The sequence below is a fragment of the Schistocerca gregaria genome, chromosome 2 (genome assembly GCF_023897955.1).
Source record: "Schistocerca gregaria isolate iqSchGreg1 chromosome 2, iqSchGreg1.2, whole genome shotgun sequence".
NCBI lineage: Eukaryota > Metazoa > Arthropoda > Insecta > Orthoptera > Acrididae > Schistocerca > Schistocerca gregaria.
This window is the reverse complement of record NC_064921.1, coordinates 225,735,470-225,807,558: the sequence shown is the minus strand read 5'-3', so window position 1 is coordinate 225,807,558 and position 72,089 is coordinate 225,735,470. Positions and strand designations below refer to the sequence as shown.

General features: G+C 38.4%; 1 protein-coding gene across 1 annotated transcript; it reads right to left on the bottom strand.

The window, feature by feature from the left end:
* Nucleotides 1-26,292: 26,292 nt before the first annotated feature.
* LOC126336742 (uncharacterized) lies at nucleotides 26,293-57,366 on the bottom strand. The gene is made up of 2 exons (XM_050000736.1): nucleotides 51,842-57,366; nucleotides 26,293-31,047 (listed from the first exon to the last, which is right to left on the bottom strand). Exon 1 carries the CDS (start codon nucleotides 57,149-57,151, stop codon nucleotides 55,661-55,663), a length of 1,491 nt encoding a protein of 496 aa, XP_049856693.1. The 5' UTR covers nucleotides 57,152-57,366; the 3' UTR covers nucleotides 26,293-31,047; nucleotides 51,842-55,660.
* Between the last annotated feature and the right edge of the window lie 14,723 nt (nucleotides 57,367-72,089).

Below are 72,089 nucleotides of genomic sequence, written 5' to 3'. Positions count from 1 at the left end.
AGCTGTCTAAGAAACCAGGATAACGGCCGCAACAGATCGTCTGCAACAATGAGTACATGACCTTAAATCAAACTAATTCATAGTAATGTTTTATGTGGTGCATGGAGCTGGGATGCAGTGTAATTCTGTAAACCAATATTGTATTTTGTTTGAGTATTTATTTGTTATTGTACTACAAAAATTCCTTTTGCGATGACTGGGCAACAAAGAAAATGAAAAACACTACAAAAAGAACTTAGTAATACTTATGTAAAATGCAGCATTGAAAACCTAACCGTGAATACAAAATTTACTTAATAGTTTTCTTGTGGAAAATTTTGATTGTATCATCAGTACGGAGAACAATATGGAAGTAAATTAAAACTGTGTGCCTTTCACGGGCAAGTGCTCTACCATCTGAGCTAACCAAGCATGACTCTTTCTGGAAACATCCTCCAGGCTGTGGCTAAGCCGTGTCTCCGCAATATCTTTTCTTCCAGAAGTGCTAGTTTTGCAAGGTTCGCAGGAGAGCTTCTGTGAAGTTTGGAAAGTAGGAGACGAGACACTGGCAGGAGAGGGGTGTGAGTCGTGGTTTGGTAGATCAGATGGTAGAGCACCTGCCTCTCGGTCTGGCACACAGTTTTAAGCTGCCAGCAAGTTTCAATCAGTGCACACTCTGCTGCAGAGTGAAAAATCTTATTCCATAGGGAAGTAGATTGATGGAAACATGCAAAATAGCATAGATGTTACTGATAATAATGCATGCATTTGCTTATCAAGACAGGAAGTAAATGACATAGTTAATCAGAACAATGAAATCGGAGATGATAGTAGTGTATGTTCATCCTTTCGTGGATTTGAAGATCAATGGATGAACAGAAAAGATCAATTTATGAACAGAAAACTTTTCGTGATTCAATCAATAAAAAATTAGACAAGCATGGAACCCAAATTCATGAGACAAATGAGAGTTTAGAAAGATTCTGTGAAAAAGTAGACAAGAATACCAAAAATGTGTCGAGTACAGAAGGGGAAGTCATTACCTTAAAACAGGAATACCAAAAATTTGAAGAGAGGTTAGATTCTGTATATATTTTCAAAAAAAATTTGCAACTGCAGAAGTGCAACAATTAAAAAAATTCAGTAAAGAGATCGTTAAGAAATTTGTGGAAACTGTGAATAGTATACAAAATTTCACAAAAATCACAAATGACAATTGTGCAGAATTAAAAGAAGATGTAGGTACTTGTGTAGGCCAAATTTCAAACTTAAAACCAAAATTCCAAGAAATCAAAGATTCCGTTGTTACGAAATTCTTCAGTAATTACAATCCTTTGTGGAACAATGTCAATGTTAAAACATTTTCTAGGGAATGGAATATACATCCAGTTGATTCTATGTGTCAAGTAAAAGATAACTTTGACATTGAAATGTGCGATAATTTGAAAATAAATTTTTTTAAACATTTTTAGATTGGGAGGCTTTGTCATGGGCGAACCAAGCAATCAAACATGAGATATTGTTTAATGAAGCAGAATGTGCTTTAATGAACAAATTTTGGTCAGAGATTAGACAAGCCAGTACTGAATCAGAATTTCTGAATGGCCCAAATTTCAAGCAGGGTAGTGGTTGCATGAAAACCTTTTGTAAACAACAGTTAAGACTTTAGTACATCATGATAAACCACCTGATGAAATGATCAAAATTGATGCAGTGAAATGTAGACTGCCAGGAACGTGGTGTCAAATTCAGAAGGGGAAGGGGTAGAACAAATAGGACATAACCAAATTTTGTATCCAGAACACAACCTAAAGTGAACAGAATTAAGTTTGATAGAATATTTTGGGAAACTTTTTTATCTGAAAACAAAAACGAACAGAAAAGTAGAAGAAAATCTGAATTTAAATTAGAGGAAAACATTTTGACAAATTTCTTTGGCAGTAGTAGTACAGTAGTATCTACTGATAGTGTTGAAAACAGATTTGATGAGTGTGGATTAGTGAAAATGTTGAGTGATTGTGGAATGACTGAAAAAACTGATACTGGTGTTATCTGTTTGGAAGTGAATGATCATGCACTTGGCAATAAAAGTCAGAATGACAGGGTAATTCCAGATGAAATTGCAGTAGATAATAGACAGAAAAATGAGGATGTGGTAGAACAGAATGGTCACACTATTGAGGTTGTTGAAGAAGCGTGTGAAGAGAGAAATGAATTTAGTGGTGAGAATAATATTAACTGTGATGATAATGCTTCTGATTATGATGATGAGGTTGATAATACTATGTTGCTCACAGAATTGGATGAAATGGTGTATACAGAAGTTAAGGTTGATGATTGTGTGCTGAATAATTCTGGAAACTCTGATGTAAGCATGAGTGGTGATTCTGAGACAAGTAGAGAAGTATATGACTGTTCAATTTTGCCAGCAGATGTTTGTGATGTTATGTCTGAATGTAATGACTATAGTAACAGATGTAATCATAGTGGCCAAAAGTTTGAAATCATAAATGAAATTTGTCAAAATGTTCATATAGGAAAGGAAAGTTGCTTTGGAAGTTTGGAACAGGTATGTAAAGGTAATTCAATCCGAGAATGTGTACAAGTGGTGGAGGAAGGGAGTGTGTGTGTTGAGATCATTAACTTGCAGACAGATTTGAGGGAGCTTTGCAAAAACAGTTACCCGTTTAATGAAAGTACCACAAAACCAAATAAACAACCAGAAAATAGTAAACTGTGTTGAAGAATGTATACTCTATGCCACACAGACAAACCCATGCTGTACATCTTATTAAGACAAGTTATGAATATTCTGACCCAGTATTAATCAAAAGAGAAGTGATAAATTGGATAACTTAACACATTTGAAGCTAATACTGTAAAATAATTTTTGTAGTTTATATTCATCTTTCTTTTATGTGTGAATATTTGTATATTTTTATCTATATTTTGTCTATTTGTAGAGTGGGGGTGAAAAGTGCACATTTGAACACCTGTGTATGCTTTTACCTGGTAATAATGGGGGTTGTTTGATATTTATGCAGGACCATTTGAATTTGTTGTATTTGGACTCAGGAATGTTATATAGCTGAAATTATACAGACAACCTTGATCACTCATATAACATCACAAGAATTGTTTTTCCTCAGGAGATTTCAAACTCTTTTTGCAATTAGGGGGTGGTGAACCCAAGGCTCCGAGTAGGTGTGACTCTTTCCTTTTCAAGTCACATCCTCTCTTACTTTTCTGTCCAAACTGACCCCCCTTCCACTATCCATGTCCTCCAATAGTTAGTAATTCAAGGATTATGTTGTTTAAATAAATGCAGGTGGTCGGAAAATATGATAATGTGACATGTGTATGCTTTTGAGGAGAGTTGGTCTGATATTTACTTATGATGTCTGTGCAGTTATAATGAAATTCTATTACTTTACATTTTGGATATGATGCTCTTATTGAGTTTATAATGTTATACTCTCATTGTGCTGATGATTTTGTGAAAAGTTGAGAAAATGTTTAGAGTTGGTGTAAAGTTTACTTCTGATGTTTGTGCCAGTTATAGTGAAATTCTATCACCTTACATCTTGGATGTGATTACCATTAGGTTAGACTGTTTGTAGTCTGCTATGTTGTGATTTAAACATTAAGACTGAATAGATGTGCAATCTTGTCTGGCTATTCATTGGAACTACTGTGTACCTGGGAAAGGAACATTTCTCAGAAAGAAATATATCATGTTTATATTACTGGGGTGGCACCATCTGTGGGGCATGAAGAAAATGAAAATTTCCGTTGGAGATAGTTACTGGAACAGAAGTAGTTCTGATTCCCAGGTTTTCAGAATCACATGTGTTTTCTTTCCATGTTATTTCGACTGCCTTAATGAGCATTATGGTCAACCATTGGTAGTGTTATTTAATAACTCTTTTACCCCTTTCACTACTATAAGATAGGGATGATGTTTGCTGCATATCTGGTATCTGTACACGGGGTGGTCCATTGATCATGACCGGACCAAATACCTCATGAAATAAGCATCAAACGAAAAAACTACAAAGAACGAAACTTGTCTAGTTTGTAGGGGTAAACCAGATGACGCTATGGTTGGCCCACTAGTTGGTGCTGCCATAGGTTAAATGGATATCAACTGCATTTTTTAAAATAGGAACCCCCACTTTTTATTATATATTCATGTAGTACGTAAAGAAATATGAATGTTTTAGTTGGACCACTTTTTTTGCTTTGTGATAGATGGTACTGTAATAGTAAAAAACATATGCCTCACAATTTTATATGAACAGTTGGTAACTAGTAGGTTTTTTAAATTAAAATAAAGACCGCAGGAACATTTGAATGTTTTATTTTGGTTGTTCGAATGTGATACATGTACCTTTGTGAACTTATCATTTCTGAGAACGCATGCTGTTACAGTGTGATTACCTGTAAATACAACATTAATGCGATAAATGCTCAAATTCATGTCCCTCAACCTCAATGCATTTGGCAATACATGTAACGACATTCCTCTCACCAGCGAGTAGTTCACCTTCCCTAATGTTCGTACATGCATTGACAATGTGCTGATGCATGTTGTCAGGCATTGTCGGTGGATCACAACATCAAGTATCCTTCAAATTTTCCCGCAGAAAGAAATCTGGGGACGTCAGATCCGGTGAACATGCGGCCATAGTATGGTGCTTCGATGAGCGATCCACCTGTCATGAAACATGCTATTCAATACTGCTTCAACCACATGCGAGCTATGTGCCAGACATCCATCATGTTGAACACATATCGCCATTATGTCATGCAGTGAAACATCTTGTAGTAACATCGGTAGAACATTACATAGGAAATCAGCATACACTGCACCATTTAGATTGCCATCAATAAAATGGGGGCCGATTATTCTTCCTCCCATAATGCTGCACCATACATTAATCCGCCAAGGTCCCTGATGTTCCACTGGTCACAGCCATCGTGGATTTTCCATTGCCCAATAGTACATATTATGCTGGTTTACGTTACCGCTGTTGGTGAATGACTCTTCGTCGCTAAATAGAACGCGTGCAAAAAATCTGTCATCGTCCTGTAATTTCTCTTGTGCCCAGTGGCAGAACTGTATGCGACGTTCATAGTCATCACCATGCAATTCCTGGTGCATAGAAATATGGTACGGGTGCAGTCGATGTTGATGTAGCATTCTTCCTCCCATAATGCTGCACCATACATTAATCCGCCAAGGTCCCTGATGTTCCACTGGTCACAGCCATCGTGGATTTTCCATTGCCCAATAGTACATATTATGCTGGTTTACGTTACCGCTGTTGGTGAATGACTCTTCGTCGCTAAATAGAACGCGTGCAAAAAATCTGTCATCGTCCTGTAATTTCTCTTGTGCCCAGTGGCAGAACTGTATGCGACGTTCATAGTCATCACCATGCAATTCCTGGTGCATAGAAATATGGTACGGGTGCAGTCGATGTTGATGTAGCATTCTCAACACCAATGTTTTTGAGATTCCCGATCCTCATGCAATTTGTCTGCTACTGATGTGCGGATTAGCCATGACAGCAGCTAAAACACCTACTTGGGTATCATCAGTTGTTGCAGGTCATGGCTGATGTTTCACATGTGGCTCAACACTTCTTGTTTCCTTAAATAACGTAACTATCTGGCGAATGGTCCGGACACTTGGATGATGTCATCCAGAATACCGAGCAGTATACATAGCACATTCCAGTTGGGCATTTTGATCACAATAACCATACATCAATATGATATCTACCTTTTCCACAATTGGTAAATGGTCCATTTTAACATGGGTAATGTATCATGAAGCAAATACTGTCTGCAATGGTGGAGTGTTACGTGACACCATGTACTTATATGTTTGTAACTATTACGGCATCATCTTTCACAAAGGGAAAAAACTGGTCCAACTTAAACATTCATATTTCTTTACATGCTACATGAATATGTAATAAAAATGGCGGTTCCTATTTTTAAAAATGCAGATGATGTCCATTTGACCTATTGCAGCGCCATCTAGTGGGCCAACCATAGCGCCATCTGGTTTCCTCCTTCAAAGTAGACAAGTTTCATTCTTCATAGTTTTTTATTTGATGCCTTTTTCATGAGCTATTTGGCCCGGTCACTATCAATGGACCACCCTGTATATCATGTTATGTACCTGGATTAGATATAAGGTGTTCTTTATCAAAATGTCTGCTCAACGTTTGAATTGAAAAAATTTGTAATAGTAAAGAAGATAGATTAGGTGCTGTCTAATGTTTTGTATGTTACAACAAGCCAATACTTTTCACTAATGTGGTATACTTAATGAAAACCAGTGCAATTTTATGCTATTATATTATCTGTATTCTGATGGTCATAAACAATTACTATGGTAAAATAATATTTCAAAGATTAGGTATATGTCTGAAGCCCATGAGGATTTGTATCCACAGTGAAGCTGTTGTCCATACAGACATCTACTTTCAATTGGAGTCTAGATGATTCATTATGCCTTACGTGATAAGGAAAAGTTTAAATCGTACCTTTGGAGTGGCTGAATTAAAATTTTTTTTGTCCTAACGTTTGACCCGTTAAAATGTAACCTGCGATACTTCACCCGTTACCTTAACCTATGTTGGAATTTGCCTTTATCTGTGCCCAGTTTTATTTACAGTCTGATCTGATGTTGCTACATCATGTCTAATGTGGTGCCGACCAATGAGAAATCTGTCAGTTGGTTGTTGAGCAGAATATATTCTGGAAGTACACAATTGGTACTTAATTTACCAATGTAAATCTGATTCTACGGTGGCATGTGGCCATGGTGGCTCTCAGTATCTACAAGAAGATGCTGAAAAATTTTAAACTATAAGGACAAGGTGCTTTTGACAGTTATTGAGGGCATATCCCTCTATCTGTCCTTGTGGTTTCCTGACCTGGAATGTTCATGTCAGTTTAGTTGCTCTAAAGTCTGAGTTTGACTTGTAAAGCAATAAGGATGTTTGGTCCTACAAGTGGTGTGGTCATTATGTCTAGGTGCATTTCAGGAGTTGAAAACTGACATAACTTTTCCATGAAAATAGGTATCTGAAATGCTAATAATTACTGTTTCTTGTAAATTGCTAGACAACTACTTTTACATGATAAGATTCACACTGTAATCATCTGTTTAACCTGGTCTATCTAGATGTAATACAAAGCTATACTGTTACATGTAATATAATTCTTTATAATCAGCCATTGTCAATGTATTCTCAAACTTAAGAGTATTTTATTCATATGCACTGCTGCTCGAAATATCTTATACCTCCGCTTTTGTTGTTGTTGTTGTTGTGGTCTTCAGCTCCGAGACTGGTTTGATGTAGCTCTCCATGCTACTCTACCCTGTGCAAGCTTCTTCATCTCCCAGTACGTACTGCAACCTACACCCTTCTGAATCTGCTTAGTGTATTCATCTCTTGGTCTTCCTCTATGATTTTTACCCTCCACACTGCCCTCCAATACTAAATTGGTGATCCCTTGATTCCTCAGAACATGTCCTACCAACTGATCCCTTCTTCTAGTCAAGTTGCACCACAACCTCCTCTTCTCCGCAATTCTATTCAATACCTCCTCATTAGTTATGTGATCTACCCATCTAATCTTCAGCATTCTTCTGTAGCACCACATTTCAAAAGCTTCTATTCTCTTCTTGTCCAAATTATTTATTGTCCATGATTCACTTCCATACATGGCTACACTCCATACAAATACTTTCAGAAATGACTTCCTGACACTTAAATCTATACTTGATGTTAACAAATTTCTCTTCTTCAGAAATGCTTTCCTTGCCATTGCCAGTCTACATTTTATATCCTCTCTACTTCGACCATCATCAGTCATTTTGCTCCCCAAATAGTAAACTCCTTTACTACTTTAAGTGTCTCATTTCGTAATCTAATTCCCTCAGCACCATGTGACTACATTCCATTATCCTTGTTTTGGTTTAGTTGATATTCATCTTATATCTTTCTTTCAAGACGCTGTCCATTACATTCAGCTGCTCTTCCTGGTCCTTTGCTTTCTCTGGCAGAATTACAATGTCATCAGTGAACCTCAAAGTTTTTATTTCTTGTCCATGGATTTTAATTCCTATTCTGAATTTTTCTTTTGTTTTCTTTACTGCTTACTCAATATACAGATCCCTCGACTCTTATAACTTCCATCTGGTTTCTGTACAAATTGTAAATAGCCTATTGCTCCCTGTATTTTACCCCTGCACCTTCAGAATTTGAAAGAGAGAATTCCAGTCAACATTGTCAAGAGCTTTCTCTAAGTCTATAAATGCTAGAAACACAGGTTTGCCTTTCCTTAATCTACTTTCTAAGATAAGTCGTAGGGTCAGAATTGCCTCACATGTTCCTACATTTCTACGGAATCCGAACTGATCTTTTCCAAGGTTGGCTTCTACCAGTTTTTCCATTCATCTGTAAAGAATTTGCGTTAGTATTTTGCAGCTGTGACATATTAAACTGTTAGTTTGGTAATTTTCACATCTGACAACACCTGCTTTCTTTGGGATTGGAATTATTATATTCTTCTTGAAGTCTGAGGGTATTTCACCTATCTCATATGTCTTGCTCTCAGATGGTAGAGTTTTGTCAGGGCTGGCTCTCCCATGGCTATCAGTAGTTCTAATAAAATGTTGTCTACTCCTGGGGCCTTGTTTTCACTCAGGTCTTTCAGTGCTCTGTCAAACTCTTCGTGCAGTATCATATCTCCCATTTCATCTTCATCTACATCCTCTTCCATTTCCATAATATTGCCCTCAAGTACATCGCCCTTGTATAGACCCTCTATATACTCCTTCCACCTTTCTGCTTTCCCTTCTTTGCTTAGGACTGGGTTTCCTTCTGAGCTATTGATATTCACGCAAGTGGTTCTCTTTTCTCCAAAGGTCTCTCTAATTTTCCTGTAGGCAGTATCTATCTAACCCCTAGTGAGGTAAGTCTCTACATCCTTACATTTGTCCTCTGCTTAACACAATGATATACTGTCAAGTGCAACATGGTTCTCAATAACCACTCATTATCAATGCTGTTTTCCCTTCAAACGAAAATATACTACTTTCATAAGATCTACAACTTATGGGCACAAAGTTAGAACTATCGATGTATTAACATATATTACACCATGATATAATGTCATATGCAACCTAATCCTCTGTAATCGCTCCTTGTCAAGATAATCTCAAACTTACTTCTGTTTGTTTATATGATCTGGCATTTGAAATAATGTTGTTACATGCACTGCATGAAATACTCCTTGGAATTTCATATGTATTGTCAGTTGAGAAGAGAACATATATGATGTATGGATGAGAATCCAGAAAATTAAATTTTATATCTCAGACCTGCCTCCTGCTTAATTTTGAAAATGTGACATGATTTTTTTTTTTCATTTTCACACTTGACTTTATTTGTTTAGCAAATATACTGCTGCATGAGAAAGTACCTCTCGTAATGTGAGCATTATAACACTTGGATGATCCGCTCAGAGGCATCTCACTTTGTTTATTTATTGACATGGGATATGCAGTAATTCAGTATGATATTTGTGTACTTTATTTCTATATTTTCATGTTTATGTACAAATTATGTTTGAGCTTCAATAGACATCAGAGGAACACAGTAACTCTGTACCTTGGTTTAGATTTTCTATGTTTATGTATTAGTTATGTCAGGTTTCTATATTATCATGTTTATGTCATTAATCAAACCCAGATATTAGGGGGACTGCTTGTAAGTCAGATGGTTGTATCTTACATTTGTTACTTGAATTAACCAACACAGTGTTAAATATGTCAATTACTCTGTCTTGCAGAATGATAATTGTTTACCCTTCGTCGATCAGCCAAGTGGGACTGTTGGAGTTAATTTTTGGGGACTGGTAAGGTGAAGCTGTGGCTAGTCCATTCTGTAAGGAATGTCGAACACTCTTCTCCCTTCTGCACCACAGTGAAGTACTGGAACAGTAGGGGTCCTGGGGAGGGGGTTTCCTGTTTGTGGGGTCTTTCATCTTTTCTTCTTCAACTCCAACACACCGAATCTTCTATTTCATTTCTTACTTCTCATCAGAGTACCAAGCTATCCATCCCTCTGTCCATATGCATATGTCTCTATTGCTGAGACCCTTCTCATTTACCGTGTCAACACTTGTCCTTGTTGACTAAAGCCTATTATGTAGGAGGATCAGGGAATAAAGCTAGTATATATAATCCTCAAACCAACCTACCAATGTATAAAGCCTATTCATATTTTTGTCATGATGTACCAGTCACTTATGATTCATTTATTGTGTATTCACACCAAAGCTGTGAACACTTACCTATGTATAAGGCACAACCACATAATTGTTGTGATGTTTCACTTACTTATAAAACACAACCAATATGATATATTAGTCACTTATTCAAGTCATTGAGTATTGTGACTCAGAGTAATATGTAACCAGACTTTTATGTATGATTCCATAATATGCTCGCACTTACAGTGAAGGGGAAACCAAAAACTGTGTTGCGCATATATTCCTGAAAAAAATACATTAATTAATGTTTGAATGATTATAAAGGTGGGAAGGAGGCGTTGGAAGTGTCTTGACAAATGAAAACTAGTAAGATTGGTCATTGGTCAGACATTTCATTCAACAAAGCAGTCTGTGTACTGCAAACTTCAAGACTCTGTACGAAGCAGTCTGTGTACTGCAAACCTCAAGATTTTCTATAAAGCGGTCTGCGTACTGAAAACTTCAAGATTATCCATAAAGCAGTGTGCGTACTGCAAACGTCAGGACTACCTAAAAAACAGTCAATGTACTGAATTCTGAATCTTTTATGTAAAGTACAGACATTAGTGCATTTACACTTAGGAATTTTGTACTAGTTTTGAGTCTCAAAGTTACATGTTAGCTCATACAGTTAAGAAATAACTTGTTCTTTCCTTGTAATATTGAGTAATAATTTTTGCATAATGCTTCACATTAATTTACATATTTAATCAAATACAGGATTTATCTCATACCATAAGTACAATGCTTGTTCCTCCAATTTACTGTAAAATGTGTACTGTTACGTACATCTGTCAGAAAAGGTTTTGTTCAACTTTTAGTTGCACAAATCCTTTTGCAGGTTATTGAGAAGTAACAATCCATTAAAACTGAAATAAAATAAATTTGTTGAACAATAAACAAGAAATTTCTGACAAAAATACTATAGGGGTGTAGACAAACATGTACTTGTGGAATAGTTACTAATAAGGTAATTAGTATACTGAAATTGTATTGAAGACTGTAGGTCCTGTAATTGGTAGGAATGTTCACTTCAGTATGAATCTTCTGTAATCAATAAAAACATTCAAAGTATTGTTAATATTTCACATTTGAGTATTTTCTCATCTACAAAATATCAAATGGTTAAAGTTAGTTTTATGTATTCATGCTATAAGTGCCAATGCAACTTATGGAATCAGACATTAATATTTACATACCAGTTTTTAATTGTAATTTTATTAAAAATCCTTTATAACAATGCTAATGAATTTTGGGGATTGTTTAGCACATATATATATTAAAAACAAAGATTCCAAGACTTACCAAGCGGGAAAGTGCCGGTAGACAGGCACAATAAATAAAACACACAAACACACACACAGAATTTCACAGTATGTGCGGATGGATGTGTGTGTGTGTGTGTGTGTGTGTGTGTGTGTGTGTGTGTGTGTGTACACCTGTCCCTTTTTCCCCCTAAGGTAAGGCTTTCTGCTCCCAGGATTGGAATGACTTCTTACCCTCTCCCTTAAAACCCACATCCTTTCGTCTTTCCCTCTCCTTCCCTGTTTCCTGAAGAAGCAACCGTTGGTTGCGAAAGCTAGAAATTCCGTGTTGTTTGTTTGTGTGTTTTATTTATTGTGCCTGTCTACCGGCGCTTTCCCGCTTGGTAAGTCTTGGAATCTTTGTTTTTAATATATTTTTCCCATGTGGAAGTTTCTTTCTAATATATATAGGTTTCAGCCATGTTGGCACGGGAGTCATTACTTTGTGAGTTTTTGGACAGAAAGCATGTAGCTTGTTGAGTAAGACTGATTTCATTATTGTAAGTATATTACTTCTTATTTCAGTTTCTTCAAGATGCTTTGATTTACTTTGACATTGTAATAAATTATCTGCTGAAACATTATCCGGGATTAATTATTCATTTAACTTTATAGTTAAATTTTATGGTAGCTGTCTCAGAAACCAGGACTACAGCTGCGACAGATCATCTGCAATGATGAGTACACGACCTTAAATCAAACTAACTCATAGAAATGTTTTAGAGTGCTTATACAAATCTACACAGTAATGGGATACTTAGTAGATCACAGTTCGGATTTCAAAAATGCTGTTCCAGTGAGACAACAATATACAATTTCACTGTCCAAATAATAGAGCCTTTAAATAGTAAAATGTCACCAATAGGAATTTTCTGTGACTTCTCCAAAGCATTAGGTTGTGTGAACCATAACATTATGTTACAGAAATTACAATTTTATGGTATAAATGGAATAGCATATGAGTGGTTAAGTCATACCTACAGAACAGAAAGCAAAACATTTCTTTTTTGTATGGGTCAAGTGATTTAAATAAGTTTGTCACTTCTTCTAACTGGGATGAAATTACATTAGGTGTTCCACAGGGTTCAATCATGGGCCCCTTCTGTTCTTGAAATATGTGAACGTCCTCCCTTCCTATCTGAAACAGGACGCCGAACTGACACTGTTTGCTGATGATTCAAGCCTCATTATTATTCCAGTAAAAGAAACTACAATTGAAAATGAAACAAATAAGATATTTGGAAATGTCATTAATTGGTTTTCTGCAAATGAGCTTACTCTAAAGTTAAAAAAAAAAAAAATCAGAGTACATCCATAGAGATGAGAATCTTAATTGGAAAATTCGTATTTTGGATCTTCTAAAGTGACTAGGTTCAGCAACTTTTGCAATCAGAATAATTGCCAATTTTGAGGATATAGAAATTAGTAAGCTAACATACTTTGCATACTTTCACTCTCTGATGTCATACAGAATAATATTTTGATGTAACTCAACATTTAGACAAAAAGTATTCACTGCTCAAAAGAAAGTGGTTAGAATAATGTGTGGGGTTCATAGTCACACCTCTTGTAGGCATCTTTTAAAAGAGTGGGAATTCTTACAACAACCTCACAGTACATTTACTCACTAATAAAATTTGTTCTCAACAACACGGACCAGTTTTAAAAAAAATAGTGACATTCATGATTATAATATCAGAAAAAAAGGCTTACACTATCCTTTACTTAACCTATATTTGAAACAGAAAGGGGTAAAATATGCTGCTATAAAACTTTCTGATAAATTACCAGATGAAATAAAATGTCTGACAGACAGCAGTAATAGCTTCAAAAATAAACTGAAATCATATCTCCTTGACAACTTCTATACCATAGATGAATTGTTGAATAGGAATAAATAAAACTATGAGTATAGTATAAGCATTTTTTGCCATATAAGGGAATGGGGTAAATAATAGAAATGTTATCCTTAACGCTGTACTATATATATATATATATATATATATATATATATATATATATATATATATATATATATATATATTAGGGAAACAAAGATGATGTGACTTGCCAAACAAAAGTGCTGGCAGGTCGATAGACACACAAACAAACACAAACATACACACAAAATTCAGAACCGGCAGTTGCTTCGTCAGGAAAGAGGGAAGGTGAGGGAAAGATGAAAGTATGTAGGTTTTAAGGGAGAGGGTAAGGAGTCATTCCAATCCCGGGAGCAGAAAGACTTACCTTAGGGGGAAAAAAGGATAGGTATACATTCGCACACACACACATATCCATCCGCACATACACACACACAAGCAGACATTTGTAAAGGCAAAGAGTTTGGGTAGAGATGTCAGTCAAGGTGGAAATACAGAGGCAAAGAATTTGTTGAAAGACAGGTGAGGTATGAGTGGCGGCAACTTGAAATTAGCGGAGGTTGAGGCCTGGCAGATATCGAGAAGAGAGGATGTACTGAAGGGCAAGTTCCCATCTCCGGAGTTCTGACAGATTGGTGTTAGTGGGAAGTATCCAGATAACTCGGACGGTGTAACACTGTGCCAAGATGTGCTGGCCATGCACCAAGGCATGTTTAGCCACAGGGTGATTCTCATTACCAACAAACTCTGACTGCCTCTGTCCATTCATGTGAATGGACAGTTTGTTGCTGGTCATTCCAACATAGAAAGCTTCACAGTGTAGGCAGGTCAGTTGGTTAATCACGTGGGTGCTTTCACACGTGGCTCTGCCTTTGATCGTGTACACCTTCCAGGTTACAGGACTGGAGTAGGTGGTGGTGGGAGAGTGCATGGGACAGGTTTTACACCGGGGGCAGTTACAAGGGTAGGAGCCAGAGGGTTGGGAAGGTGGTTTGGGAATTTCATAGGGATGAACTAAGAGGTTACGAAGGTTAGGTGGACGGCGGAAAGACACATTTGGTGGAGTGGGGAGGATTTGTTTGGTAAGTCGCATCTTTGTTTTTAGATATATTTTTCCCACGTGGAATGCTTATATATATATACTGGCAGGTCGATAGACACACAAACAAACACAAACATACACACAAAATTCAAGCTTTCGCAACCAACGGTTGCTTCTTCAGGAAAGAGGAAAGGAGAGGGAAAGACGAAAGGATGTGGGTTTTAAGGGAGAGGGTAAGGAGTCATTCCAATCCCAGGAGCGGAAAGACTTACCTTAGGGGGGAAAAAGGGCAGGTGTACACTCGCACACACACATATATCCATCCGCATATACACAGACACAAGCAGACATTTGTAAAGGCAAATGTTAGAATAATGTGTGGGGTTCATAGTCACACATCTTGTAGGCATCTTTTTAAAAGAGTGGGAATTCTTACAACAGCCTTACAGTACATTTACTCACTAATAAAATTTGTTCTCAACAACATGTCTGCTTGTGTCTGTGTATGTGCGGATGGATATGTATGTGTGTGTGTGTGTGTGTGTGTGTGTGTGTGTGTGTGCGCGCGAGTGTACACCTGTCCTGATCACTAACATATATATCAATGGAACACATAATCAACTGACTAACTAACTAACTAACATGGCTTTCCTTAATGTCGCTGTGATAATTATGCACTTAGTTGCAAGAACCTGCATTTGTCATGATACTGGGATATTTTCTTGAAGGTATATAAAGTTGCACTAGTATGTAGAGGCAGTTACCTATATGAATATGTGAATGAGTATTTACCTCCTTCATTACATACAAGAATTCATGAACATTCACATCTTAGTTTCATTTATTAAACACAAAAAAATTTATATATAAACACACACACACACACACACACACACACACACACACACACACACACACACACACACAAACATACATATAATATGTTTTTGTGTAATGTGTTGAGCCACTTTCTTATCCTATTACAGTTGCCTATACATTGTATTACTATGCCTTATGCATTACAGTGACCGCAGATAATAGATGGAATATGAACTGAGATGATGTTCTTGTTTTCTTATTGTTATACAGTTACAATATCTTAATAATACTGTAGTTAAGATCAACAGTATCCTCAAAGCATAGGATTTTGTTTACACTATGCCATGTAGGCCTATATTGTAACTTTGTAGACACAATTGCTAGACAAGAACAATAATTTTGCACTTACCTTGAGCATTACTTTCAACCATACACTAATGATTTACTTCATTCTGTCACGTATGATGATGGCTGTGACAATAATTATGAAAAGTGATAGATGGAACCATGCATATATTGTTACAATTGTGATTATTATAGCTTGGAGTGTTTATTCTGTTATGTGAAATTGATGATTTATTACACTTATACACACGTACATTCGTGATTTGCAATGCAACACATGGTATTTGATGAATAGTGATTTATCATGTTGTGTTGAGGCAAGATGGCAGTGAAAAAAGGTTCATGAAAATTGAGTTCCACGAAAAACGTAAAAAAGTATGAGTTTTTATTTATTCAGTTGCAAAAAAAGTGTCATTGTTCGACTTGTAAAATGTTACTGCTGCAAATTTAAAGCAAAAAACACAAACAAAATCATTACAAGATCAAAATCTAGTGAAAAAACCATGGCAAATGCAAATTCAGTGCCATCGATATGTACCCTAAACATTGCGATGATTTTTGTCTCATTTTAACTGCAAAAAACAGTGAAATCAGTGAACTTGAAAGGACTGTAGCCTTATTGGAGAAACAGCTGCATCTCGGCTGTAAAACTCAACAAACAGAGCATCATCTGACCGAGCGAGGTGGCGCAGTGGCTAGCACACTGGACTCGCATTCGGGAGGACGACGGTTCAATCCTGCGTCCGGCCATCCTGGTTTAGGTTTTCGATGATTTCTCTAAATCACTCCAGGCAAATGCCAGGATGGTTCCTGTGAAAGGGCACGGCTGACTTCCTTCCCTGATCCGATGAGACCGATGACCTCGCTGTCTGGTATCCTCCCCCAAAGAACCAACCAACCAGAGCATCGTCTGAACGTGGAAGAAATATCGGCTACGAGTGATGTAACCAAAGGAAGAATGACTATGGAGACCAGCACAAATCTTGGAAATAATAAAGTAAGTGCATCAAATAGTTATAATGACAAATGTGATTCCACAAACAATGTCATTCAGAAACATATGAGTCCAGATAATAATTACAAACAACAACAGCAGTGCACTGTAAATTTTTTGCGCATGTCTCATCCTAAACAAACCTAAACCTAGCAGATACACAAACAAACACAAGTGTCCAAGCCTTTGTCAAACCAGGAGCAGGCATTGCAGAAGTGACAAAAACAGTGGTAAAATCATGTGAAAACCTTAATCCAGAAGACTGTGCAGGTGCGAATGATGTTGCCAGAGATAAAGGTAGTGAACTCATCACTGTTCTTGAAAGTGTGCTACCCAAATTAGTCAACACAAATGTAGCTGTTGTAAATCAACCAGACACACACGACCTACCTCCTTGGTCATGTGTAAATAAATTAATATAGAGAGTAAACAAAGAGATAGATGCTGTATGCAAAAAGTTTCTGTATGTGAACTTAATAAATGTAAGTATGTTAGACAGGTCCATGCACACCAGCCATGGCCTTTATTTAAATCACAGTGGGAAACAATTTTTAGTTGAAGATATCTGTCGTCTACCAAATTTGAGTCAGAATATGCATAATATAGAAGAAGTCCAAAATACTTTGGACAAATGGGTCATAAAGAAAGATGCGATGTCTTATAAAAAGGGCAAAAGACATTTTTTAGGGAGGTAGACTGTATCACAAAAAATGTGATACATAATTAAATTGCAAATATAGACTGAAGATTGTACACCAGAATGTAAGGTCATTAACAAACAAAGTTGATGAAATAAATGTACTCCTCAATAGTGACTGGTAAGATGTTTCAGTGTTATGTTTTTGTGAGCATTGGTTACAAAATGAGTATTATCAGTACTTAAAAATATTGCATTTTAACCTTGCAAACTGATTTTGTAGAATGGAATCAAAACATGGGGTAGCCGGCCGCGTTGGTCTCGCGGTTCTAGGCGCGCAGTCCAGAACCGTGTGACTGCTACGGTCGCAGGTTCGAATCCTGTCTCGGGCATGGATGTGTGTGATGTCCTTAGGTTAGTTAGGTTTAAGTAGTTCTAAGTTCTAGGGGACTAATGACCACAGCAGTTGAGTCCCATAGTGCTCAGAGCCATTTGAACCAAAACATGGGGAACTTGTATAAACGCAAAAGAAAATGTGGATTACAAGAGTATAGCATCTGTTAGCAACCTTGGTTGTGAAAGAGACTTTGAAATCTGAGCTGTTGAGTTAATGTCTGAAGAAACTATTGTTTTATGTGTGTATAGATCTACTGTTAGCAATACAACTGTTTATTTTTTTCTTTTTCAAAAAACTGGACCTTGCTTTAGACAAACTTAAGACAACTGGGAAAACAGTGGTACTATGTGGTGATTTTAATATTGACTTTCTGAGCCATAGCCCTCACAGGGAATTGTTTTTAAATATTATAAAAGCCTACAAGCTTTGTCTGACTGTTAGTTCTCCAACGAATGTAACAAAAACTAGTGTCACTCTCCTTGATCAGCTATGTGTAAACATGGAGAAACTTTGGTACCAGTTATAGTGACCACCTTTCACAATTACTGACCATACCTGTAAATCACATTTCAACCAGTATAGAAAATGTTATTCATAAAAGGATTTGTAATAGGAAAAATATTGAATACTTCCAGTACCTAATCAGTGGCAATCTTGGAGAGAACTGTATGATATCTCTAATACCAATGAAAAGATGGAACAGTTTTTGAACATTTTCAAGCATAATTTTGACAAAGCTTTTCCACAAAGGAAAGTGATTTCCAAAAGCATAGATAGATTCAAAAACTAGATTACACCAGGCATCAGAATACATTTTAAAAGGAAGTGGGAACTTTTTCTGCAGTCAAAAAGTAACAGCAGTCCAGAATTTATTAATTATTTCAAAAAATACAAGCTAGTTCTGAAACATATTGTAAAAGAGGCAAAAATTAAGGAAAATGACAAATATATTATGAAGTCATCTTATAAAACTAAGTCCATGTGGAAAGCTGTGCAGGATCTTACGGGGAAGAAGACAACTCACAAAAATATTGTGATATCACATGATGGCAAGAATGTCACTGACCCTAGGGCAGTTGAAAATAGTTTCAATTCTTACTATGCAACTTTTGCTGGAAAATTAGTGAAGGAAAAATTTGGAAATCCACCTAATACAACATGGAATGAACTTTCATCTATTGCAATAAATAATAAATCCATGTTCCTGAGTCCAGTAAGCCCTACAGACCTCCTAAATACCATTAATTCACTGAAGAGTAAGTATTGAACAGGTATTGATGATATTCCAGATTAAATTATAAAAATAACATCAAGACAAATACTTTCATCTTTATTGGAGACATGCAGTGCATCCTTATCATGTGGTGTCTTTCCTCAGCAACTGAAAATGGCAAAAGTAATACACCTATATAAAAAAGGTTATCATCAATGTATGGGTAACTATAGGCTTGTGTCTCTATTGTCAGGGTTTTCAAAAATTATTGAAAAAGTGTTCCTTTCAAAACTAATTACATTCTTTGGCAAGCATAATATTATTTCTGGATGTCAACATGGCTTCAGACCACAGAGGTCAATTGCAATTGAAACTGCCACTTTCAATCTGATAAACCATGTCTTAAATGCAGTGGACAACCACAGAAATATCTCAGGTTTATTCTTGGACCTAACAAAAGCTTTCGATGTGATTGATCATTCTATACTCCTGAGGAAACTTGAATGGTATGGTGTAAGAGGTGTGCTAAATCAGTGGATTAAACCATATTTGTAATATCGCTCTCGGGTAACTGAAATTAAGTACATGGAAGGAAATGAACTCCAGATTCACATTTCAGAACCATGTGGACTAAGTCACAGTATTCCACAGGGCTACATTTTAGGTCCATTTCTGTTTTTGGTCTACATTAATGATTTCCCATAACACGTTAGGGATTCTGAACCTGTACTGTTTGCAGATGACACCAGTCTATAGACTGAAGGGAATAAAGAAGAAAATCTTACTGCATCTGCAAAAGATATTACAAAAGGAGTGTCTGAATGGTTTACGAGAAACAGGCAAATAGTTAAAACCCAAAAAATGGTTTTCATGAATTTCCAAACTGATCAAAATAATCCTGGCACAACCTGTAATATGTATAGATAACCAAAAGATTAGTGCTGTCAATGAAAATAAGTTTCTTGGGATTCACATCCAGGAAAATCTTAGATGGAGCACTCATATCACAGCCCTAAATTCAAAACTAGCAAAATTTAGCTATGTAGTACGAATTCTCTGCAACAGTACTAGTGCAGAAACAGTTAGGGCTGTATACTTTGCTCATGTACATTCAGTACTTAAGTACAGTATCATTTTCTGGGGAAATGTACATCAGGCCATAACAGTTTTCAGGAAACAAAAGGCAATAATAAGAATAATGAAACAAGTGAGCAGCAGAAAATCATGCAAACCTTTCTTTAAAGACCTAAAGATCCTACCCCTTTCCTGCATTTATATACTGGAAATAGTCATGCATGTCAAAAAAAGCATACTGAGAAAAGAAAACCTTTTTCTTCAAAACAAAAGTGTCCATGATTACAGTACCTGATCAGACAGTGATATACATGTTAATCATTGTAACACCACATTATGCCAAGAAGGTATTTATCATGCAGGAACAAAACTTTACAACAGATTACCAAGACATAAAATCTCTTCCTGAACTACAAAGCTTTAAAAAGTCTGTGACATCCTACCTTCTAAAAAACTGCTACTATTCAATTTCACAGTATCTTATGCAAGAAAAAAATGTGATTAGTATCTTTAATTGTAGAAATAAATTATAAATATACAGTATTTCAAAAAACTGTAATTATTAATTGTATAGATCCAATTTGTTTTAAAAATTTATAAAATGCATTTGAAAAACCAATAGTTTAAAAGGTTTTCTGTCCAATATCCTGTATACAATATATGTATTGAAAAAGAGATTTATACGGACAAATAAATAAGTAAATTAGTACATATGAAAGAGATTTATATTTAATAATTTTATACTGTTGCAAGTGACAAATGGAATATTGCACTGAGGAGTTGCAACATAATTTTCACAAATGCTTAAGAAAGGTCATATGACTCTGCATTTCCACGTGGAAGTGGGAGTGCCTTAAGCTTAAAATCTCTTTTATGTACTGCATATATTTACTTTGATGTCTAATATTGATGAAGTTAGTAACTTTATTATGTATAGTGTCTTAATTGACTTTCAAGTATTTGATCCCAGCCTATGGAAACTTTTCACTGGGAATCACAAGTAATAGGGCCATAGCACTAATTATTGCAACCATTTTCACAAGTGAACTTGTGTAAACAAATGTAGCTTGTCCAGTTGCTCTGTAGCCAGTCTGAGTCAATACTTTTGGTGGCTTCTGCGTGCTGATTGCTGCTGTCTTGTCCAGATTGTGTATGTCTGTTGTTCAAACTTTTATTTTATGTAAGGAAAAGCAGATTGTTGAATAAAACTTTCACATTTCCTTCTATATAGCTAGTGGCTCTTGATATACTTGTCTGTTCTAATGTACATAATGCAAGCTTTTTTTTTTTATAATGCCCTGAGCTATTCCAGTCGTGTTGTGTTCCCTCATTCCCAATTCCTTGGTACAGATTTTCCATTCCTCTTAGAAAATGTATATGCCTGAATTCTGGCAGTTTTTGTAGTTTAACCCATTAGCGCCATTCGTTGCAATATGGAAACATTTGTAACACTTTTTTAAAATCGTTGATTCCACGACATCAACAAAGCGAGAGTGTTGGCAGCACTGGATTCCATTCCGCAAGACTGCAAAGATCACTACAATGCAACAGTTTTAACAATACATTTAAATTATGCAGCGTAAGCAGTGTCGGAAGTTGTTGTTTGCTGAATGACGAAGAAAAATGGAGTACAAATTCGAGTAAGTATGTTTTACACAGTAACTTACGAAATGTATTTTTTTTTTTTTTTTATTTTTTTTTAGTATGGTTGTGCTTTAAACAGACAAATATACATTCTTTGGAGGTTACTGTTTGCTGTGAAATGAATTACATTCATTTAGACCATTTGAACATCGGTGTTGCCATATGGCAATGCTAGGCGCATGTACTCAGTAAAAGGAGGAATTTTCTCTTTTTTGTTTTAGAAGAGGTTTCTTGCTTGCTGAGGCACTGCAAATTCTTTATAATGACAATATTGGAGGTGATGTGTTTGTTGAATCCCCAGATCCGAATAGAGAAGAATGATGGATTATTGTATGAGCGGTGGCTGGACAACTCAGTTGTCACAATGATCTCTTCTTCATGTGGTGCGCAAGAAATTCGACAAGACAAGAGATTCTCGCAACTAAAAAAGCGAAATATAATGATTCCCAGACCAAAACTGGAAGCAAAATATAATACATATATGGGAGGTACTGATCAGATGGATCAGAATCTAGCATACTATCGCATTGCAATAAGAAGAAAGAAATGGTACTGGTGTCGCTTTACATGGATGTTAGATGTCGCCATACAAAACAGTTGGATTTTGTATAATATAGCAAAAAACCAAACTGTTTCTCAGCTTGATTTCAAGAGAGAAGTAGCAACAGTGTACTTGCAAAGACACCAAGCTTTACCAAAAGGAGCTGGGAGACCATCTGCATCAGGGGCATGTTCCGACAGCCACATATCAGATTCAATTAGGCTTGATAAGACTGGCCACCTCGTCCAGAACACATAAAGAAAGAGGAAGAAAAGGTGTGTATGCAAGGACTGTAAATCTATTGTGAGAACAATGAGTTCAAAGTGTAATGTGGGATTGTGTATTGACTGTTTTATTTCATTTTATGTAAAATAATGCTGAGTTCAAGGCTTGATTTTTTATTAGAAGTTGTTCTGTGTTATAAAGTATCAACTGTATGATGAAGTCTGAATAATAAAACTGAACAAAACTTGTATGTGTAATAAGAAATTTCAACAACCTACTTATTTTAGTTGAAGTTGTAATCCATATAAATTTAGGTAGTGAAAGCGGCTAACGTTGCCATATGGCAACATCAAATATCTCACAAATAGCGGTAATGACTTTCGTTGGAACAACGACAACAGGCATAATGACGCAAATATTTTTAAAAAATCACGAAAAAATTAATTCCGGCACTAGTGGGTTAAGCCAAAGTAAATATTGTGTGTAGAAGTAATGCAATCAGAAAATTTTTCTTCCACTTTCGTGAAAATCTCTAGGTGTTTATGTGATGAGCTAAAATTGATACTGACAGTTCATAGAACAAAAAACATTTCCTGTGTTTTGTTTAATGGCTGACCTAGGAATGCATATTGCTCTTTCTAAATTACACAAAGCAACTTTTTTTATGGATGTGTTGACTGATTGTTCTTTCAGCAGTTAAGGTGGATAATCACAGTGATTTGTGATTCACTTTATTATTCTTGGTGTTATGAACCCTGTATTCCATAGTAAGCCTAATTATTTTGCTTAATAATGCTTCCACACATACATAAAAGTGAATATAAGAGAAGGTTTCATGCATATTTTCAGCAGGGTGAACTGAATCTCTGAATAATTAATCTGAAAATGTGTGGTTCACTTAATCCCATATGCACCACTGAATTATATTTTGTGACAGAAAAATTTAAGCCAGTATAATGTTGGAAAATGTACTTTGTAATGAAACCTTTTAAAAACATGTTTCTAAATGACATCACAACAAACATACTTGATAGTCAATGGCTAAAGGTATAATGTTTACTCCAAATCTTGTCATTCAGCTATGGCTAATAACACAGCAGTTACCTATTTTAACCACAAAAAAATCACACGAGGTGATAAAGGGCTGTGAAATTAAGGTAACTAAATTTTCTAATGATTACAATTTATCTTCTTTTTCATTTTTAATAGAGTGGTTCAGCTAACCTCCATGACCAGTTAACCTCATTACAGTAGTAGTAGAGTTTATTCATCCAGAGACAGTTCACATTGCATGGATTTCACCAGAAAATACATAGTACATAAAAATAAATAAAACAGTGGAAAATCTAAGATGGAATGTACACACACACACACACACACACACACACACACACACACACACGACTGTAGTTTTTAGCAGCTGAAGTAACTTTACCATGTCTGATTCAATGAATGGTGAGAAGTCAACATAACAAATCATGAAGTATAAATAGCAAATGACATTCTCCTTTAAAGTATTTTTTGCTTTGTAAATAAATTTGGCTTACATTTATGAAATAATATCAAAAACTTTCTGACGTTTGGAAGTAAAAGCCAAATATATCTCACAACCAACAAGCTGAATAAGATGAATCATGTGTTGGTTGTCTGTAGCCAATGACAATGCTGATTCATAAATAAAATCAGCTGTTTTTTTTATCCTGTTAAGTCATAACTGAACCATACTGTCAGGATTTTTGCCAAAATCAGAAACAAGAAATACAACTAGATTGTTGCAAAGATAAACATACATTTTAATATTGCTAGAGATCTGTATTTTATGGCTACTGTATTTTTATGTCTGCACTTGTTTTCCACACCAACTCACAATCAAATTTTCCCAATCTAACGTAACATAGACCTTGGGCTATACCATAAATCAGAATGTCACCACAATCAGGTTTCTTTTTCAACTACATATCCATAGGCTTCACCAACTCACAGTTAAGCTGTCACACTGCATCCTAACCTACAGCTAGAACAAATCTACAGATCAGTGTTGCCACAACCAGGTGTTCTTGGTTTCACATCTGTTGGCTTCACCAGTTCACAATTAAACTCTCAACCTAATCTAGACTTCCCACTAAGTTACAGATCATTCTACCACCGCAGCCAGGTTTTTTCCCCTTGGATTTACATTCATTGTGTTTCTGTCTGTTGGACTTTCATGTGGAGCAATCCAAGCAGAACCCATAAACAAAAAAAGCATGGTAACTAAACAATAAAATTGTTTTCATAGCTAGCTTTGATTTCTCAAACTAAGTCCTTCGATGAATAGACTGCCACACATAATCCTTGCAACAATTCCCCACATACAGGTTACTAGTACATTCATTTAACAGCCACATAAACTATATCTAAAATAAGCAATAATGACGTTTGAACCTCCTCACAAAATAACAATGCTGCTTGGATCCCTTAGCTCATCCATAAATTTCACCACTGTAAAACATGAGTATGTTACACTCATCACTCCCACCATTTTCAAATCATCCACAAAATCAGGTGCAGAACCTGGACCAGTGGCTACCTCTATATTTCCACATCTACTTCAAGAACTAGTAAATTATGAACTGATACTATTATTGTTTATACACCACAGTCAGACTTTTGTTTCTTATAAACATTAAAGATTAAGGAATTAGTTTCTCTGTAAACTGAAGAGATTACAACACAATGTAATGTCAAAGAGAAATGCAATTCAATATATGTACAAAAATGTGCCATCATAACATACATTAACATTATGTCACTGGTCAAAGTTGACAACTCAATTTGAATGTTTCTTTTGATGCAAAAGAGCTACGTGTAAAGGCAACCAAGCCTCACATACTAATACTAAGCCCACATGAAGTAATGTTAGTTTGATATTCACAGTCTCATCATAAATCTTTTGTAGACTCAGTGTAAGGACTGATTGTGCTGATAAAGTAATCTGTAAAGGGACCAGTCAACTTGCTACTTGTCCCTTATCTAACATACAACAGTATGCAATAGAAAATCATGCATAACAATTAGAACTGGTAAGTAGAGTATGTGATCCTAATAATTCTCGAGTAGTAGACTTATTAATACCAACTTACAATGAAAAACACTTAATGTTCCCACATGTAACTGTACAGTCCTTACAAAATAAACTCCAGGAACTTCAATAATGGCTGGAAAAGTTAAACTATAGTATGTGTATAGTAAATGAACACTAGTTAACAAGTGGATAGTTACAATTAAGTATAACAAGTGGCTACAAATTAGTTACAGGTTACTATAGAACAATTATGTAACATGGTGGTGTTTCTGTCTACATTGATGTTTACTCAAACTAAATTATGAAATAATGGATGGAAGGGAGCTTTGCACAGAGCAGTATGTTTTCCAGGACTATTTTTATATTGCCCTCTCAACTGAAGTTCAGAATTGTTCACAAAAGCTCTTCAAAAACTGATTGTCTTGCTCCTCAAGAATAAAAATTGCAGAGTTATAATATTTGGTGACATTAACACAGACATTAGGGTTAGAAGTAGAACTGTAAGCTATTTAATTAACACTGGGCTCACTATATTTACATTGTATAAATGACAAGCCCATCAGGCTGACCGATGTTTGGATAACAATATCTATATTTTCAGTTGAACAGATGTCAGTTTAATTGAATGAAATTACCACTAATGGCTGAGCTGAGCATTCTGTGTCATCTAAGAGATATTTGTCAGGGAAGAGTAATGAGGCCCTTTAATGAAGAGATGCTAAACAAACTAAAATTTAGATTAACTTTGCAGGTAATGAATTGCAGGACTCATGTGGAATGAAGAAATAACTGATACAAACTGTGAATACCATTTTTATTGTTCTTAAACTGAACCAAGATACACATAAGCATCTACTCACAAAAGCATACAAAGCCAGACTGATTGAACACTAAAGATATCAGACACATCAACACTTTTTGTTCTCACATCCATCATCAACTATATTGATACCATTTCCTTGTTCCATTGCATATTGATGGGGGAGGGGGGGAGAAGGGGGTGTTCCATACAGAGCAGCTCCCCCCACCCACTCTCTCTCCCATCTCTTCCATAGTGTGGAGAACTGGGGAATGTACAGCCATTACTAAGTACTAAGGATCCAGTCATGTTGAATAAAAGTCTTCACATTCTAGAGTGAGCTACCCATCAAGATATGCTGAAATATACAACTATATACTACACTGTCATTATCTACTACACTGTATTATAAACAGTAGAAACTGGAAATCTACAATTTGTATGGGACATTTGGTATGATTATCTTTTGCGAAAGGATGAGAATTATGGCAACATTTGCTCTGTATAACATCAACACTGAACAGGTTTATTTTCAACTATATCATACACTATATTATGAACAGTAGAAACTGGAAATTTACAATTCATGTGGGACATTTATTATGTTTACCTTTTGCAGAAGGATGAGAGCAAGGGCACATATATTCTATACAACATAATCACTGAACAGGTGAAATTTTCAACAAAAAATTTAAATAGCAAAAGTTCTGCATTTTGATGGTTTGAAATACTAAATCCATATTTGACAGTATGCATGAAAATCAACTGAGCATGTTACATATCCAAATTTTCAGCTATAATACTCACAGCTAAGTTCTGTTTGAAACTTAATACAAACTGCAGAACAGACTACAGCACATTTGGGAATAAAAACCAGTTATTTTCTTAGATTTGCCACAGACACTTAGTTTTTTTTGCATAAAATGTATGCTATATGATTTAATTAATGAAATCTTAAACATTATAATTGATATCAGTGAATTTTAAAAATTTCATTTACTCAGTATCAAATATTTGTGATAACACTTACTAGTCTATGATGAAATCCTTGAGGTGTGGAGGGGGATGGAGTGGGTGGCAGTATTGGGACAGCAGGTGTGTAGGCAGAGAGTCTGGTGGAGATGGTGATGAGCAGGGGGTGCACTTCCTCATACATCACCGAATGTCATGTCAGGTTGCAGTGCAGGTTCTGTGGTGGACTGACTGTGAACAGGGTCATAGTACTGCTGGTAGGGCTCTGAGCTCAATATCCATGAGGATTTGATTATATGTATTGAAATTGTAGTGCACTTATTATGGGGAGGGATATAAAATTTGTGTTCACACCTCTGTAATACGTTGTAAGGACCAGAGTAAGGTAGCTGAAGTGACACCCTTACGGTGTCATTGCATAACCTAACATGCTTATATGCTGCCAAGTCTAAAAAACCTTGGGAATTCCACAACACTGAGGGGGAGGCAACATGATGCTGGAGATATGTTGTCTGATTTGTTGGACCATTGCCAGCAGTTCAGTTGTATCAGGTAATATCGCACTTTCAATGAAATTTGTTGGGAGGTCGAATTTTTCACCATATACGACGTCTGCCAATGGTGTGAAAGTATTCAACTGCACTGAGACTGCACAATTCATTGAACAGTGCCACCTGAAATTGTGCGCCGTGGTCCACAGTTATTGTGACAGGGCAACCAAACCATGAGATCTATATACACACAAAAGCCAAAGCTGTGTTCTTGACCATGATGTCTGGTATTCCAAATGTACGTGCTGTAAGCTACATGCTGGAATGTTATACAGCTCATGTTTTGGGCTGGCATGCATGCCTGTTTTGCAGCACTAGGACAAAATGCAGGTGCAAATTCACTTCTTACAGTCACACTTTACATTCTGCCAAATGAAGTGGTCCATTATAAGTTTGGTCATAGACCAGGACCCCCTGTGTGATAAATTGTGGAAATATGGCAGATCCCTGTGTGTGATAAAATGTGGAGGTCATCAAACAAAGGTCTTCTCCTTTGAGAAGGGACCAATAGTCTAACTTTTCCTCACAGTACATCACACCAGACGTGACTGTCCAGTCTGGGAAGGTGGTGGTGCTCAAACTGAAGGCTAGTTGAGGTGTTCTGCAAAAGTTCTTTGATTTGTAAATCCATCTCCTGCACCAGAGCAAGTTTGTCATAATCAGTGTGCAATGAAAGAGCATTGATTCTCAAGAGAAAGCCTTTACATTATTGTCTGCCTCTCAAATACATTGCACATCAGTTGTAAACTGACTTACATAGTCAACATGGTGAAAATGTTATGACAGACAGTCCTTCCTGGCATACTCTATGGCCTCTGTTAGTGTTCTGTGACCACTGAAAATAGTGAAGGGCCTATACCCCAGTTCTGTTTTGAAATGATGTACCACTTCATACACTGCTTTCAGGGCTTTGTCAGATGCAGAAAACTTGTTCTGTAACAGCATCAGTTTCTGAGAAAAGAATCATAATGGTTATTGGATCCCAATGACTAGTTGTCGGAGTGGTGCACTGAAAGCCACGACACTCACATCATTGGTGACAGATAAGGAAGCACCACTTATAGGCTGTACTAGAGTCACAGCTTGTTGGAGGGACAGGGCAATGCTATCAAAGGCACTGAGCATTTCTGAAGTCCATGACAGTGTTTTATTACTATGTTTGTTTCTTACTGCCAGTACATCCACTAGGGGGGCTTGTACAGCTGTGGCTTGCAGTAGGTGTTGGTCGTAGAAGCTAAAGATTCCCAAAAATCACTTCAATAATTCAAAGGTTTTGCAGTCCAGGTGGAGTTTGAAGCTGTCTTGTATGTGCTGTGGTGGGTTAGGCCCCTAGGGCACTAACCACGTGCCCTAGAAACATGAGTACCTCCTGGTGTAGTTTGCACTTTTCTGTTTTGATGTCAACATGTCAAGTGTATTTGAAAACAGAACAATCACACATTCTATGAGATCCATTCTTCTTCAAAACTAAATGTATGGGCAATGCCCAAGCACTGTCCGACGGTCTCACGTTCTCAGCAACATCTGTAATGTGTTTCACTACATGTAATCTGTTCAGCACTGATTGTCATAATGATATGGTGCACTATCCCACCACTCACACAATGCCTGGACCATTCCTTAATGATGCTTAGTAGTGACACTTATCACATGCTTGGAATGACATGTACGCTTAAAATACCAGGAACTGTACCAACCTGGATCTCTTGCTTTGCACCAGAAAACCGTGTAGGCAGAGATGTTTCATAGTGTATGCTGGATAGACTGCTGGTATAGTGGTTATTGTTGTAGATAATACTGTTGTTGCAGACACTGTTGCTGCTGTTTTTGTAAGAGCATGATGTGGTCATCAGTATTGCTCAAGTCCTTCTGTAATGTAAGGGGTCTCTTGCTCAGAGCTGCATTCACTGTACATAACGGTAGACACCTGTGTCTAGCATACTCAAATTTCTTGTGATAAGACAAAAGTCTTGTTGCTGCTGAAGTGGTAATGGACTTGGGGGATGACCCAGAGCAGCTGCAACCTGTCTCCTCACCAAAGATTTGGTGCAGTAATCCCACTGCCAAGCAGGTGCCACATTGAAAAAACTTTTAAAAAATCAGCCTCCAACATCAGGTCACTCACCTCTGAACACTGTAGTACTTTCACTTTGCTGTGTTGAAGATGTTCTGGAGTACCTGGCAAGGTACTCACTGCCATTCCTGAGGTGACTAGAAAATAATGACCTGAGTCATGGTAAAGAACATATATTCTCTTACCTGTTACTCAAATCAGTGTTACACTTGTTTTTCTGTTAGTCTTGCCAAGAAGGCAACTTCTTGGTTGAGTGCAACACTGTGCATCTACCGTGAACCATCCATTATGTCTGCGTGATTACATGGTAGCAAGCAGTTGCCCAACTTGTCTCCACAACTCATGTCGTACCAGCACATTTGTGAATGCATCAAAGCCACAGTGCATGGAGCACTGGAGTCAGCTGAGATTGGAGCAGATGTAGGTTAAAGGGCAGTGGACCCACTTCATGTGTTTTTGGAAGAACTCATTGCTGCTCAGTCAGTGGCATCGGTGCAAAGCTGTTATGGCAACTGATTGTGGTGCCCTGGCATTGCTGTGGGTTTCCCTGTAATCTCCCAGCCAAATATAACCTGTTCCCTGCAGTGTCATGTTGTCTTGCAGTTAATGCTGACTGAGTGGGAGTTGGGAGTTAAAGTATCCAAACTGCATAATATCCTGTGAGAAGGATTCTCATATAGTCTCAAAAACAGTGAGGGTATGTTGCTAAGAATTCTTATTTAAAATTTGATTAGTCAAAGCAGTTGTTATGTTGATTTTCTCAGATACTGTAGTAGTGCTGTTTTGCTGCTTCAAATTTCTCAGCAGATGAGGATGCCTGCAGAACGTTACTGATGATGTAAACATGGCTGCAGTCATTGCACTGGAGGGTTGGAAATTTGGACATGCCATCCTAAATACCATAATGCAGCTAAGTGAGTTTGACTATCCAAAACCAAGTCTCCAAGTGATCTGGTTGAGATACATCTAGCTTAATCATATGACCTGGATGAAGCATCACATCACCAAAACTCCATTCGCGGTGTGTGTGTGAAGTCTGCCCGGGAATGTCAGAGGACAACTTGTTGCGCTACCACAGCACAAAGGAAGCCCAGGGTAGGCAGTAAATGTGTCAACCAGTTGAGCACAAATCTGTGGCACAAACCGGTTCATCTGGAACAACACAGCATTGAAGGACCGTTCAGTACACTTACATGATGTAATGTCACAGTTAAATAAAAACAGTAACACACATTTAAATACTCAAACTATTAGGACGTGAAGACGCACCATAAATTTTATTTGAATGTTTGTAAATTTTAGTTCACAGTGGAGTTTAAGATATTTGAAACTAGGAACCAGTATTCTGTGAATTTAACAAGTAAAAAAAAAATTGTAAGGAGGTGAATTATGAAGCAGGCATGTCTACAGATGTGAAAGATGAACAGAGTAGTTATTATTTTGAACAAAATGAAGTAAATCTTTTGGTGATGAGTCAAGATTGGGGAAGTGAGTAAAATTTCAGGTCAGTAAACAGATGAAAGTAATGTTAGCAATGACTTCTGAAATAATTGCACTGCAGCTAGCAAAATAGATGAACACAGATCCAAAGTGCAGTCAGCAAACTGTACTTTAGTATCGTTGCTGAATAAAAATCTGGTAGCTTCACATGGACAATTAGGTAAATTAAATCAAAATATGAAGGTTATGGGCAAAAGGGTAGATGCTCTAGAGAAAAGTGTTGACTGTGAAATGAAAGCCATGTGTGAACAACTGAAAACAGAGAAAATAGAAAGCTTTTGTAGTGCTTGTTCAGTCAGTAAACAATATCTGAAAACTGATTGAGCTGACAGAGATTAATACTAACTAAAAGATGCAGAGTTTAGAAGTATGCCTTGAAAAAATGATGAACAGTAAAGTATCTGAAGTTAAGATAGATGTTTATGGAAGAAATAAATCATTGGGGGGTTTCATCAACAAGAAACTTTCAAAATTTAAGCTACAGCAGGCAGAAACGTTAAAAAATTATTGCAAAAATTTCAGAGAAAGTTGAAATGTTATACAGTTGTTGTCAAGTGAACAATATTTCTCAGTTAGAGGGGCATGTTGTGGGAACATGGTGGTGCCACAGGGAGGTTAGGTAATGCAATAAAGAGACAGGTTTATCTGTCATTTGAGATGGAGGTATATGAAGTAGAGCATGAATTCTTAGTCATATCTGATTCATGTTTAAATTCAATTTTAGTAATTGACCTTATGAGTGGGCTTAATGTCAAAATTGTTTGTGGAGAGGGGATGATTAGGGTTTTGATCAATGGTGTTAAAGTGTCAGCAAAGTTCAGTGCACAAGTAATGGCTGAGCATGATCAAATAGGGTGGTGCCAATGGGTACCTGTTATGATGAATATATATCAGAATATTGTGTAGACTGTTCTGAATCAACTAGTGACAAGATGGTATCATTTAGGAAGAAGGTAAGTGAAATACAAAGTATTAGTGAGGATCAAATGCAGGAGTTATATAATGTTTGGGTTAGCAATGAAGATGTATTTTCTGAGGAACCAGGAAGGGTGAAAAATTTGGAATGTCATCTGAAGATAAAACAACATCTTCCATTTTTTGCCAAACCTTACCAAATACCTTTGGCTACAAGAGGTGCTGTGGCGGAAAAGTGGGCTCAGATGGAAAAGTAGTGTTTTAGAGAAAGGACCAATTGTGAATATACACTGAAAAGCCAAGACATTATGACCACTGGCCACTGCAATGTTGGTTGCTGCCTGGTGATGTTGCAGGCATATGAAACAGTAATGAAAGTATGTAAGTAGAGCAAACAAAGAAGGGGATCGCCCTAGCAAAGATATTGGCTGCATATGGGGAAATCCATTGAGATAAGTGACTTTGATAAAGGGCAGATTATTATTACACAGAGCCTGTGAAGGAATATCTCGAAAATGATGAAACCAGCTGAATGTCCATGTACTACTGCCACGATCATCTACAGAAAGAGGTAGAAGGACAGTGAAACTTCCACTAGATGGTAAATGGCTGGACATCCAAGACCCTTCCCAGAATGTGGGTCTGGAGGCTTGTCTGCTCTGTGAAGTAGGATAGATGGTGGTCTGAGGCATCTCTGCCAAAAGAGCACAATGTTGGTGCATGAACAAGTATATTGCAGCACACTATTCAGTGTACATTTTGAATATTCAGCTCTGCAGCAGACCACCCCTGCATATTCACATGTTGACCCAATGAAATCATCAGTTACAACTGCACTGGGTGCAGGGCCATCAGGATTTGTCCACTGATCAATGGAAACATGTTGGCTCTTCAGATGAATCACATCTTTGCTACACTTGGTCGATTGCCATCTCCATGAATGCTGCCATCAAGGTGAACAGCTGCTCGAAACATGCAGTGCACTGTGGAGACAGGCTGGTGGGAGCAGTATTATGGTACAGGAAACATTTTCCTGCACTTACACAGGATCTTTGGTAGTAATCAAAGATATGCTAACAGCTGTGAGCCACCTGAATCCTTTCATATTTGATGTCTTCCCCAATGGGGATGTCATCTTTCAGCACTATAATTGTCCATGTCTCAGCACCAGAACTATGCTACAATGGTTTTTAGGGCATTGCAGTGAGCACTCATTGATGTCTCAGTGACAAAATTCGTTTGACATAAATCCTGTAGAACCCATCTGTGTTGCTGTTGTGAACCGTCATCACTTACGCAAATCAGCTGCCTGTTATTTATGCACATTATCTGGGCATAGACATTTAGTACCACATACCCCCACAAAACTACCAACAAACTGTTGGATCTCTGATATGCAGAATCAGTGATGTATTTAATTGCAAAGATGGACAAACAAGCTATTAAGCAGCTGGTCATAATGTTTTGGCTCATCAATGTAATAATCCTCTAGTGATGGTGGATAAAGATAAAGATGTCTGAGCAGTACTAGATGCTAGGAAGGTGAACATTATAGTGCAGAGAGAATGTGATAAAGTAGAAAGTAAAGAAGATGTAATCAAGGGCTTAACTGTGTTAAATTTATGACAAGACTCAATCTAACAGAAGGCTACTGGCAAATACCATTAACTAAAGACTCATGTAAATACAAAGCATTCTTGTTTACAGGAAAAAGTTACACATACTGTGTTGTCCCTTTTGGGCTAAACATTTATGTTTCAGTTTTCATCAGAACATTGGATTTGTTCTTGGGAAATGAACTGAACTCACAAAATTGCTGTGTGAGTGAATGACATTTTAGTAGCGAGTTGTAGAATTTTTGAGCAAGTATTTCAGATATTGCTAAAAGGTGGGATTACCTTCAAACTGAAAAAAAAATCAGAATTTATTAGAGCAAAGTTAAAATTTTGAGTATATAGTGTGGCAGATGAAGGAACTGGAAAGGATCCTGGCAAGATAAAAGTCTATTAAGGAATTTCCAGCTGCAAAGAGTAAAGAACACTTGAACGCTTTTCTCAGACTATGTGGTTTTTGTAGGAAATTAGTCTCAGACCAGACAATGAATTATTGGGTAAAAACAAGGCTTATATTTGGACATGCGAATGGCAGGAATTTGGAACATTTAGAACCACTTTGAGAGGGGATTAGCTTCTATATCACCCTCATTTGAGCCAACCATTTTCTATGAGCACAGACAGCAGTGAGTATGACAAATGATGTCAACTTTTCCAATTAGCAGAAACTGAAAAGATGAAGAACACAAAACCATAGCATTAGCCAGTAGAACTCTAAGTAAAAGTGAGAGAAATTGTTGAATATTGGAAAATGTGACACTTGCTATTGTCTGAAGGTATACAAACTTTTATAATCTTCTTTTGGGACACAGGGTTGTTGTTTTTACAGATCATAAGGCTCTGCTTTTTATTACCAAATGTAAACTGTTGCACAGGAGACTGACACATTGGGCACATTATTTACAGCACTTTGAAATAAAGTATATATCAGCAAAACAAAATATCACAGCACCTGTAGAAAAGAAAGAAAATTAGGGAGATGGAATTTTTGAGAAAGGCATGGAGACGTTTTATAAAAGGGGATATCTGGGCAGAAAGAAGTAAGGAGTATATGTAAGAAATTGAATAAGGAACACAATAATGATGAATGTTTGAAACTGGTGAAAAGAAAATTGGGGAAACCAGGAAACGACAAATTACCTTAATAGTACTATATATCTGAAGGTCTATTGTTTAGGCAAAAAGAGGAGGATTCAGAGGATTGGAAGGTTTGTTGGCCAAAAGAACATGTACAATTAATTATTGACTGTATACGTTATATATGTGGGCAGTGTGGAGCTAAGAAGTAAATGGGAAAATTAATAGAGCTGGTTATTTTCAATACTATGGTGAGAAGGGAGCAAATGCACACAAAGACACTGACAAAGTTCAAAATTTGAAAAATAAAGGCCCAATGCAATCAATTTTATGTAATTAAATGTTAGAATTAATTGCTATTGGTCTGTGTGGTGCATTACCAAAAATATCAGGGATTTGTTTATATTTTGGTTGCCACAGATTGTTTTTTTTTAACATATTAAGTTGTACACTTTAAGAAATCCACTATCAAAACAATAAGAGAGAAAATGGTTAAAGATTATTTTATGTGGTTGGAGAAACATAAAGCAGTTATGTTGAATAATGGGTCTCAACTTCTGTCTGAAGTTTGGAAAAATGCAATGATGGGAGTTCAACTGAAGTATATAGTAGCTTATCATCTGTCCACTAATGCAGCAGAACATTATATGAGATAATTAGGGAATATTATAGAACATATTGTAACCAACAGCATAGTTCTTTATGTTGAGGGTTTTGAAAGTGTAAAGAACTGTTTAATTTGTGAGAGTACAGGTTTCTCTCTGGACGAAATCATGATATGGGTAGATAGCAAAAACATTTATTGAAGAGGTTATTAAGTTTCCACCTAAGCATCAACATTAACATGAACAATTTAGAAAATGGAAAAAAAATGTAAAGCACTGTATAGAACAACAGATTACAGTTAGAAAAAAAGAGACATGACATCAAGGCCAAAGATGTTAAGATTAAGGTAGAAGATTTAATATTAGTTAAGACCAATGAGAAATCTAAACAAATAACTACTGCACACATGAACCATTTGAGGTAGCAGACTTACCACCTTGTTTTTGTTTTTCCTAAATCGAAGAAGTAGTTTGGTGTAACAAATATTATGGATATAAATTATATGAACAGAGGGTTGATTAAGGTAAACCATTTCAGGTGTTTCATACACTTTACGACCCATGTGCTTGGTAAGCACATGGCTCCAAGCAATAGAATGCTATTTCTCTATTTCATTTCTCCTGTGCTGCAGTTTTCTTCTAATATCCTATTAATCTGTAAGGATTATCTTTCACTGTCAGTGCTATCTCCCTTGTAGATAGGTCTGAAGATGAGGTGTTAAATGATTAATGAAGCTGATGACACATTTTCAATATGTTACCACTATGTAATGCAGATATTTTATGTCACTGTGTTTTTCAGTATGATACAAATTTACCTATACAAAGTAGAACTAATTTTTTTTTTAATTTATAGTTTAAGATGAGAAATATTATTTAGTACATGTATAATGAATCAGAATTTTGATTACACATGGAAATGTTTACTTACTTCTGAACAAACTGAAAATGAAAGGAGCAATTACACGAATTAGTTAAGAGGTTAAGAGTATAGAATAAGACCAATATTTATTTAAATGTACTCAAAATTCATTGTGTATTGTATCTGAATGACTACATCACCATTGAATTATAGAACAGCCAATAACAACTAAGTATAAATGATGAGGCAAAAATAGAAAATTTAAGAGGATTCTTCAATGAAGTGGTATCACTTGTTATGAAGTACATTTCAAAGTAAATTCATTACATATAGTATCTGATAAAACAGGGGTGACATTATTATGCCATACATTCAGAATAAGATTATACCAAGGGGCATTAATATTTATAATTATTTATTATCTAAAAAACTAAAACATAATAGTAGGGAGTGTGGATGTTAGTATGAGTGAGAAATAATATTAACTACATCATTTGTAATGTTATAAGCCTTTAAACTGTATTGAGATGAATGAAAAGAGTATTGATAACTGCAATGGCTATTCAAAGTAAAAGGATGAAAAGTAAGTGCCAGAAGGGGAATATATACTAAAAAAAATTATAAACAGTTGTAATTGCACATTTTTTGTCAGCAAGGACCAACAGCAATTTGTTTTCTGATGAAATGACTTTAAATAAAATGAAAAACATACAAAAAACATTTTACTGTAAAGGAGTAAGTGGCAGATAAGACTGGAAGTGTAGGACATTGTGAAGCCAGGTGTATCAGGTATGCCCTGCAGCAAGGAGCCATTAAGATGGTGATGTAAAGGGACAGACCAAGGGAAAGAGTGAGTACTATCAGATGAAACTAACTAACAATCATTTTCTATTAGATTATATTAGAATAATTATTCATTTCATTGACCCACAAAAGAGGGGATCCTCCTGGGTGTGGAACATGTCAGATAAAAACATTACAAAAATGTAATTTGAGAAACCTGAGTTTCATTAATTTTAATGAGCCTCAGTCAATAAACAGTAAAATTATGTACATGAATTAAAATTAAACTTCTAGTATTTACAGATTTAATACTTAAATCTGCTTTCATTAAATCTGCCATTCACACAGTAGTTACTTGGCTATTACAATCAAGTATTATCAAAAATTGAAGTAAATTATTCATTTCAATGATCCTCAGTTAAGAGCAGTCAAATTATGTACAAGATTTAAAATTAAACTTCCACTATTTACAGACTTGAGACTTATTATTTCAGGTACTTACAAATATAATTTTGTGTTTAATTCTCAGGAACAGTATTAATTGTGAAGGACTTATGAAAAGAACGTATTACTTGTTCAGCATGTGGACACTAATACAAGACTTAACTTCTAATTAGTATTTTTCAAAAAGTACTTGATTCAATTAATATCTGAGGATATTAATATTTTGTAATCAACTGACTCATTTCATTCTATTGCATAATTACATGGATGTAATAATTCTCATATGCGCTAGTATTAAGAGGTTTCAAGAAGATTTATGTAAGAATTCTTATATATGAAATAACTTTAATTAGTCAAATAATTTTAGGAAAAAGTAACTGACAGATTTCTTGTTTTAAATGAGTAACGTAATTTATGTTGTTCCAATTACTGGTGCAGCTCTGCAATGATGTTTTATTCTAGTAACCAGATTTCCAGTTTTGCACACTTTGCTGATATTAACCCACAGAAATCTTGATCATTTGTGTAGTTGTTCAATTTACATTTGATTTGAGTAACAGTAACAGTAACTACATTGACTACAAACATATCACATGTTAAATTTTTTTTTTTCAGTTGTTTCACTACATAATAACTAAATTAAAGTTTGCCTTACAACATGCACAACACACACAGATACACATTTCTAGGCTCTTCTGTAACATCTATCTGTCATAGATTAGCCAGTGTTTTCCATTGAAAACCTGTGCTGAACTGAAGGGGCATCTGTACTGACAAATAGAAAAAAACACAACATAAATTTTATTTCTATGTTTGTAAATTACAGCTGATGTGGTGTTTGAAGTATCTGAAACAAGGCACCAGTATTCTGCAGATGTAACAAGTAACACCATCTATAAGAAGCATAAAGAACCATTTGCACAAATGTTACCTTTTTCCTAATGAAGATACTTGCAAATACTGATGCTGTTATTTTTGTAACCAGTTCTTTCAAAGGCTTATAATGTGTAAATCATTAAATGTGTTGTGGAAGAAATTGCAGCACATAGAACAAATTAACGCAGCTGTACAGGAGCTGCACTCACTAGGCAGACACTTTATTTTTGTAATAGCTTTGAGTACAGTTACAGTCTATGGCAGCTGATTGCTGTGTGTTGTGCTTGGAATACAGCAGCAGCATGTGTTTGTGATGATAAAGGAATGCACAATTTACCTAGATATGGCAGTATATGGGAATGTTAAAAGAAGAGGAAGGACAGAGTGGAATTATTGACGTTACACTGCCACAAAATGAACATCCATTAAAATCGATAAAGTGGATTCATGTGTTACTTGACAGTTTTTTAACACACTTTCATAGTACCGGTACATTTGGCACAGAAACAAACACTATGTATGGTTTTACATTTGTAGTAAACTTATAGAATCAAAAACTGCACAGTATTCCTTGTACAAACCATTCATAATTAGTGGTTTAGTTGTATGTGTGACAGTGTGAGTGATTATTATGTTCACTATGACTGTAAGTTACTGTTTAATCTAAGGCAATATAAACAGTGTTCTCAAAGTTTTGTTTACTAATTTCAGAATTGTGAGAACATGAGCAAGAAACAGTATTTCTCCATGCTCAACATTGGATAGTCTGATGCCAGTGCTCACATTTTTGCATAAATTGATACTACTAAATTATAACATCTTGACAGATGCATTATAGTGGCTGTTGCACTGCTCAAGGTATGTTCCATGTGATTATGGGCACTGGGAATGAGAATGTTCAATGGAGCTCTAGTAGTTACAGAATTCTGCATGAGTTACTGTAAAAATGGATGTACCTGAAGAGTATCCACAATTGATGTAGCACTTGCACAAATCCAAAATGAATTAATTAACTGCTCCATGGAAATTATGTCACCACTGTAGGAAATCTGTTGAAGGACTCATGTGGAATAAGGTACTGGCTTACATAAACTATGAACAATGTTTATCTTGTTCTTTAATTGAATCAACATTCATGTGGGCATCCAGACTGACTAAACACTAAAGACATCACACATGTCACTATTTCTTCATAGCCTTAAAAATCTACACAGTACCAATACTATTTCTTCATGCCATTGCATCTTGCTGTAGAGGAGTCCCCACAATTTCAACAGACTAGAAATAAGTCACATAAACATTATATGGAAGCTAGTAAGTCACCCAAAAGAGTTTTAGAAGCCATAACAGGAATCTCTGAAAAAATATGCCCTAGACAGTGTACTAAACATTCCTACTGTAGCTCCCATTCTAAACTAGCAGGTTTAAAACACTGGTACACACCACAAATAAATAATATAAGAATCTTGTGCTCCTGTATTATGACAGGCCACAGCACAGTACAGCATATAAGGATAAAAATATGATCATGAAAAATCACTACAGATCTACAAACAAGAGAGCAAAATACAAGCCCAATGATGATAGATTCTTAACTCTTTAAATATATGGAAAACAGCATGGGAATTCATCCCAGCAAATCAACTTTCCGTAGAATGATTACAGGATTTGAATTCCTACTGGCATGTTAAATATACTTACCATGCCAATCCTCTATTAGAGACGTGTCAAGAGAGGTGCAAGTGAGGCCACCATTACACAACAAAGCAAATGAACATTTTAGATGGGGTCATATAATTTGTTGACAAGTCAGTGAAGCAATAGGTAATTGTATCCTTAACAAATAAAAAAAAGGTAAGTCTACCCAGAATGTCTAAACAGATGCACTATCAAACCCATATATTTAAGAAATGTAACACAGCATAGCCTGATGATTACCAGCCCTTTTCACTCATCCCAGTAATTTATAAAATAACAGAGTGCTGCATACTGCAGCAGATGAACCGATATTTTGAAAATAATAACCTAATCTGTTCTGCGCAGTGTGGCTTTAGATCAACTATCACTACTTTGAAAACAATTGACAGCATTATAACAAAAGTGTATGGCTGCTCTTAGCATAAGTCAGTAAGCTGTGTGGTGCTAGTGGATCTAATGAAATCCTTTGAAACATTGTATCATAGTTTCCTAATAAGAAATCTACAGTACTATTGAATTTGGGAAGAATGCTCTCTGCTTATTGCACTCACACCTAAGAAATAGGGAACAGTGTGTGTGTAACTAACCAAAAATCAGATTCCTTACTTGCTACAAAAGAAGTGCTATAGGGGTTTGGTCTTATATCCCTACTGTTTATTATATGTGTAAATGATCTGCCTTTCATTTTGTCCAGTGAGGCTGTACAATATGCAGAAGACACTATATTAACTGCTCAGAAATCCAGCCTGGATGAGTTACAATGGAATGTAGCTGCAGTAATAGGTAGGCATAACTCCTGGTTTCAGGCTAATGCATTACACAAATAGTAGCAAAACAGGAAACATTGTATTTAATTTAAATGGTCCCAAAAATGAAATTAAATCAATCATATGTCTTGGTTTCCATACTGATGAAAGCCTTAGTTGGGATACACACCTAAATAAATTATGTACTAGACTCACATTTGTGATTTATCTGTTACATAAACTGAGATTCTGTGCTAGTAAAACTGCTCTTACTACATGCATACTTTAATTTCATCAATTCCAATCTTACATATGGAATTTTTCAGGAGGTAAACTCAATTGGACCCACGACTGCATTTAAATAGCAAAAAAAAGCTGTTACATATATTTCAGAACTCACCACAAGAAACATGTAGCACTGAATATTATGACATCTTTAGTTTATATATTTATAGTTCTCTAGTATATTTTTAGTATATAACTTTGACCTTAGGATGACACTACACCATTGTAACACAGGAAACAGACATTCAATTGACAAGCCATATGCCAGATTTACAAAGGCCCACAAATAACTACAATATCTTGGTCTCACATATTTTAACATCCTATCTAAAAATGCCCATTCAGTCCACATGAAAAAAAACTAAATGCATAATAATAGAATGAGGAAAAATAAAGTATTTTATACAGTGAAGGGATTTCAAGAATGTATAATAGACGACTTGGAATTTTGATGTGGAATGGCATAAAAGAATGAATTGTAATAGTACAGTATGTTACCAGTGTCATATGCTGCTTCATTGTGGCATGCTGTATTAGGCTAAACAGAGCTGAAGTTTGTTATTATTATTATTATTATTATTATTATTATTATTATTATTAATATTATTATTATTATTATTATTATATACAGACAGAGTTATAATGTGATGTGCTGATCCACTGTGGTATACTGTTTTAGATTTGCAACCACTTGTCAGTTTATATAATAATGCACTTTACTACAGTAGTAACTTCCATAAAAGCTCTCTTTAAACATACCCTAATTAGACAAGACTCAATATAAAAATACTATAATGTAGAAGCCCATTTATTGTGTTTGCATCATGTGAAGACTGCCATGCTGATGCCTCAGCTGGGGGTTTGTCTTACCTCATACCTACTGTAGACAAAATTGAGCAAAAGGTGGAACTGCAGTATATGTAAAACCATGTGTAGCTAATAAATCACTTGACTTAAGTATGTTTTTCATTTTGAAGACCATTCATAATAGCTCCATTATAGTGGTGACAATATAAAGAGCTCCTGCAGGGAAAGTTTGTGTTTTCTTAAAACAGCTTGAATCAGTTTTCATAAAAATATATCAAAAGGCTAAGCAGTTAGCCATTATGGGTGGCTTTAATGTAAAATTTCTTACAGACAACATCAGTAGAAGAGAACTGGAACATTTGTTACAATCCTTGAACTTAATTCCAGCAGTTGAATTTCCTACTTGCATCACAGATATCAGTGTAAGCCTTATTGACAACATATCTACTGATAAGTTTAAAACCTGTAGACTGGTAGCAGTAGTAGTACTGTGAGTCAAATTCTCAGTTATCTGACTGACCATGATGAATAGTTGCTTATTCTTAACGACTTACGTTTTAAAACTCAGTCTGGTTTGCCATATATTTAATGTATCCCTCCAACATGGTATCACCCCAGATGAACTAATTATGCCAGTGTCAAACCATTGTTAAAGAAAGGGGATAAAACTGATGTTTCAAACTACAATCTGATTTCCCTTTTAACATGCTTCTCCAAATTTCTTGAGAAACTTATACATAAAAGAATTGTGGAATACATGAACGTCCACAAGGCTCTTAGCCATTGCCAATATGGAATCCATACAGGCCTGTCGACTGATGATGCTATATTTTCTTGTACCGAAAGTGTTTTAGAAACACTGAACAAGATATTGGCTTCAATATGCTCAGGATGGTAGCTAGTTGTGGAAGTGTGTGCACTGCCACAGAGCTGGAGCAATTCTGTAGGCCGCTTAGCTTTGAACTGCCACCCCCTCTCAGTTGTTTGTAATCTGCAAACCACCACTGAACTAATGCCATGATCACAGATTCAGCAGAAACATTGGGCCTGGATACAACTTCTGGCCCCTCATGACACAAATAATGACTGTAAAAGGTAGCATTAGCCATAGAATAAGGCAATGTCTAAGTGAATGTGGGAAAATCTGGCTTTGAGCATGGGAGGACACAGCTACTTTGCTGCATTAACAACTCTCACACATACGCAGCCAGGTGTGACAATCTATCTGTATCCCTGGCCAAACTGCTTTAATAACTACCAGCTGGGCAGAGGAACAGATACCAGGATAGGTGAAGTTGTGGTAGACATCAAAAACTTTGTGTCACCACATTTCAGAGATGAATTACCTCTGTCCAGCTAATGTATACCATCAGCATAGGGGGCACTTACAGTAGGGCTCTCATACTGTAACCAAGTGATGAAAATACCGCCGATAGTAATTTAGCATCCCTACAAAACTGCATGTCAGCCTCCATAGCCAAGATTGCTGACACATGCCTGACCAGTGACACTTGATTCAGACATAAGCTAGTTAAAATCCTGGTGGTGGATGACACTTTCACTGCCAATATTTTTGCAGAAATATCCTGGGTTAAATTCCAAAGCTCTCCACAGTGTTTCATAAAGCGAGGGCACGTGACACTGTTGATGGTGATCCATCTGTCAGATGGAGAAAATTGCCCTTAGTGCTTTTCGATAGTAGAAGGCTATGTGCGAGTACTGTGTTTCACTGTAAAAGCACTCATCACAGCCATTCACACCACACAGATATGTACAAAACACTTCATCACAGGTTGAAGGAAGGCAACAGCAAACCATCTCCACTAGAAACTTACTATGAATGACAGTGCAGGATCCCTGCATCTGATCCTCCTATGCACATTCCCTGATTTTGTGACTATCTAGCTATGAACCTGCATAGTCCTTTGAATGTAGGAATCGTTGGCATCTACTGAATGGCCTTCACCCTCTCAGAGAGAGGAGGGGGATGCTTATATTTGTGATGCTTAGCCTTGAAATGTACTTACCTTTATGCAATAACACATATTTCTCTGCTAATTATTATGCTGTGCTCCACCAAATGTTGAAATAGCACTCACAAGTGCTCTGCATGTTGCTGCCTTGTCTTGGGAAATGCTAAAATATCATCCATAAATTATAGCTATCTGAGCACTTCTTGCATGGACCAGTGCCGCACCTGTGGTGTCCTGAGACAGAAAATCATGGACTTCAACCCAAACTAACAAATGGACATCTTGATAACTATCTTATGCCTGTCTGCTATGGCCATCAGAATTTGTGAAAATATTTTTACATAGTCGCCACATTACTGTTGAAATCCGCTACGTTAGGTTCAGGATACCTATCAGGAATGATGCAGGTGTTTAAAGCCCTCTAATCTCCACATAACCTGGAAGATTCGCCATTTTTCATACTGTATAAAGCAGCGATGTCCAAGAGCTGCTGGATCTAGTTACAATACCTTATATCAGCATCTTGTCAAGGTCTGCTTGTGCAGCAAGAAGAGTGTCTGGTGGCAACCAGCAGGTCGTCAGTGACTGGTTGTACTGGCATAGTCTGAATGTGACGCTGGGTAGTGTGAAGACATCTTTTTCCTGCCACGGCAGGTGAATTCCTGTAGCAACTCTACAAAAGGTCTGTCATCAAATGCTGAAGTGACCTTACTGGGCTGCACATGCAGATACCTATTTTGTTCCTCCTGCAGACTATTTTTGTGATCATGTAGCTCCTTCACATCAGTTCTTTAGTGGAAGCAGCAAATATGCCTGCATGCACAAGTGTCCCATGTATAACTCCTCTTTTTCTCTGCATACCTCATCATACTTCAGTTGATTTAGGTGAGGTTGACTTTTGGGTCTCCTCTGAATAAAACTCTGGTAAGGCATGGTCGAACATACAGGATACTAGTACTGAGTTGTTCTTGTATAATACACGCATGTACATTTTACATTGTGTTGGGTGCGTTAATGAGTCATGTCGAACCAGCAAAAATAGTCACAAGATGCCTGGACATGTAGTATGGCATCATTGGAAACTAAAGAGCCTAGTATGGAAAATAAGCAAGGGAAGAATCCATCATTCAAATACAACGTCAGCTTGTCCCCACATCTGCAAATTTTTGTTATATTGGCCACTGACAGAAAGGACTGTGAGTTTTCTGCTGGGTGCTTGTTCATGCTCTTAGGAGGAGTTGTTCACCGTAGTTCCTGCGTGAAAAGGAAAAACGAATGGTTGACAGTTGAGGCTTTAGCGTACAGTTCTTGTGGCAGTTTTGATTATCTTGACAAGCGTGCACACTCTCTAGCGCCCTTCTGCCAGATCTATTTTTTTCCAAGTTTTCTATATCTCATACGCAATTGTTAGCATACAAATGATGTACTGAACAGGGTGCAGTGTTTTCACATTATCGTTAACATACCACAAGTGTCCCTTTAGGTGCTCGCGCTCGCCCCCGCTCTAGTGTGTGTGTGTGTGTGTGTGTGTGTGTGTGTGTGTGTGTGTGTGTGTTCAAGCCCAGTTGTCGACTCCATGGGACCTGAGTGCATTTACAATCAGATCGGAGCGAATGAACAGAACTCTTAGTGAGAAAGCTCGCTGTTTGCTACTCAATGTAAATTAAGTAAGATGGTCTGACCAGAAGCTGTTCGTACTGCCGTATACCTAATAAATAGAAGTCCTACTGTGGCTTTGTGATACAACAAGAAACCTAACTGTTGTAAGCTGAGAATATTTGGAAGTACAGCTTATCTACTGACGCCAAAGGAACTGAGAACAGGGAAGTCTGACAGCAAATCTTTAAAGTGCTACTTCAAAGGCTACTATTACTGTGTCCAGACCAAGCGCCTGCACCTCTCGCTTCCCGCGAAGCAGACCGGTACAGCGGGCCCCGGACCGAGTAGGGGTCAGCCTGGCCGGTCGCCCCGGTAACACAGACGCTCCCAAGAGACCACCAGGAGGCGTCCACGGCGCCGCAAGAGGTCGCTACAGCCGCGGACCTCTTTCCTTGCGCTCGACAAGTGACTGCCAATGGATCCAGCCATATCCACGCGCCAAGCAGTATTTAGGCTGGCGCAGGAGCCTGAAGAGGCGGTTCATGCCGAGCGAGCCCAGTGGTGTCATCGTAGCCGCCGCGTCATCGTCCACCGCCGCAAGCGTACCGGAGCCATCCTCGCAGAGCCTCTACTCGTCCTCGGACTCAGGTGACGGCAACGTGGACTCCGCGCCGCTCTTCACGAGACGCCCGGGGCTTGGTTTGGTGAAGTTGTATGGTTACTACAGACAGTTTCTGTTTGGAAGAATCTCTGATTTAGTTATTGGTAGGCTTGGAGGATCATTCCTACCTCACGAATATTGTTTTCTAAATTTTGAAGAAAGAGTTTAGTTTAAATAAAAACGCTTTAACTCACACTCCTATCCGCGGACGGCGGATATATTAACTACCCTAAAGGCTGCAGACTTTGGTGCCCAGCGGAAGGGAAAATAGTCACAGGTAGGAACATTATTTTCTACGAAGGAATATTTGACTTTGATCGTATACCACTTGAGGACTGGATTCCGGAATCTGTACAAGAATCATCAGAGAAGGAGGACAGAGACGATAATGGAAGTGAACTCACCGAAGACGATGTTAAATCAAATGATGGAGGTCATGAAAGAATTCCCGTACCAGAACTGACCAGAGACGAAGAAGAAACTGAAAATGAAGCTGTCTGATATTCTAGCAGGAAGAGAAACCCCTCCCAAACACCTAGATGATTATGCTATTCTTGCACTAAATGTTGAATCATTTGTCGAATATGTACCGAAAAGCTACAAGGAAAATGCAGCTCGTGAAGATAAGAAATACTGGTACAAAGCTATACTGGATGTAACTGGCTCTTTAAAGGAAAACAAGACTTGTATATTTGTTAAATTACCCCTTGGAAGGAAGACCATCGGCAATTAGTGGGCATTCAAAATGAAGAAGGATGGAAATACCACTAGATATAAGGCTAGACTTGTGGCTGAAGGATGTTCACGGACAAAAGGATTCGAGTACGAGGATACATACGCACCAGCGGCTCGACTTACGGATGTTAGAATAACGCTCGTTATTGCAATCCAACAAGGAGTGGTTCTGGAATAATTTGATGTTGCCAATGCTTTTCTTCACTCCAGAATGAGATTTTCACTCTGCAGCGGAGTGTGCGCTGATATGAAACATCCTGGCAGATTAAAACTGTGTGCCCGACCGAGACTCGAACTCGGGACCTTTGCCTTTCGCGGGCAAGTGCTCTACCAACTGAGCTACCGAAGCACGACTCACGACCGGTACTCACAGCTTTACTTCTGTCAGTATCCGTCTCCTACCTTCCAAACTTTACAGAAGGAGACGGATACTGGCAGAAGTAAAGCTGTGAGTACCGGTCGTGAGTCGTGCTTCGGTAGCTCAGTTGGTAGAGCACTTGCCCGCGAAAGGCAAAGGTCCCGAGTTCGAGTCTCGGTCGGGCACACAGTTTTAATCTGCCAGGAAGTTTCATATCAGCGCACACTCCGCTGCAGAGTGAAAATCTCATTCTGGAAACATCCCCCAGGCTGTGGCTAAGCCATGTCTCCACAGTATCCTTTCTTTCAGGAGTGCTAGTTCTGCATGTTTCGCAGAAGAGCTTCTGTAACGTTTGGAAGGTAGGAGACGGATACTGGCAGAAGTAAAGCTGTGAGTAGCGGTCGTGAGTCGTGCTTCGGTAGCTCAGTTGGTAGAGCACTTGCCCGCGAAAGGCAAAGGTCCCGAGTTCGAGTCTCGGTCGGGCACACACTTTTCTTCACTGATTACTCAAGGAGGAGGAAATATACACTGTTACTCCTGAAGGAGTGGCTATTCATATAGAACTGAAAGACACAAATGGTTTGGCTTGCAGGTTACAGAAGTCTTTATACGTGTTAAAGCAAGCAGCACTAGCTTGGGATCATTCTATTCATACTTTTCTTATCCCTACAAGATTCACGGAGTCAGAAGCAGCTAAATGTCTTTTCTATAGGATTTAAAAAGAAGTTGTCATTTAAATTGTGCCCTATGTTGATGACATTCTGGTGGCAGGAAATAATAGAGAGGAATTGGACAGAGTGAAATTTAAGTTAAAGGAAAAGTTTAAAATAACGGGATTAGGAGAGCCACAATCATACTTGGGAATCAAAATTTCAATGAACAAAGAAGAAATATATCTGAGCTGAACGTCATATATGAAGAGTTTGCTACAGCGATTCAGCATGCAAGATTTTAACCCGTCGAGACACAGACGCAAGTTAAACTGAAAAATCAAGGAAGGAAAAAGGATCGATAAGTTATGCAGAGAGTTGACTGATGCTTGATGAATGCAATGACAGCAACAGGGCCAGATTTTTGTGCTGTGGTGAACTTCTTAAGTAGATACCAAAAACATCGGAAGAACTCTGAGGATGCTTGAAAAGAGTTTTCAGATATATCAAAGGAACCATCTATATGAAACTCAGTGTTGAAAAGGGAATCAAGAAGCTTTTCTGACCTGTACTGACAAACTGAAATAAAAAGGAAGACGAAAGACTTACGTCCAGTTGTCTGTTACAATTGTTTGGAAATATGGTCTGTTGGGCAACGAGAGACAGGTTAGCGTTACTTTGTCTTCTACAGAGGCATAATATGTAGTTCTGGCAACAGCTGCGACTGAGTTACTCTGGCTGAAATATTTGCTCGACGGCAACTAACTCCACTCCAGCTACCAGTCCGTACATTCGAGGATAATCAGTCCTGTATATGGTTACTGAAAAAATGGGAACATCGTCGGTTGAGGCACGTCATCGTTATATATAACTTAGAGCGTCAGCTTCACTAATCACAGCATGTACGTTCGGAGGACCAGATTGCAGACATCTTTACCACAGGCTTACCAGCTCCTACGTTCATCACTTTGAGGAGCTTATCGGGTTTATCTGAATTTTTGTTAATGTTAAATATTCCGTGCTCAGCTGTCTTTAGTTACCTTTCAATTTAATAAAACCAGTTAATAAGAGTCTCTAACGTTTTGTGAGTGTCATTTAAGGGTGAGAAATTGAAAATTAATGAGCGACAAACTGGGTATTTACAGTTCTACAATGACTGCTGATCAAGAGCTCATATACCTTCTTTACAGTTTTAGTTATCACTGTTTCGTTAAACAGGTCGGATTATAGCTTCTGTGTTTTGTGACGACAAGCCACATTCTCTGTCCCCACTTGTTGTACCTTGTTTTTGTTTTCCTACTCTTACTGCGAAGTGTGGCAGCACACAGCCTTGTCCCTGCCAGCGCTGTGTCCCTGAAACTGTAGTGCCGGACCCCCCGCGAGTAAGAATTTCGCTTCCATTCAGCGGCGCACCGACGTGTAAAAAATCTAGCAAACAGTGATATCAACTTTGCTGTATTTCGATTGACCCGCGTGTGTCCTACTTAGACTGCTTTAAACAAAATGAAGGCAGTCGACTTCATATTCAAAAGCGGTTGGTGGATGTAATGATTGAATCCTCAACTACAAAGCATACAAAGCACTGTCTTAATGTTAACATTGCCTACCTTTGATATTGTGATTGTATGCGCCAGTCCACAGTCGAAATTTCCAGCCCAGGAAAGAATAGTTCGTGACTCATGTTATATTATTGTCCTGTCATAAATACTATTACTAAGTATTCTCATATTTTGAGGCCAATTAAGAAGCTACTTAATTGAGAGGTAACGGGACCGGTCACAAAAACTGACATCGGCCAGGAGAGTGGCGTGTCGATCACATGCCTCTCCGTATCCGCATCCAGTGACACCAAAGGGCTAAGAATGACACTGCTGGCGATCGATACCGTTGGGCCTTCCAAAAAATATTTCGAGTAGTTCTGAAATTGTCTTGGGTATTAGGTGCATGAAAGGATATAGAATGAAATTAACACTGTCCTTAAGAATTATTTACATATAATTCACCGAACAACACTTGCAGCCGTAGTCTTTAAGAAAATTAATTGGTGAGTTTTACATTGTTGTGTTATGACATTCGTTGTTGCATGCGTCGTTTAGATGAACACGGGACAAACCAAGATTGCATAGCATATTCGCATCTGTGGTGCATTAATTAATCGTGTCCCAATATGACTCCATTTAGAGCCAAAGTTACTTCGGTGGCCATAGCTCCAAAACTTTGCAGCGTCACCAGCATGGAAATTGTTGCATCTGCATTTTACATATTTCGGAGACGTCTTGATAGCGTGCAAGTTAATAGCACAGTAATTAATAGTTGTTAAAAAGTACTTTTTACCACAGAATAAATTTTTATGTCATCAGCCATAGAGAACGTGGTTCTTCTTCATTGTTACTGTGTACAAGAGCACTATGCATGCCAGCTGTGCAAGCAATCACAACTCGTGGTTGTCTCGTATTTTATGAGTTTTAAACTTAAGTAGTTATTTTATAAGCCGTGGGACTAGTGCAATAAATTACATTTACAAAAATAATCATTACATACTCAGAAAATCATTATTTTCCTATGCTTCAAGGATACCTGCTTTCCATTTGCTATCCTGTCCGTAAACGCTCTCCGTGTGGGATAGCTCATTTGGAGTAGCCTTTCCTTGCGGCAACTGCCAGACTGATGCTCACAAGATGGCGATACAGCAGAGTCCACATCGGTTATGATCGAGGCAGTGTTCACATGGTAGTTCAATGGAGTCACTGTCTGCTTGTGCTAGTTCTACGTTCATATTTGAGTCTGCTTCTGTTTCGGATTCTACCGCCTATCTTGACAGTTCCCTTTTACGGAAATCACGAACGGTCGTTGCATTGGCGTATGAAAATTTCACTCTGGTTACAGGGCTTAGACTTGGAGTCTCTCCAGTAGATGTCTGTAACACGAGCCTCCCGTTACAAAATGGTTCAAATGGCCCTCAGCACTATGGGACTTAACTTCTAAGGTCATCAGTCCCCTAGAACTTAGAACTACTTAAACCTAACTAACCTAAGGACAGCACACACATCTATGCCTGAGGCAGGATTCGAACCTCCAACAGTAGCGGTCGCGCGGTTCAGACTGTAGCGCCTAGAACCGCTCGGCCACCCCGGCCCGTTACATTCAGCGGGAATTTGTTCAGCAGAACTGCACACCGCGCAAGTTATCCATCATAAATTACAAGAGTACGATACCCGCATACATTGATAAAAGACGGAATATGCTCCTGGACTTCAATTTTGACTTGACGAACTCGGTTAAGAACAGGTAACATATATGGTTCCGAATACCTTCCTGCGGAATTTTATATGGTTCTAACGCAGGCTTTTAGAGCAGAATTTATTTCCTCAGCAAGGATCTCAATAGCAAGTTCAAAAATTCGACCTGTACATATACCCAAACCAGCACCAGACACAATAAAATCACTGATCGCTCTACCAAAATTAGTGAACCTCATGACACTACCACAATTCTCCACAGTTGAACAGCATCGTTCGACAGTTTTCATCTTAATACGTTCAACATTTGAAACAAAAGATAAGTGAATGCCGACAATATCTTAAAATTTTCTTACTTTTTCCTTTAGCCACATCTTGGTTTCGATCGCCTTAGGTCATACAAAATTACGTTCAGAGCTAAATTTAATCGTACCTTTCCTTTGATATTTACAAAAAATGATTATATGTATTTCATAACAATACACTGAAGCGCATAAAGCAGCTGGCAGCTCAGGCTAACCTGGTACGCGGCGACGCAATCGGTGTTGACAAAGGAAGAACGCCCGGCTCCGCCGCACGTCCGTCCCGCTCAGAGGATGGCTCACAACTGGATTCGAACTCGCGCCGTCGTTCGTGAACCAGAAGACTCTTGCTGCTTCAGTCTGCTTGAGTCTCGTGCCTTACGCTCCTTTTTAAAAAGTGCTCTACCACTGATCCTTTTTAACCACTTTTTTTTCTTTTTTATGTGGAACCTATCAGTGTCAGGCAGGGAGAGGCAAAGTGTGCAGGGGTCAAAAGATCTGAGGCCTGGCCACGATGCCTCCCCCATACCTGCCACCAAATCATACATTTTTTTCTTTTGAGTACATAGACTGTTTTTATCGTGTTCATCTTGTGAAACCATTACCGTTCTCCCACTTAAGCATAAAATATAGTTGCATTAATGGAACGGAAGTTTCAGCTTTCTGCCATTTTTTCCTTCCACTTCTTTCTGGATTAACCGAGGAGATATATTTTCTTCTCAAAAGTCGTACGTTTGTAACAAACAAAAAAATTATATAAATAAATATCAGTCATAAGGTAAACACATAAACTGTTCTTGAAATGAAATTCTTTCAACAAACACTATTGAAGACTGAAACATTTACTGGAAGTTGCAAAGAACTTGTTGGATTCCATAAATTTTTTTTCTCTTTAAAAACTACTAGAACTATTAAGAACTATTATTATATCAAGGAAATAGACTACTTTTCACTAGTCATTTTGTTGTCTATTTGTGTCTTGATGTTCTTTCATTTTTATCGCACACCCATTCCTTCGAATACTATTTTCAGCATGTTGCCATACTTCTTCTTATCGTCTGCTTATTTACTGAAGTGGTTTTGTCCAAATTGTATGTCTGTGCGAAAGTCTGTATCATTGTCAGACCTTAAGTTGTTGACAATATAGCTGATATATTTGCTCAATAACCAGCGTATAGCATTATTTTTGAATTGCAGTAAGTATGTCTCTTGGGGTCTGCAGATTGACGTAGGCGTTATATAGTCCACTGAGAACCTGGTAAGAAAGGCTATTGGTTGCCTGGTGCAATTCTGGGTATTATACTACCACTACAGGTAAATCTGTGCATACGGGAGTCCACTAGACTGCAATTGGCGCAAACGTTCGTTTTGGTTAAGCCAACTGCGTGTAGTCATTGGTGCTGATGACGTTATTAACTGTCTTGTACCACGCAGAAACCAGTCCAACAGAAGATAGTCCAAAAATACTTCTATTTTGCTATATAGAACCATAGTTGAAATTCCTGAATATTTTTCTATTTTATTTCTCCCCTCATATTTCTTCGGCTCGCGGATGATGTGCCTTGATGTTATATTATGAGAGGATCTGATTTCGACACTAAGGTAAGTTGCCACGGTACAGAAGGCGCTCACATGTTGTTGTCTACCATTTATCAGTCACATATCAGTCGTGGGTTGGAGTCTTTCTGGCTTAACGGCTTCGAAGAGTTTGGAAATTTTACTTTCTGGGTTCCTTCGAAGTATATTGAAAGTTCTTTTGAAGGAAAATTCAGACGCTTTGCTTTACATGTCTGCTAAAACCAGATCCCCGTTCCTGGTGTCCGTTATAACGATTTTCATGTCGAAGTGAGAAATTTCTCCTAGCCATAAGTAATTTGTTATAATTGATATTATTCGTCTTGCTATTATTTTTGTAGCGGGAAAAACATGTGCCATCGGGTAAACTTTAGACAGAATGCAGGAACTGATAAATTTAATCCGTTATAAATTTTTCATTGCAGATCCGTGCACTGCCATTGATTGCTGTCTTAGCATTTATACCAATGGCAGTGTTGGTTATTATATTGATAGTCTAAGGACAAAATGTAATTTTTTCCGTTGACAGAGAAAGTTATCTATGGTTAACATGAGCGAAGGTTTTATGAATATCAATAAACAATAGACCACTTTTTATATTGATTACCGCGGTACTTGCAATGATGTCCCTGTATTATGATATGCTCTGAAAAATGATTCTATTTGCAGCACTTGACTGGCGGTGAATGAAAAATTTTCTGATGAAAGATAAAAATCTTCTGTTTATTATCGCATAACAGTTTTGTAAGTAGACTTCGTGAACGAAATTCGTGGGAAGTTGTTCCAATTGTTTTTGCCTTTATTGTTTGGAATCAACGCTATTTTGATTTCCTTAAATTCAATAAGGATCATTTTTCCATTAATAACCTCATTGGCATGTATGTAATCTTGTCGCCAAGTAAAAACCAGTAACATGCATAAAGTTCAATGGGACGACCGTCTGATCCCCGATATCTTTCTATTGCCTCTTGTAACACTTCATTGATATGATTTCGTGATCTGTTTCCGATAACTGCGCGACTAAAATGTTTGTGAACTCCTCAAGCGCTTCATCGTCAGTTTGTTTGGCGTAGTGTAAGTGGTCTTTATAACTATAACCCTCATCGTCAATCTTATTTTGTACCATCAAGTGAATGGACTTCTTCAATGAAAGTTCTGCGTTTATTCTTGGTGTCTCGTTAAATGTTGTACAAGAATGCTGTTTCATTGTCAGAGATTGACTTGGTCTTCCGTTTGCTGACTCTTAATACTTAAAAATTTTGCTTTTATTTTCTTGATGTCAGCCAGCCGAATGGTGGCCTTGTTCGCTAATTCGTACAAGTCTCTTAATAGTTTATAATAAAACTCTAAACTATTTTTCAACCCCTGGATCGTTCAGCGCTGTATTTTATGAGACATCATCTTAGTTTAGGTTTGATTCTTTTGGCCTATCAGTCAATGACGGTTGGGTGCCTGTCTGCTGCGAGTAGGCACATTGTCCATGCTTCTGATACTGCTTGTTCTACTTTTTTTTTTTTTTTTAAAAAAATAGAGGCATTTAATTTTCACTGATTCTCAAAAGACGTGTCTGTTGCACACTTAATACAAACTAAAAGGCTGCAATGGTCGCCGAAATACAATGGAACCGTTTCCGTCTTAAATAAAACTTTGTCCAAGTGTCGTGTCACATCAATCCTGTCGGGTCTGCTACATGAGTCTGTTGCTATATAGTCTCTACTGTTGTTGGGTGTTGGTCCTCCAATGCGTCTTTGAGCTGTAAGTGGGTGACTAGTTGTTTTCACTCAGATGAGTACTTAAAAATGGGTCGATGGTCCTTGCGGTTTAAAACACAGTTAAAATCACAACGAATTATGTCACATGGATTTTTCCTCAATAAATAAATGAGTTCATGTTTAAAACATTTAGCTCTGTCCAAAGTATGGGAATTCCCTGACGGGGCATACACATTAATAACTGACATCGAAAATTTTGATTCTTACAGCTCTTCGCTGTTCTGTTTTTTCTGTTCTTCCTTTCTCGCTCAAAGGAATCGCTTCGTTGATTAAAAAAAGCATTTCCGACATTTGCTTCATGTGAGACATTAACAACTTGGAAATAATAGGTGATTTTGAATTCCGTTATCGCAACTTGTAGTAAGGCGATATCTGCCACTTATTCACACAGAAAATCTTTTAAAGCTGTCAATTTCAGTAGTGAGCGTATTTTATTAATGTTTAGTGTCGCAATGAGACACGCTTGCATCGCTAGGTAACAGAGAATAGCTATTTTTCAGTCACGATCAGTTTAACTAGAACTACTTGGAATTGCAGCATGAAGGACAGGGTAGTGCTTTTCATACTATACACTAGTAGTTTTCGGAACTCATAAGTCTACTCTATTTTAATAAGTCGCTTGATCTGACAGTTCTGCCTTAACCCTTTATAGTGCAGTGTTAAGTGTCGCTTGATTCTTCTGCTCCCTCATCAGTTCCTTCTCTGATGACTTCGTATTCGACAAATGACGACAACTTTCCGTTTGCTTTTCTGTTTCCGCCGATGACGATCTTGATGGCCAGTGTTGGTGTTCGAGTTATCAATATTTAGCAGCGGTGTGTTTACTGTTGTGACGGGCTGCTGCCTAAGCACTTTCGCTCGTGTGCTTCTTCCTTCGGCGTACTCTCGCACTTCGGAGTCAGCATGTTGTTCAGTGGGCTCTTCCTCTTGTGTAGCGTGCAGTGTGAGCTGCTGCGCCTCCGGTTCCGCTGTTAGCACTGCAATCTCATGATTATTCTCCAGTGGGCCCCTATCACCAGTGACACTTTCTCTTGTAATCACTAAATCATCTTCTCCTAAATGTGTCACCACTTCCACTCGCATTCCATCATCCTCTTCCAATGTTTCTCTATTACGCAGTTTTGGCTTTCTGGTTACATGCGCTTTACGAGAGGTTTCTTCATCTGCATGGTCGTCAGTATGTTCACGGCGTCGCTTCTTGTTTCTTGTTTCAGCAGTTACACTTTCTGTTGCAATCACTAAATTCTCTTCTCCTAAATGTGTCACCACTTCCACTCGCATTCCCTCATCTTCTTCCAATGTTTCTTCACTACACGGTTTTGGCTCCGTGGTTACAAGCGTTTTACGAGCAGTTTCTTCATATGAAGAGTCGTCAGTATGTTTAAGGGGTCTCTTCTTGTTTCTAAGCTTGCGTTTGTAGGATGGCTGTTCATCATTACTGGGGGATTTTAGAGGCGCAAATTTATTAACTCCAGCGACGGGAGCACTGTGAATGGTAGCTGAAATTATTTCAGTCGTCGGTTTAGTTCTGTCGTATCTTGGTAAAAAGTCATTGATTGTTCGTTTCCGGCGTAGCGAGCGATTGCGTTTTAAAACAAAAACACGACGCGAGCTGTCATGGCGGAGGCGACGAGCCTCATTACACATATAACATGTCGAGACTTGACCTGTATAAATGACACGGGCCTTGTGACCATCCACAAAGATGTAAGGTGGAATGTTCGCCTGCACTTCCATTTCTACCGAGCGATTGCCGTTAAAACAATGCAACTTATACTTGGGGGACCATCTTTCATTAACAATTTCGTGTACTACACCGTACTCTTCTAGGGCTTCCTTAATTTTCGAATTATCTACTTCAATAGGAATATTCAATACACGCACATTGCTGATCATAGAGCCAACATTACTGATTCCTACTCTACTCTTTGTCCCGTCTTTGTGTACAAATTCTACTTCACTACCATATTTTTCCAAAAAACGGTCAACCATTGCCGAATCTACAAACTTCACGAAAATGCAGTAGTTGTCAGCATCTAATTGCATGGTATGAATAGACTCGGAGCTAATGCCGATTACCTTGGTAATCCAGTTACGTATTTCGAGTATAGATGGTTGAACTCCACGAGTTTCCTTGTCGAAGGAAAATGCGACGGTGTTTTTTCTCACGGAGCTTGCCATGTTGTGGTGCAGCCTTGAAATTCCGGCCGGTGCCGAAATTCCGTCGGAAGTCGACACAAACGATGAACTAACAGACAGTCACACTACTTGCAACACACAGAAAACGATTGCAACGAATACAGAAGACAAATAACACTGGCGTAACAACAACGTTCAGAGAGCAAACGTAATGTAGGCTTACGTGCGACCGTGTCGACAGCTAGAACCGAACTATTGATTTTATGCCACAAGTGCCGCTTACGGAGTGTGCGCGGCTGTGACGCGGGTGAAGGCAGAGGAAGGGAACGCCCTATTTGCAACCAGTACTCCGTGTTTTAAGCTCACACTATCGCAGAAACAGTTTGGTGCCGTAGATGCGGTTGTATTTGATGCAAATTTCCAATTCATATTAGTAGAACATGGCCAGTGTCATACTGTGCCCCATCAGAAAATCTCTCCATGAGCTGCAGGCTGCTGCACTGAAGGGACAAAAATCTGTGTCGTGAGTGGGATTCGAACTCACGCCCTCATTGGAAGCCCGGAAGGGTGAAAGTAATCCTGCAGCGAAGGCAATTCCTTGAGTCTGGCGCTTTAGACCGCTCGGCCTTGTTGGATCATAAACTCAGAGTACGCCCTTGCTTCTTGGCCTAAATAAAATACTTTCTGTAGATTAACAGGAGCTAAGTGTCTGCAACTGCAAGCCAAATCTTTCCCTTAATGTACTAAACGGAAACTTATCTTCTTCAGTTGTTGCTCGAGACGAATTTATTCTTGTATCGTCATTTAATTTTTCTATAATTCGTTCTTGCCAAAAAAAACAACTCATTAATAAATAAATGAAGTGAAAAGACGGAATTTACGTCATTGTTCCGCTAAAAATATTCAAATGAAAGGATACTGGGCTGTTATAATAACAAATAATAATGAGCGTATGGGATTAGTGGCCGGGAGACCCCTCGCAGGGCAGTTCGGCCGCCGCTGCCTTACTTATTTAACGCCACTACGGCGACTTGCGAGTGAATGAGGATGAAATGACGATGAAATACACACAACACCCAGTCATCTCGAGCCAGAGAAAATCCCTGACCCCGCCGGAAATCGAACCCCCGACCCCATGCACGGGAAGCGAGAACGCTACTGCAAGACCACGAGCCTGTTATTACCTATGAATATCCAATTTTTTTGATTCTCTAACAGAATTGCTAACAAATTGCCTAAGTCCTTTTTGACGTCGGGGAATCGTTTCCATGTAATCTTGAAATGTGCAGAAGTCGGCATATTCATTTCTGTTTACGATGCTGTACACACAACGCCCAAGCATCCATATTACACTTTTGTCCACTTTTCGGCCAGAGTTGTATGTCGGTGGTATAATTATTTCCAGTGCTTCTTGTGGGGTGTGCTAATCTCCTTCTGAAATTGTTCAAATGGCTCTGAGCACTATGCTACTTAACTTCTGAGGTCATCAGTCGCCTAGAACTTAGAACTGATTAAACCTAACCAACCTAAGGACATCACACACAGCAATGCCCGAGACAGGATTCGAACCTGCGACCGTAGCGGTTTCTCTGTTCCAGACTGTAGCGCCTAGAACCGCACGGCTACTCCGGCCGGCTAATCTCCTTCTGACCCAATACCAGTTTATTAGCTGTTCACAGCAAGTAAATCTGTGTGTGTGTATCGACGAGACCTCAGTTGCAGCATCTGTCAGTATCACTTAACCCTGTACGGTTTAGTTTTCTTTAGTTGGAACTACATTGTTTACAATTTTAAATTATACGAAATTGAAATCACTTATGAAGTATGAACTTCCAGACTTATATTTTATCAGACCGCCTTCCTTGTGATGGTTGGGTGTTTCGATTCAATCAGGTTTGGGTAATCTATCTTCTGCCATTCAGCAACAAGGTCTTTGTCATTAAACCACTTTCTCCTGAGTAGCTCTTTAGGGGTAAAATTCATTAATGTGTTAGAGTCTTTAATTTAAGCTCCAGTATGTCAGTTGATTGTTTTATACTTGGGGGGGGGGGGGGGGGGGCGTACAATGTGGAACAGCTTTGATGTGATACTGTCTGTGTCCCTGTTAATGGTCATGGAGGTTCTTTTGACGTACAGTACTTCTGCCTTCCAACTGACGTCGGTTACATCCAAACCTTTTGCCTCTCGTGACTTCACGAGGTATTGTAAAATAACTTGAAGATACAGCCTCGCGACACGATCCTGCTGGACATCTTCATAATCTTTTTAGTTTACGTTTTGGGGATCGGTGCAATATGAGGAATTTGATTATGCTACATATTTATAATGATGAAATATTGAAGAAGTGTCTACGAGTATGTATATGTGTAATAAAGTAAGGAATAATGAATAGTGGTTAGGGATTCTGCTTTGTGAAAAAGGATGTTGGAAACCAAGAATCGTACTTTAAGAGTTATGAAATGTGTGTAAATGCGTGAATGTATCACAACGCCGGCGAAAATTTTTTGCACACTATTATATTTATAGGATTTTGTTTCTACACATTTGTAACGCAAATTCTCAGCCTGTGAAATTTTTTTATATGAGACTGTCACTGTAGTGCAAACTGGTGTCGTAAATATTTCGGTAAGAAAGTTAAGTGACCACCTGCACGTAATGCGTCGTGGGCACTCAGCTGCAAGACAGTCGCCTGGGAAAAAAAGCATTAGTGTGTGCCTTTCAGAGGCACAGGTGGAGAAAAAAAAAGGCCATTATCCTCGCTATTGACATTGCTTTGTAGAAAGCATCGCAAATACGACACGCTCAAACTTGAAAAAATATGATTACACTGTGGAACTCTTAATTTATGATAATTACTGAAATGCCTAATGAAATGATGAAAAACATTTCACGTCTATTGTCTTGCTAGTTGAAAAATTGTTTACTGCATTATGAAATGCTATATGGCTAGTTAAAGACGTTTCACGCCTTGCTTTGCCTATTTTGTTTAATATCTAGTTTCTAGCTACACTGCAGCATTGGTTAAAATAAAATTTAATAGCTGTACTAATATAAATATTTTCTGTCTACAGATCCATTAAACAATAATTTTATAATCTACTTTCTTAAAAAGAGGGAACACAAATAGACATTTCCCTTCACAGGAATTACGTAAATATTTTTTTTTAACGGCTCGTTAACTTTCTTGGAGAGTAAGTTTTTGTGATGCATCACTCTTGTGTTAATATGGGGTACATTATATAAGAGAATGAGCTGCGATGAATTGGGACAAATGCGTTGAGAAGCTATACGAAAAAAGTACAGAAAGCAGGTATAGGTAGGATTTTCTTGGAAATAAATGATGAGGTAAGATAATGGAAAATAAATAATGAGGTAAGAAGTATGTGAACATATAAATACAGAAAGCATGCTTGGATATGTTTTGGTGGAAGCAAAGGTTGAAATAAGACGAAAAATCTATGGAATGAAGTTTTGGGTTGGACTGCAGTACCAAATGTTACACTGACAACAAACCCTGTCCTTTCCTTGTGTTATCCCACTATGTGTTTGTGTACCCTTGGGTATTTGTTTCATCCTGTCTTTATGTGTTCCTCTGATGAGAATTACGTTGTAGAATTTTTCTGATAATATGTTATTTACTTTGTAAAGACGTTTAGACATTATTTACTCTGTTTTGTTTTAATGCTCAGGTGTGAAGATAATCTTTCGTCGCCATATTAAATGTCCCCTTAGAAAAATTATACATGACTGTGCTTAAACTGACACACAATATTTTTAGCGCAACGTAATCTTTCAAAAATCCCTACAAAACAATGGCCCTGACTAACATTAACCTATACCTTTCACAAATCACTTACCTCACCAAAAATCTTCGTTACTCGAACTACTGCAATACAGTGAGCGCCACTACTGCCAGCTAAATAAAAGATTCAAACTACTGAAGGCACTAACTACTAATAGGCATAGTTAGCAAATGAAAGATTTTGATAGAGAACAAACAATGTATTTACCTAAATAGTGTTGAAAAATCATAATATACATAGCAGTTCATGACATCCAGTCTTACAAATTTCAAAACTCCGCCATTTCTCTCCCCACATCCACCACTGCTGGCGGCTCACCTCTAACTGCGCAACGCTATGTGCTGTTAACAGCCAACTGCCCAACGCTACAATGGAGAGTATTACAACAATGCCAACCAGCCACAGACTGCACACAGCACAGACAGTGATTTTCATACAGAGCGCTACGTGGCGGTGGCGTTACCAATATAAGAACCTAAACAGCCTACTTACAAACTGAGTCACCTGTTGAGTAAGTTGGTGTCCAAAATTCTATTTTTTGGATAAGGTCTGTTGACCGCCAATTATTTTCTAATATAACAGCTTGGGTTTTATTCGTCGCATCCTTCCAAATTTTAGCTACCATTTTTATGCGCAGCGACCTATGAAGATTCATAAAAGTGTATGGTGGTCCACAACCGTTGTCCACGATACACTGATAGTGCCGCAGTCTCTGATAACATTTAATACTCGCTTAGTTTTTCTCCTAAGGCTTTGCCCTAGGTGCCAGTCTCAGTTTTCAGTATTCTGACATCAATTCACGCTGTAAGAGAACCGCAACGTCATCTGCCTAGGCTCAAACAGTGAGGTTTCCGCCTAAGGTAGCCAATCCAATTAGGTTTACGCACAATCTTCTGGGCAGTGGCTGCTGCGTTACGCCCCTTTGTAATCTAGTGACCTTCGTTAGCTGTTGATGATGATTCTGGCATTTATTCCAGTAATCATATTCCAGATTACGTCTACAACGAGTTGATCAAATCATACTTGTGGCATTGCCCAAGCTAGATAGTGGTGATTGACTTTTACGGTCAAATGCTTTAGACATTAGTCACCGCAGTTACTGACATAAAGTCCCGATATTCCACGACTAAAGTCATAATGGATCTTCCTGGATGATAGGATTGCTATTTATTTACTATTTTATTTGAAGGAGGAGCGTCATTTTGATATTGATTGCTCTGGCGATCATTTTAGAATCAAAGTTCTTTAACATAACTGGGCGGAAGTAGTTTATTGCTTTATGAACTGTTTGCTTCGGTACTAAAACAAGTCCACCTATTTCCAGAAGGAGATTTTCACTCTGCACAGGAGTGTGCGCTGATATGAAATTTCCTGGCAGATTAAAACAGTGTGCCAGACCGAGACTCGAACTCGGGACCTTCGCCTTTCGCGGGCAAATGCTCTACCAACTGAGCTACTCAAGCACGACTCCTTTCTTCCAGTAGTGCTAGTTCTGTAGAGCTCGCAGGAGAGGTTCTGTAAAGTTTGGAAGGTAGGAGACGAGATACTGGCAGAAGTAAAGCTGCGAGGACTGGGAGTGAGTTGTGATTGTGTAGCTCAGTTGGTACAGCACTTGCCCGCGAAAGGCAAAGGTCCCGAGTCCGAGTCTTGGTCCGGCACACAGTTTTAATCTGCCAGAAAGTTTCAATTCCACCTACTTTAAAATCTGTAGAAGTGGACTTCCCCTCATTATTTCATTGGCGATCTCAGTAAAAGTACCGCCAATGACATTCCAGAACTTTAGATAAAACTCTTTCGGGAGCCAGTCGGGACAAGATGACTTCTTGCATGGCGATTTGGTGATACACCTTAAGACTTCGTCTCCAGTAAAATTCGATAAAAATTCCGAATTACCAGCCTGAGTAACCTTTCTGTCGAAAGTATGTACCACATCTTCAGTGGAAGTCCCATCTCCTTCCTCCGAAGAGTACATTTGTTGAAAATGTTGTATGTTATGAACAATTTCCGTTTGATTCCAGAGTAATCTCCCGTTGTCTGTTACCAAGACATCAGTGAACGGGTGACTGGTGCCAAATTAAGCGGTACATAAATGTCCTCCATCTACAACAGATTTAGGTTTTTACTTTATCTTCAGACCTTCCATTTGCTTCCGTTTCAAGTCCAAAAGTTTGGCCTCGACACGTTTAATTTCAGGAATTACAATGTAATAGAACTCTTGGTGTTCATCGGCGTGCGTGATCCGTAGTAGATTAAACTGTGCCTCAGTTTCTGTTTGCTAAATGGGTCCACCAGTCAGCTTTAGGCGAATCATTATGGATCGAGCGTCAGTAGGTACTCCACGTGGCGATAACAACATCCATTGATTCTCCGTCTCCCAGATACGAAATGTTTAACATCCATTGGGATCTATACAATTTTGTAGGCTGTGTGTTTAAGTTAATAGTCACGGGAAGAGCGCAATGGTCGGAAAAAATCTGCTGGGATCACATCAAATGCAAGAATGCTGCCACTTGTACCATCGGATACATACATTTTATCGAGAAGGCTGCAAGAGGTCTAGATGAAAAACATGGATTTCACCAAGGTGGGATACTTAAGTTCCCAAGCGCATTTAAACTTAATTTTCGAATTAGCTCATGCAGCTCTTTGCAGTAGTTGAAGTTACACTCTGTGTAACACAAGTTAAAAATCGCCATCCCCCCTCCCCATTAAAAGGTTTTGAAGGTTTCTTCTTAATAGATAAACAACTTCTTCTTTGTAAAAACTGGACATCCTGGCTTCTTACTGTTGCCTGACGGTGAGTATGAGTTAATCAGGGCTACATCATAGATTTTACAGCCGATCCCTCGGCCTGAATCTAAAACTTCAATCTCGGTTACTGGAATGCCCTGCCAACATTAAATACCAGTACTTGTGCTATCTTCTGGAGCCCAGTTTGCTATTATTTTGAAACCAGTTATAGACAAAATGAAAATAGTAACTTCCTGCAAGAAAACAATATCTCCTGATTCGTATTTAAATTGTTCGAGTGATGCTATTTTTAATGGAGATTTAAGGGGAGGTTAACTATCTTTTAGTTCAAAAAATCGATTTTTTTTAAATTGAATTTTTGGATCCATAAAAGTGTTTATAATCCAACCCTGAAAAGGTTTTTCCGAATACGGAACGGAAATGTTTGTTATTCGCGGTTGAACAAAAAAATGCACCTGCCTGAAATCGGCCTTTTTCACGCACCAGTTTTTTTTCTTCCGGAGCACGAGTTATTGTACCGGTGCTTGGGAGGAAACACACAAAATTCAAACGAAAGTTTGAACGCCTGTGTTCGGAAGTTAGCTCCCAAGTATTTGCATTCTGGTGTGAAGACTGTGGAGATTGCGACTTCCCTGGCAGTGAGCAGCTTCAACGAAGAGTATTCAGCAATTCTGAAGACCATGACAACGACGGACGTCACCCTGGGACTCGTATTCGACGCAGTTCGCCAAACATTCGGACGACCACCGGCTTCAAGCGGCCGAAAACCGCTTGTCACCGGCCGTACGAGCGGCTCTGGAGCAGCGCAGGATGGCCCAGATCGAGTAGAGCGCCCTCTATGAGGAAGAGGAAGTGGAAGGACTAGTTTATCGACCCGGAATACCAGATTGAACGTAAGTTGCATAATATTGCATTTATATGTGGTCAAAACTTCAAACGCGTCTTTCTCGAAATGACTTTTTTTATCGTGCGGTATGGTAACTTCAAATCTACTGAACCGATTGGCATGATTCTTTGTTTCCGACGAAGGTAACTAAATTGTCTAGGAGTTGTACGACTTTTATTCCGATCCATCAACTATAAATATTTTTACTAAGACGACGAATTCGAAAAATCGATCAATAAAACCCTTTTTTTCAAATGACCGCCACTTAGTTTCCTATGGTCCAAATAACTTAAGAAAGGTACAACTCCTAAACAATCTTATATACTTCGCTAACATAGACTCAATTTTGATTTCAGGCGAGCCGGCTGACCTTTGACATGCCGCGCGTGGAGGTCTACATCGAAAGTTTGTTTCGTTCCGACGGCACTTCCGCCTTTGCTCTTCGACATTTCCGGTCGAAAAAATACCAGTTTGTAGAGGAAATATCAATAAACATTTTGATCAAATTTGACGTTGATATCTATAACACATCTCGAGAAAAAATTCTCAAAGAACATGCTTTTTTCGGGCCAAAGATAGTAAACCTCCCCATAATCTAATTGGTATTCTGGTAGTGTCTTCTATACGCTTGAGACATTAGCACAGCGCAATATTTTAAAACTGACTAAAAACTCTTGGTCTCATTCCAAATTTGCAGACTGGGATCATTGTGACCGGCAGTCGTGTCGTCTTTTGAGTCTTGGTGCACGTTTTTCCTAAGCAGCGCCTGGGAAGTAGGCTGGACAGCATGAGCGCCTTCCACTGGTCGGATACATCTCGGCAGTCGGAGGAGTCGGAGGCTCTAGGCCAAAACTGATATCCATGGCATCTTGCACCGCATCTTGGGGCTACTTTGCATACGGAAGTTAAGCCACAGGCTGTCGGCTAACACCGTTACTCTTGGTAGCTGCTTGTTTGGGAACGCCAGGCCCTGCTCCTTGTTTGTTTTGGACCGAGGATGGGCTCTCGTCAGTATGTTTACACCTGCTATCTGCCTTGTCATCCTTAACAAGAGCTAAGAGTTGCTGTGGTTCTATTTGCTTTGATCGAAACACTGTCTTCGAAGGGCTCGGTGTCGACTCAGGTTGTCGTTGTTGTGAGATAAGAACCGTTTACGTATCGTTCGGTGTGACGTCAGCAGTTGCTACATCTACTGCTACTACTGATAAGTAGTCGTTTCAGGCACGGTCTTCTGACGTTCGTGATGCACGACCTGCACCAAGTCGGGTAGCTTCATCGTATGTGCTGTTTGCCTCACACGTCCGACAGCTCTTGTTGTTTACTGGTTGCACTTCAATTGCGGGTGGTAGGCTTGGCTGCTGCCGGCTGAGTAAAGGAGAGAACGCTACTGCTGGCAGGCCAGGCTCCTGTGGTAACCCGTCAGTATCCAGTATTCCGTTTTGTTTCACAGGGTCGGCTAAAGTCAATTTTCAGTGCTGTTCTGACGTATTTTTTTAAAACAGACACCTGTTTTGCACAATGAGTTCGGACATGGCCATAATTATTACAGATCAGACAGGTGCCTATATGCCCATTGTATGTTACGCGCGCGTTGTACACACAAACAATGAGATGAGAGGGGATGTTATGCCTGATATATTTCCACCGACTTTATGCCGCTAAAAACACTGTAATCGATGTTTGCTCGTCCACTGTTCATTACGGATAGACTTCATTTCCCCACAATTTGTTAAAATTTCTTCATGTGGCAGATTAAACACACGGACGTTTGTATACTCTGTATCAGCATTGTAAATGAGAACATTACTCACCGAGGCGTTACAGTGACGGAAGGTAGCCTTTCACCCTTGTTGAAGCAGAATCTTTTCCGTCAGCACTCGACTGTGCAGCTTCACAAAAAGCCGGCCGGAGTGGCCGAGCGGTTCTAGGCGCTACAGTCAGGAACCGCGTGACCGCTACGGTCGCAGGCTCGAATCCTGCCTCGGGCATGGGCGTGTGTGATGTCCTTAGGTTAGTTACGTTTAAGTAGTTCTAAGTTCTAGGGGACTGATGACCTCAGCAGTTAAGTCCCATAGTGCTCAGAGCCATTTGAACCATTTCTTCACAAAAAAACCATAGTAGAGCTCTGTGTCATAATACGCAGTGTGGACTTGATCTGAGATGATACCGATGACATCGACTATCAAGTAGTGCACTTCTAACGAGCTTGGTTGGACATTTCTCGTAGACTTGTCGAACTCAAGACATAGTGTACATTTCCTGGGAAACCTCCTGGACGTCATGACGACAAGCATGCGACCGAAACCACTAACACGGAACAAAAAAACTCCAGCACAGTGTTACGATGAACAAAAACAGAACGTTGACACAGTACAAAAAAGTAAAGTATGACTATTCGCAGCTTGCAACACTACAGTGGAATTGAAGATATCACACGTCCGAACAGCACGACGTCTCAAGCGTAACTGACTGCTCATCCATCCTAACACTTGACTGCACGTTCCTCATTTATTACATTTAGAGTGCTTGCTGTTGATATCTTCGCAACCCTGCTGCCACAGTACGCAGGCTCGAGCTCTGCACGCGTTCGTCGTTTACCGGACGCAGACACACAGGTCTAAACAATCAAAGCAATCAATACATTTGCTCACAACTAAGTTACCAGTTAAAGGCATTAGCTGGAGTGGAGGGGCCTTTCTATCGAGTAATTTCTCAAGTAGCAGACAGCTTGTAATGTGCATAAGGAATGATTATTAGTATAAGAATTTCTGTTGTGTTTTCTGTGTTAAATCTGTGATTATTAGAGCACATACATGCTCAGAATGCACTGTTTTTTTCATTACTGTCTTTACCACTTTGCGTATCTAGCCAGGATTCGATTTTATACAAAAAGTGTCCCTTTTGACGTGTGTGCAGATGAGGCGCGGAAGAAAGAAGGGGAATGCCCTATTGACAACCAGTATTCTGTGTTTGAAGGTCACACTATTACAGAAAAAGTTTGGTGCCAAAGGTGCACTTGTAAGAGTTGCAAGTTTCTGATTTCATTAGCAGAATACGGCCAGCTTCATGCTGTACAACACCACAAAAGCTCTCAACGATATGCAGGGTGTTGCAGTGAGGCGACAAAATCTGTGTCAAGAGTGGGACCCAAAGGCACACCCTCATTCGAGGACCAGAAGGCTCAACCTCCTTCTGCAGCTAATTGTAACGTATCGACCGTAATCGGTCAAATGGTACAACAGAGCGGCAGTGAGTTACAACAGAGCCAGCTGCACGCAGCACGAGTGTTCTGCATTTTGAAGCAAAACATGACCGACAGGCGTTGCGAACCAGAGCCAGCTGGCCACGGTATGGTAACAACCGACGCTGCAATATGCAGGTTGGAGGACGGAACACTTTCCTCACTTGCCACAATGGAAGTGTTTACAGTATATGCCTTAGGTTCTAAATGAACATAGTCTGGAGTGTATAAGTACTGAGCCATTTGTGCACTGGAAATTCTCATATCAGTATCACAGCCTACATCATGACGCCTGGAGTGACATACCAGAATGCAGTTCGGGTGTCGCTGTTCGACCACGGGGCAGGACAGCTTGCTGTGAGTTATGCAAGCACCCACTGCTGTAGCAGAGAGCCGTACTCTTGCTGGAGGGAGGTCAGTACTACCCCCACGGAATTGTCAGCTGATCTGCTGCACTATCATTATGGTCGTCGCAGCTGGAGACGTCACTGACAGTGGGATTCAGGTGGTCCGTACTCGGCCCCATCTTTGCGCTGGCAGCAGTGCTGGACGTCTGTTGCTTCGCATGATAGTTAACTGGACGCTTTTGCCAAGCTGTTTATGATATACTTAGACAGATCTACTGTTGTCTTGACATCTCGTTTCACTCCCCAAGAGTGACAATCCATGGGTCACCTAACGCTGGTGTCAGGTCATCGATGTCGCCTTCTTAGAGTGATGTCTGAACCTACAGCCGACGGCATGGTGAGTCCAAAAATTTTTAATTGTCTTTTGGTCATCGGGAAAAGGTTTGACGATCATGCATTTCGCAAAGTAGATTTTATTGTGAGCAGAGAACCAGTGGATTTGTCTAATTTTAGAGGTAATGGAAGTCACGATTGGTCAGCGTCCCTTAGATGTGCACAATGTAACTCTGAGGGCCACTCAGTGCCGTTAACAGAATCAGTTCCAGTAAAACTTTATACACGTAATCGTTGGGGGCATATGTCTAGGCAATGCCAAGAGGCAAGAGGGCTCATGATTAGAGGTGAGAAATTAATGTATTTTGTTTTCTTTCCTTGTGAACGTTAGTTCTCAAAATGAGTGTAGTCAAAGACAAAGATTCGACATAGACAGAGGGGCAAGATGTGTCAGAGCTGGAAGCAGTACAATTATTGTTGGAAAAATGGTTCGAATGGCTCTGAGCACTATGGGACTTAACATCTGAGGTCATCAGTCCCCTAGAACTTAGAACTACTTAAACCTAAATAACCTAAGGACATCACACACATCCATGCCCGAGGCAGAAGTCGAACCTTCGACCGTAGCGGTCGCGCGGGTGCAGACTGTAGCGCCTAGAACCGCTCTGCCACTCCGGCCGGCTATTGTTGGAAAAGGTAGCACAATTAACAGCATATAATAGAGAACTCCGTGGGTTGTTAGAGAAGAATTGGCACGATTACTGGGAATGAGACAGCAAGCCATTTCAAAACGTCTCAAGGCTATGGGCATGATTTCCAAAGAAGGAATTTGGGTCCCATGTGAGTTGAAACCAAGAGATGTTGAACGAGTTTGTGAACAGTTGTTTCAGAGGCAAAAATGGAAGGGATTTCTGCATCGAATTATGACCGAGGACGAAAAATAGGTTCATTACGATAACCCCAAATGCATAAAACCATGGGGATATCCCGGCCATGCTTCCACGACGACGGCCAAACAAGATCATGATCTGCTTTTGGTGGGACCAGCTCGGCGTCATGTACTATGAGGTGTTAAAATCAAGTGAAACAATCACAGGTGCTCGTTATCGAACGCAATCCTTGCGTTTGAGCAGAGCATTAAAAGTCAAACGGCAGCAATACAGCGAAAGGCACGATAAAGTGATTTTTCAGAACGACAACGCTCGACCCCACGTTGCAAAATAGGTCAAAACGTACTTGGAAACGTTAAAATGGGAAGTCCTACCCCACCCGCCGTATTCTTTACACATTGCTCCCTCTGACTATGACCTGTTTAGATCAATGGCGCACAGCCTAGCTGACCAACACTTCCGATCTCATGAAGAATTCACAAATTGGATAGATTCGTGGATCGCTTCAAAAGACGAACAATTTTTTCGACGCAGGATTTGTACAGTGCCCGAAAGATGGGATAAAGTAGTGGCCAGCGATGGAAAATACTTTGAATGATACATGTGTAACGAATTTGTTTCATTAAAGCCTCAAATGATGGGGAAAAAACGACGGAGGCAAAGTTGTTCACCTTGTAAGACTAGTTGCTTTTTATTAGGGATATCAGCTATACATTCAAGTGTAAGCACAGTCTCTCAATGTCCACGTCATTTTTGAAAACTTGGTTAATTTTTCCAAATTTGTTTCACCTCCGTTTACTAAAAGCAAGGAGTCTTGTTCAGCTGCAATGACCTGTTTGAGTCCAGTTGAACTAAACCGCTCAGTAATGTAAGGACGCACTGTTTCAAAAACTTCAATATGAATAGCTTTGTAGTATTCCTTTGAGGTTTTGAAAGTGTTCCGTGAGCTGGCTTCGTTGTTTTCATACTTCTTTGGTATACTTCCATTCCCAGGAAGCGAGGAATCATCAACTTGTGAACGTTTTTCTTATAAACAGAATTTCCAAAAGTGTTCAAAACTATCACGCCTTCCATTCAATATACAAATCAAGCCGTCATATACTTTTTCCAAATCAGCGAAACTTAAACGAGGGCATTGAATTTTTTCGTTGACATCCTCTACTGGGTTCATTGCAAGGCAATAAAGATGTAAATGAAATGTCTTGAATTGTAACACTGACTCAAGGTAGTCTGCACATTTTTAACCTGTTTCTGTTTTGTCCTCTGCAGAGAACGTTTGAAAAAAAACTCTAGAAATTCTTTAAAGTTTTTCAATATTCTCAAGATACTAGAAGCTCGCATAGTCCATCAAGTCAGGCAAAGGGGTCGTAGACCAGTTTGGTCGTTGGCGCTCTCACAGCGTATGCTTCTGAGAAGTCCCAGCCTTTTGTAGGACTCCCTTACGGTGTTTATTAAGTTCTTGGCTAAAGCCATAATATCCCTCATAGAAGTAAGATGTCAAAGACTGTCTACAACTGCCAAGTTTAAGCTGTGACCAGTGCAGTGCACGTAACGTGCTATTGGTTTTATATGCAAAACTAAATTTTTTAGTCCTTTGACCTTGCCTCTCATATTCTAGGCACCATCATAGCACTGGCCTCTAAAGTTATCCATTGACACATCAAGACGAGCAAAAACGTCTTTTACAATACTAAACAGAGTTTGTGATTCAGTGTTGGGGGTCTCATATAAGCCAATAGAGTCTTCGTTGATGATTAAGGGATCATCGACAGTACAAATACAAAATGACACTTGTTCATGAATTGAAGAATCACTTGTTTTGTCAACCGTAATAGAAAAATGTAGAGTCTTCTTGACTGAAGCCAATAACTTTCGCAACACAGACTTTCCTAGCAGATCAGTGTTCTAATTTTGAATATTGTGGGATGTCCTCTTATACCCCGAACGCCTTAACCAATCTTTAAACTCAGATATGTCATTCTTTCAGAGTTCCAACAACTGCAAAAAATTTGAGCTTACATCTTTGTGCCCTCTAATTGCTAGTCTTTGTTGGCATAGAAATGGCACAGTAGTAAAAAATGTCTCAAGAGCTAAACGGCCTTTCTTCATATCACTATCTAACTGTTCATTCAATTGAGATGCCACACTTCCCTTAGTGATAGAATTTAGTTTCAGATCACCTTCTTCATGCATAAATGTATCTTCATGAAGACAGAATTTTTCCAAAACCTTTTTCCAGTTAGAAAACACTATGGAAGTAAATGCATCTTCTTTTTTTTTGAAGAAAATTGTAATAGATTTTTAGCATCTGCCTCTTTGCAGGTTTTGCAAAAAACTTTTCTGGTTGCTGCTTCATATTCTAGCCATGTATATTTGATCAACCAAGACTTCTGAGATGATCTTCCCTTACTGGATTATCCAGGTATCAGCTGTGAAAGGTTCTCGCCTGAAGACGACGAAGCAATTGATGACACAATAATTGTTGGAGATTGACTTGCAGTATCATCAACTTCCAAGCGCCCCTTTATGGTAACAAATTTATCCATTTCAAACTTAATTCACAATACACTAAGAGACTAAAGTAAACGAATAAAATATAATCATGTAATATAATCCACTGGACATTAAAGTCGGAACACTAAACACATCTCCAGCATGCACTGAAGGAAACTATCCACACATAATGACTGCAACAACAGGGTGGTCTTTATATAGCCGTGCCATCATAA

Excerpts from the sequence above, each read along its gene's own strand:
- LOC126336742 (XM_050000736.1), bottom strand. The coding sequence starts at position 57,151 with ATGGCAAGCTCCGTGAGAAAAAACACCGTCGCATTTTCCTTCGACAAG.